Source organism: Symphalangus syndactylus, chromosome 7 (assembly GCF_028878055.3).
Source record: "Symphalangus syndactylus isolate Jambi chromosome 7, NHGRI_mSymSyn1-v2.1_pri, whole genome shotgun sequence".
Lineage (NCBI taxonomy): Eukaryota > Metazoa > Chordata > Mammalia > Primates > Hylobatidae > Symphalangus > Symphalangus syndactylus.
In genome coordinates, this window is record NC_072429.2 from 94,736,282 (window position 1) to 94,808,370 (window position 72,089).

General features: G+C 43.6%; 1 protein-coding gene and 1 long non-coding RNA gene across 2 annotated transcripts; one reads left to right on the forward strand and one right to left on the reverse strand.

The window, feature by feature from the left end:
- Positions 1-7,699: 7,699 nt before the first annotated feature.
- On the reverse strand, positions 7,700-25,832 carry GDF6 (growth differentiation factor 6). Its single transcript, XM_055284849.2, has 2 exons — positions 25,313-25,832; positions 7,700-10,523 (listed from the first exon to the last, which is right to left on the reverse strand). Exons 1-2 carry the CDS (start codon positions 25,716-25,718, stop codon positions 9,562-9,564), a joined length of 1,368 nt encoding a protein of 455 aa, XP_055140824.1. The 5' UTR covers positions 25,719-25,832; the 3' UTR covers positions 7,700-9,561.
- On the forward strand, positions 10,418-14,383 carry LOC129485849 (uncharacterized). Its single transcript, XR_010121817.1, has 5 exons — positions 10,418-10,546; positions 11,060-11,183; positions 12,594-12,623; positions 13,199-13,352; positions 13,796-14,383. It is a non-coding gene; the product is annotated as an uncharacterized lncRNA (long non-coding RNA).
- Positions 25,833-72,089: the final 46,257 nt, after the last annotated feature.

Consider the following 72,089-nt stretch of genomic DNA (forward strand, 5'->3'; position numbering starts at 1 on the left):
TCCAGGTTTTGTTTTTGTTTCTGTTTCTTACCAGAGAGAAACAAACTACAGCTGCTCCTCAACTTGTGATGGGGGTTATGTCCTGATAAATAATCCATCCTAAGTTAAAAAATAGCATAAATTGAAAGTGTATTTAATACCCCAATACTAGTGCCTCAACATGTATTTAGTAGCCCATAAAGTCGAAAAAATCCTAACTTGAAAACATCTTAAGTCAGGGACTGTCTATATTCTTGTTTAAGCCACTGTTGTTTGGGGTTTTAGGCAGATGAACCTAATATTAATTGACATGTCTACTTTTTCCTTCTTTTTTTTTTTTTTTTGGCCCCAAAACAAATTCTCTGCATTGGTTCATTTGATTATCTGTTCTACCAAGCAGGGTTGACATAATGCCCCCTCCATAATTTTTAATATAGTTTACTGAAATATAGAGTCCAGGTGAGTTTGCTTATCAGGGTTAATAAGATATGTGCCAATATTCTGATTCTCCAAAGGCATACATAGTTCATTTCAGGTAGAGAAAAAACTAATTTTGTGATCACATGTTGCACACCAAGCTTGGCAGCCTATCTCACCAATGTGAGAAATTAACAGTGAGGATGAATGGCTCACTAAGGACTCAGGGAAATTTCACTTTTGTACAGAGGAGATCTGCTTCTTCTTCTTTAGCATATTATTTGACTATCTAATCTATTTACCACATTGGGCAATGATTTTAGCAAGTCTTCTACAGAGATGTTTCTATTTACGTCTATATCCTTAGTGCTAAGCACAATACCTGCCAAATGGTAGATGCACAAAAAATATTCACAACTATTTAATAAATTATGTCCTTTACTGCAGGCTCATTTCAACTACCATTCCTATCACCAGTCAAAAATAAATGTAGCTTTAAAAAAATCTATTAAAAAAATAATAATGATGGTAATAATAATTACAGAGCACTTTTTTTCTTTTCTTTTCTTTTCTTTTTTTGTTTTTGTTTTTTCGTTTTGTTTTGTTTCATTTGAGGAAGGGTCTGACTCTGTCACCCTGGAGTGGAGTGGTGCAATCTTGGCTCACTGCAAACTCTGCCTCCCAGACTCAAGCAATCCTCTCACCAGAGCACTTTCTATATGGATTTTTTCCTCAATATGCATGGGGGATTGGTTCCAGGACCTCCCTCAGATGCTGAAATCCTCCATGCTCAAGCCCTTGATATTAAATGGCATTGTATTTGCATACAACCTACGCACATCCTCCCATATATTTTAAATCATCTCTAGATTACAATGTAAATGCTATGTAAATAGTTGTTACACTGTATTGTTTAGGGAATAATGACAAGAAAAAAGTTGTACATGCTGAGTACAGACACTTTTTTTTCCTCAAATATTTTTCATCCAGGGTTAGTTGAATCCACAGGTGTGGAACACCCAGATACAGAGGGCCAGGACAAACTGTACTAGGTCATTTATTAAGCTTGAAAAAACACTGAGAGAGGTTTATGTATTGTGTGTATTTAGTTCTACATTATATCTGTAGCTACATTCCATGCCCAAGTCACACAGAATCAAAAAAGAAGCCATTTAATTTGGTGCTGTGACACTGAAAGCCCCTCCTCTTCTCTCCACCCACCCCTGCCATATCCAGAACCTGAATTGACTTCTGAATGCCTTGTTGAGTGTGCTTTTTGGAAGAAATATTTTTACCTATGGTCTACCTTTCTGAAGCAAAATAACATATGAAGTTATAGGGCACTCAAAGTGTGGTCCATGAAAGAAGCTCAACTGAAAACATTCATACAAATTTACCATCTTCTCCATCTGTAGAAAAAGATCAGTGTGTTAAATAACAAATAATGCAGACTATTTTAGGTGTAGGGGAAAAGATACGCAGAAGACAGACCTGTCTACAGCTGCAGACCCACCAATAGACAGCCCAAATTCAGACATATGGGATAATCTGGAGGAATTCCAAGATACAGTGGCTGTTCAGAGAATGCCTCAAAGGAGTCTCTAATCACTACCCTGGCCCATTGTTTAGCCCAAGGTGCTCTCACTGTCAACTAGAGAACAGCAGCTCTCTATGTGCTAGCTAAGAAGCCACTTTCCAATTAACACAAGTAAACTTTTAGAAAACAGAAAATTCCTTTTTAATAAAACTATTATCTAGGAAATCGTTTTAGGAAAAATCATTTGTTCAGTGCAATGGGAGGAGTTAATGGTCACTAACAACTCATTCCCAACAAACTTCAGGAGTCCGGCTGTAGTAAAAGATAAAACATGGAATGAATACATACAGTTTTGTTTAAGCCTAAACCAAACATACTTATAAGAATAATGTTGTTGTTTGTTCTAGACAGCAATTTTAAAGTCAGAAAAATGAAAAGTGCTTTCTTATGTGAATAAAGCATGAACTGAGCCTTCTAACCAAGGGCTTTGAACAACTCTAAATCTTCTACCATGATTTGAATGCTGTTGGTGTCCGATAAACATTAGCCACTAGTAAGGATAAAAATAATCATATAACTCAGAGGCTAATTATTTCTGTAATTTTCTCAGCTTGCCAGATATTTTAGGGATAAAACTGGAGATATGCGAAGTTTCAAAATTGAGACCGAACCTCTGAGACTTTTAAGGCTATCTTGACATAGACAGGTAAATATTCCCCATGGAGATTACTAGATTGGTTTTAAAGGAAAGGGGTGATGATATTTTGAAGTCCAAGTATTCCTTTCTTCCAACAAATTAAAGCCCATCATTTTCCTGAAACTTTCAAAAGAATGTTAACAAAGTAGGAATCAAATCACATTTTTTTTTTTTTTTTGAAGTTTAGGGCACAACTGGATGGCATAAGTCACTTGGTTTTCCCAAGTAAATCACGAAGTCTTCTGAATAGAAAAGAGATATAGAGACACATGAGATGTGCCCTTTTCCAACAAGAGGGTGACCAAACATGAAGCTGTGGATGGCTGAATCTCAGCATCATGGATATATTCCCTTTAGTCATTGACCTAGTTTAAGGGTAAATACTCCTGTTATGCTTGTTTTAAAATTCCCTTGACACATCTTGTTGGTTTTTACCTGTTTTCAGGGCAAATGATATATGAACTAGTTTCACATTCCTGTTACTAAATAATTATCATGATTAAGATCACCCACTATTTTTCAGAAGTTAAAAAATAATCACTTGGAAATGTGAATTTTCAAAAAGAAAGTTGAATCAAGAAGCTCTAATTTTCACTCATATGATCATTCTCAAACACATCTGGTATACCTATTCACAGACGATACCAATATATAATAAGTATAATAAGTATTTATTAAATTCTGCCTTAATAAACATGTTATATTCCTAATAAGTCTGAACTTCTTAGAAGGGTCAGCATTATACCTGTTTTGAACATCAGAACGGTATAGAGAACCCATGGCTATAAATATTACCCTTCTCCTCATCCCTCAATCCCTAATCCTATTCTCCCTGCTTCCTCAGTAGTTATAGGGGACAAGGGCGGATTAAGCTTTGACAGAATTTGTAAGTTAGAAAGCAGAGGAGTAAGTCGTAAAAGCAGAACTTAAGTCAAAGGAACAGCTTGCCTGTATGAGTCTGGAAAGTCTTAGAAGTTCAGCTTCAATTTTGAATTTCCTTTCTCTCTAGTTCTATATGTAAAGTTGCCCAAAGCCTCAAACAGTGCCTGCCAGACCATGGTAACTCACTAAATAATAGCTGAATGAGGGCAGATGAGAATGCGCTCTAGATTCTACCAGATAAGTTCTAGCTCCTCCCAAGCAAGTTATTGAACCTCTCTAACTCCCAATTTTTTCATCTGTAAAGCAGAGTAATAATAGAGTTGTTGCAAAAATTACCTAATAAAATAATAGTTGTAATAATATTCCTGTGAACTCTTCAGTTTTTCATTAACACAATGTTAGTGTTGTGACCAGAGAACTAGACAAAGAATAAGGGATGTGTGGTTTCCGTTAGATGTCATTTTAACATCTGTAAGAGTTGTAGCTCTTCCAGACAGAAGAATATAGAAAAAGAAACACACAAAATTCAGATGATCAGAGTTTGATGATAAAGTCAAAAGAGGTTATGAACAAATATGTAAGAGCAGAATAATTCAATACAGTATCAATACTTTTAAAGCCAAAGATGAAAGCAAAGAAATGTCCTAAGTGAGATAAATAATAATGAAATAGAATTAATTAGTGAAGCAAGTTACCTACAATCTTAATGGGGAGTGTGGAGTTCAATTTACCCAAATCAGGAGGAAAAATTAAATGGCCTATCTTGAACCCAGGAGAGGCCAACTCGTAAAAGATAGGAATTTGGGGTTCCTTTTTTTTCTGTGACTCTTAAAGGGGATTTAACACGTTGGTTAGTGTCCAGGGAAGGTCCATCTCATTAACTGACCAACTCCTCTGGAAGATTTGCACCAGTCTGCTGAAATAGTCACCCCATCTTGCTTGTGACAGTATGATTTTTCTGTAGTGGGTTAGTGTTTTTAACCCAAAGATATTTTAGAATGAAGTACAGAGATTAGGTAAATCAAATTTAAATTATTAACATTTTTGTATTAAGTGCAAAAATAGTTTTTGTAATAATTGGGACAATCTGTATATATTTGGTATTTAAAATATTTGTGGCTGGGCATGCCTGTAAGTCCAGCACTTTGGGAGGCTGAGATGGGCGGATCACCTAAGGTCAGGAGTTCAAGACTAGCCTGGCCAACATGGCAAAATCTCCTCTCTACTAAAAATACAAAAATTAGCCCTACTAAAAGTACAAAAATTAGAAAGGCATAGTGGCGGGCACCTGTAATCCCAGCTACTGAGGAGGCTGAGGAGGGAGAACCGCTTGAACCCAGGAGGCAGAGGTTTCAGTGAGCTGAGATTGCACCACTGCACTCCAGCCTGGGCAACAGAGTAAGACTCCATCTCCAAAAATAATAAATAAATAAATAAAAATAAATAAAATGTTTGCAAGCTTTAAAAATGTACTTTATTAAGATACCTAACAGGTTAGCCTCTAACACCAATTTAAATGGGTAGTTGAGTAATTAATTGTAGGTTCCTGATGTTGAGTCAAAAGGCATAAACTACATTGGGATGCTTAATAGAACTTATGAATCACCATCTTTAGAAGTTTAGTGTATTAGCTTTACTTGGAATGGTTTAAGCATATTGGAAGGTTTTTCCTGTTAAAGAAATTTGAAGGGCCTTAAAAAGAAAATGGGATATATTAAGCTCATAAAAGCAATGTACAATAGTTAAAGGAAGTTTATTAACTAGGTTGAAACTAGAATTGGTTAATTAAGGGAGGTTGGTCCATTCAATGTGAGTGGAAGACATCGATCAAAGACTCCCTTGAAATTGACTGTTAAAATTTCTAGATTTACAAGTAGACTAGGATTTGTAATGCATTCATTCAGAATATTTACTGGGTGTCTGCTATGTGTTAGGCACTATTCTGGGTGCTAGGAATATAGCAATGAACAAAACAAGGACAAAAACATATCATAATGGGGCCTGGATACATTAAACTTAAGAGCTTTAGAGAAAATTTAAAAAACTAAGTTATTAAATTCTTTGCTTTAATATGTTAGATATTAACGATAAAACAAACTGGCCATAAATAGCCTCTTTATTGTGCAGAATTTCTCCTAAGGGACACCAAAAACTCACATTGACAAGTGTCTCTATTCATTCTTTTATCACTAGTGCCTCATTCACGTTTAACTCTCAAAATTGTGTGTAGCTTGAGTGTTGAATCTTCTCCTCTATGTTCTGGAGTTTTTCACATCATTCCCAAAAAATCTGAGTTAACCAGGATTTTCTTCTTAAAATACAAATGTCTCTAAGGTTAAAGGCTAGGAGATATTTACATCTTCATGTAATTCAATCAGATTGTGCTTTTCCTAACACCTGAGTTAAGGAATAAACTAATAGAGGAAAGAAAGAAAAACAACTTTGGACATGAAAATATTTGTTCAGAAAAGGGAAATCTCTGGATTGGGAACATATTAAAGTACAAGGCTGGTAGTCCTCAGGGCATTCGTGGGCAAATTGGGTGCCAGGTATAAAAAGAGTGGTGCAAAAATGCAAAGAAGTCTCAACTATTTCAAAAGCAGCTTCCACCCAGAAAAGACAGTCTCTTTTCCACTTTCCCAGGTGATTATGTCCTCTCAAAACTCAGAAGTCAAAATTGCTTTGTTAAAAAGTTCCATTTGGGTAAATAAAGTTTCTGCAAAATGACCTGGAAGCTCAATCACTGTGTCCACGGGAAAATGTTTCTTCGTTCTAAGGGTCCACTTGCAACCAGTTTTTTGAAACATGACCTATTTGTAAATTGACTATTGTGTTGATAACCAAAACTCATAAAAATCACACCCAGGGCAGTCCCAGCAAAGAGTAGAGAACCAAAGCCCAGTAATGGCTTAAACTACAGGTTTACTGGGCCAAGCCCAAAACTAAAGATTCAAGTTTTGCAACCCATACCCATTTTTCAGCTGCCCTTATGCCAGCAGTTACAATTCACACACTCCAAAACGTCAGGCAATGCTGCTCGCCCCTGTACCATCTCCTCCTCTGCCAGCTGACCAACCCTAAGGATTGTAGCTAACTGCACGTTCCCCACGTCAATATTTAGGGACCAATCAGAGAGCAGGTAGATGATCTGGGGACAGAATTGTACAGTGGTTAACTCCTCAGGCTCTAGAGTCTAAATGAACTAGTTTTAAATCCTAACTACAATTCCCTGGCTGGATGCCCACAGGCAGGTTACTTAAATTCTCTGTGCCTTGGTTTCCTCATCTGTAAAATGGGGATTATAATAATATCTACCTCTGAGGGTTTTAAATGAGATTCTACATGTGTAGAATAACATCATGCTTGATAGAGTGAGTGCTCACACTCACACATGAGTTCCCCAATTCACAGCAAGCACAGAAAAACATTTGTGTCTTCTGCCTCCAGTATGCCACAAAGGTAAAGAGTAATTACACTGACAATCTTGGTTGACTTAGGTAACCACTTTCTTACCTCAACATTACTGCTTTGGTTTTTTCAACACTAAAGAAACTAAGAAATCATCCAATTTCTATTTGGATTCTTGAAGTGCTGGGATGAGGGACAGGCTTATAAACACTGGTCTAATAGGTGACAAGGATTTGGCCTTATTCTAGTGAATAAAAATGTCATGAAAAAGGAGTTATTGAAGAGTTATGAAGAAAAAGTGTAATGCACTAAATGATAGATTTTTAAAATCATCAGTTTGTTTTCAGACATTCAGTCCCATACTGGAACAAACTACCTCTGACAATAATTCTGTGAGAAAAGGATTTGTCTAAATCCATCCATATAAACCAGGCTGAGTTATTAAGGAGAAAAATGCGTTTAATAATATAGCATTCGATTGCATATCATCCAGGAAAGGTGTACCGTAAAAAATGTTTTGATTATTCATTGACCTCTGGTAACTTTAGTGTTGTAAATACTTGTATTATATGAGGTAGACAGTTTAAAAAAAACTCTCCATTAGACAGACTTAAAATTTTGTAATAATATTTGAGAAAATGATAACTATGAAAAAATGAAATATCTGATTAATGCTTAACTTTGTACAACTCGAATATAAACTTTAAAAATATTAGAAATTATAACATTTGAGTGCATATAACGTTTTGTACATTAGGATGAATTGCATGCTGTCCATTTCCTCTTTGCACTTTCAGTCACCTTAAATAAACAAATATATACAGCCTTAACAAAACAACAGTGCATCCAAAGCAAATGTGCATTTTAAATTATTTCTCCTGGCCAAGTCTTTTTTTCACTTAGCATTTTTATATTAGCATTTCTTATCATCCCCACCCTTTCTTTGACAGTTTGTAGTTCTCTGAACCAAACAAGCAACAGGTTTAGATTGGAAGAGAGCAAAATCACTTAGGAAAAACTAAAACTTTTTTTAAGGGCTGGTACAAATTCCATTGATTAAACAATTTTATAGTCAAAGATGAGGAGGAAGCTAACTCTTCAAAGGGCCTATTCATGGGCAATGTTTGAAAACAATACTGGTGCAGGCTGGGGGAAAGTTCATGTTTTTGACTATCTGGGAATGGATATTTCAATTTCACTGTGCTCTCTCCAGCTTCCTCCCAGAAGATGAATTCCACCCCTGTCTCCTTCCTCACTGCCTGTTCCCCATCTCCCACCCCAAGCTCAATGTAACACTTGGCTCTTTTCACAGTTTCTCATTACTAAGTTTTAAAAACATTGCCTAACTGATAATTACAATCTGAAACAATTCTTTTGGGGGAGCCCTGGGCTATTGCTGGCTGGTAATCTTTCAGGAATGTCAAAGAGAGGGGAGGGAACTTAGATTTTAAAGAAACTTCAGAGACAGGGACTTGTGTCCCCTTTCATCCCTCCCTTCCCCACTCCTGGCTCCTGGCCTGTCCCTTGATCCTCATCCTCCCTGAGGCCCACCATCTTCCCTCCTGATGGGACTCCTTCTACTTCTTGGTTTCTATTCCCTCCTTTGTAGCTCTTATGTTGTTGTGTGCCCCACTCCTGCCCATTTTTTTGAACTGGGAAATCATCTTCCCCTCAGAAGGGCATGACTGAATTTTGGCAAATTCTGTTGAAAGAAATCAATTAGAATCAGAAAGGGCGTTTGGGTGGGCTACCTCCAGCCTGGGCTAATGCAGCTCCGCGTCAGCCCCAGTCAGAGGCAGGCCTTGTGGTTTCTCACTATCCTTCAGGGGGTTCCATTTGGACTAATTCTTGTCATTCCATCCATACCAGTTCCCCTTGCCCCCACCAGAAAAAGCAACAATGAAGGCAGAGACCTGGGCCCTCAGGAGTGAGATGAAGGTTGCCAGTTCCTGGTACCGAAAGAGGCCAGGACAGAGCTGGTAAACTCACAGAGTACACAAATGGGTGACCGCGGGCCCACCTCTCTCAAAGCTCTCCTACAGGCAGGACCATTCCTGACTTAACTATTCCTTTTGCCAATTTCCCTATCTAACACTTTCTGTGTGAGAGGGCACAAGACACGGGCTATGACATGGCCAGAGACCCCGCCTTCTTTACACATGTAAAAACCAGCCAAATCAAGATGCGGTCAGCGGTGATTCTTCCTCCCATATTGTTTCCCTTTTTAAACTGTTATTTTTTCAATCCATGGAGCAGTTGAGAAACGGGTATGCATCTTTCCTCCCCTCCCCCTTCTATCAAAGCCTGTAAGACACATAAGGAAATCCAAAGCCACAGTAATAGAGAGAGAGAGAGAGAAAAAAAAAAAAAAAACAGAACAAAAGAAATCCTCCTTGGCTTGTTTTTCCAGGGTGGCCAGGCAAGGTGTGAAAATCCATATCTCCCTCTGGGCTGGCAGGTAGAAGGTACTGGGAAGGCTGCGCTCCCTCCTCTCCCACCGGCTCTCACGTCCAGGCTGTTCCCTCACCCTCAGCCTCCCTCAGCGCCAGCTTCCTCCTCCGCCTCTCTGCAGCCAGGCCTCCCCTGCAAGGCGGACCTTGGCCCGCCTCGGTTCCGGGCCAAGGCGGCGGGAAAGGCACCGCTACCTGCAGCCGCACGACTCCACCACCATGTCCTCGTACTGCTTGTAGACCACATTATTGCCCGCGTCGATGTATAGGATGCTGATGGGAGTCAATTTGGTGGGCACGCAGCAGCTAGGCGGGGTGGAGCCGGGATCCATGGAGTTCATCAGCGTCTGGATGATGGCGTGGTTGGTGGGTTCCAGGTGCGAGCGCAGCGGGAAGTCGCATACACCCTCGCAGTGATAGGCCTCGTACTCTAGGGGCGCGATAATCCAGTCGTCCCAGCCCAGCTCCTTGAAGTTCACGTGCAGGGGCTTCTTGCTGCAGCGTAGCCTGGACTTCTTGCCGTGCCGCTTACCATGGCGACTGGCGAAGGCCGTGCGCCGCCGCCGGCGGCCGGGCGAGGGCAGCCAAGGCCCGGCGTCCGGGGCGCCCGACGGCGGCGGCCACGACCCCTCGGCGCCCGCGCCCGGGCCCGCAGCCTCGGCCGAGCCCAGCTGCTCGCGCATCTCTGCAAACAGGTTCTTGCGCTGGGATCTGGTGAATACCACGAGCAGGGCCCGCTCCTGGGGAGGCCGCACCCTCCGGCCGAAGCCCAGACTCCACAGGTCCGGGGGCGGCGGTTGCTGGGGTCCCCGCGCGCGCGCCTCGGCCTCCCCGGCTTCCGGCTCCCCCCATGCGGCCCGCAGCTCCAAGCACAGCTGCTTCCAGGGCTGGTGGCGCAGGCCCTGCCACACGTCGAAGACTTCCCAGCCGGCCGGCGGCGCCCCCTGCGGGTCCAGGGTCCGCGCGTCCAGCAGCTGGGGCGAAAGGCAAGGGAAGAGCTGCACGTGGAGCGGCCCGGCTGGTGGCCCCCAGGGCGCTGAGGGCGCCTGGCGAAAGAGCCGCAGCTCCGCGCCCACCAGCTCTTCTTTGTCTGAGAGCATGGACACATCAAACAAATACTTCTGTCTCCGGAGAGGAGTGTGCGAGAGATCGTCTGCGAGATAAAAAATAATTACAGTCAGTTTCACTTAAGGGGGAGATCAGCCCGGTGCTCTTCGGCCGCCCCGGGAGGAAAAGGGCGGGGAGTGGGGGCAGGTCGGCCGGGGAGTCCAGCTTGCCCGGCCCGGGGCCTGACCACCCCGGCTCCCCATCTGGCTGGTGCATGGCGCAGGGAAGGGGGCGCGCCAGGGCAGGCCCCCTCCTCCGCGTCAGCTCCGGACTCTCAGGGCGGAAGTCGGTGGCTGCTGGCGAGGCGGCGGCGGCCTACCGGGTTTTCCCCCCAAAAGGCTTCGTAACCACTAATGTGCCGTTTGTGGTCTCGAGCCTGGGCCGCGCTTCCTCCACATCTCCTCCAGGCTGGGCTGGCTCGTTCTCGTTCATGTCTCAAATGTCACCTCCTCCAAGTAGCCATCCCTGACCACCCTGATCTAAAGTAGGCTCTCCAGGTCCCTATCACAGGACTGGCTTGATTATCTTCCAAGTACTTAGGATTATCTACAATTACCTTGTTTATTTTTATCTCCTTATTAGTCTGCCCTTCCCAGCAACACTCTGTCTGCCTCCACCAACCCACAGGAGCTAGGCCCATGTCATTGTCCACCTTGCTCCCCTCAATGCCTAGGGCGGTTCCTGACCTGGAGCACACGCCGGTCAGGTAAGTGGGAAACTTCTACGACAGCGAGTCTTAATCTGGCCCACTAAAATGTCCTGGAGAACTGAAAAACAGCCAGGGCCAGGGCTTGATTCAGCCTATTGAATCACTGTCTAAGGACAGGACTGGGCATGGGGTTTTTATTGTTTGCTTTTTTTTTTTTTTTTTTACTCCAAGATGATTTAAAGGTGCAGTTCTAGTTTAGACTCACTAGTCTGGGGTAACATTGCTGCCCATCAGGCGGTTTTGGTGGGTCCAACACAGTGCAGGCAGAATGAAGAGCTGGTGAGAGATTTATTTATTTATTCACCAATCATTAAACAACAAACAAAAGAGCAATGAAGTTTCAGAAGTATTGGGGGCAGGGGGTGACAAATGAACAAACACACACACCTTGCATCTGTCCATTGAGAACATCTTGCAGTCAATGAGAAAAATATATACCTGGAAGGCAGAAAACCTAAGCCAGGGACAATTAGATACACACACACACACACATACACACACACACAGAGAGAGAGAGAGAGAGAGAGAGAGAGAGAGACTTTCCCATCTCTCCTCCCACTCCCAATCTAAAATTCTCTCGCTTTGCAACTATTCCTGAAGATAAAAGGTTTGGTCATCAATGAGAAAAAGAAATTTAGGACAGGTGAGGTAGGGGAGTGTAACAGGCTTTTAAAATCTAAGGCAAATTCTTCAGAACCAAAGCAAAACTGGACTTCTTTTTTGACACATTTGTGCATGAAGCCAACTCCACTTCAATGTGCAAGGCGGAAAGCTAACCAGCTTTTCCTGGGCTGCCTTCCCATAAAATATTTACAACCCAGCAAATACAAAAATCCCCAAAGCCCTCAGCCTTCCCCAGAAGCTAGTAAAGTTTGGGTCGATTTCAATAGTAAAAGTGTCACTGGGCCCAGCATCCAACCCTCTCTACCAGTCCAGATGTAGCCCGGGGGCACTGGCTCTGGAGCCTCAGCCACACCCAGTTTGTACTCGGGGCTGACCGTAGCACTGGCTGGTTCACTCTTACACACATGCCCCAACCTGAGATGGGGTGTGGGAAGGGTTAGAGAGGTGAAAAGGGAAAAGCTGCTGCAGGCAGTTGATTTATGGAAGCCAAGACCTTCAAACAGACCAGGGTCACATTAAAATCAGGGAGAATTCAGCACACTTTCTTCTCCTTCAAAGAAACCTGTGTCTGACAATGCTCAGCCTCCACCCAGATCTCTGGACATACTGCCTTAGGCTTGGCTTCCTGCCTGTCTCCCCAAACTAGGGATGAGATGAGAGCAGCAAATCTAAGGCACTTGCTGCACTAGCTAAATGTTGTTAGGAATAACATATTTCTAATCTATATCCACTTGCACAGAACAGTTCTGAAAGGTAATTACTTGTATTATTCCCATTTTGCAGATGAGAAAACCAAGGATTGGAGAAATTAAGGTATTGCCAAAAGTCAGACAGCCAGAAAGTGGTGAGGCTAAGAGCCATACTTATGTCTATTTAATTCAGAGTTGGAGCATTTAACCCCTAAGCCCCACTGCCTCTCCACTGTAGTCCAGGTACTAGAGTCTAAAAGTAACCAGAAGTGGCCAGTGTATAAGGGGAAAAGAGTCCAAATTATTTGCAGGGCTTGCTAGGGATAAAATCTAGGCTCCCTTAGGAAATCATTTCCATCTTTGCTTACACAACTCTTGAGATGGTTTGCCACTGGCTGGAGTGCATTAGGCAGGTGTAAAGAATTATGATTTATTTCTCTCTCACGCAATATGGGGGAAATCAGCCTGCTTTTGTTTTTACTCTTTTAAAAAAAGTGTGTGGGCTAATAAATGATTAATTTGCACAGCTGAGTTAAAACTGAGGCAAGCATCTGTAGAGAAAGATCTCTTACTGATTCTGCAGCCTTAGGATTTCTGATGATCTTTCCAGCAAGACCAGCCCACCCCTACCCTTTCCAGGTTTCATTGCAAGAATGCAAATGGGACTTCAGCTTCTTCTCTCTTCTCTTTCCACACTAGCTCCATCACCTACTTCAAGGGGCCTCACCTGTGAGCATGTGGCCATCCCAGCTCACAGCCTAAAGCTGTGCACAGTTTCACAGGTGCACACATCAGTGGTGTGATCTACCTTCGGGGGAACTGAATGGATGAAGAAGCTGTCCAGACCCTGCAAGTGAGCTCAGGGATATTTGGGCAAGAATTCTATGGCCCAGGTATCTGGAGCTTGGTCTGGAATAGTGACTCTCAAAGCCACTAAATCTGCAGTGGTCTTTAAATCTGTATCATCAGCATCACATAGGCACTTGCTAGAAATGCAAATTCTCTCTGGCTCTAGAGGCTTGTGGTAGGGTCTAGAATTTGTATTTCTAGTAAGCTCCCAGATGATGCTGATTCTGCTGGTCCAAGGAATTACTCTAAGAACCACTGATCTAACTGGGGGTTGTCCTCTAGGTTCTTTGAATTCACCACTGAGTAGGGAGGAGCACCAAACAAGGTGCTGCAAAGCACAGGGCTCACGGCAGCATCTAAGGCGGTACTCACCAGCACCAGGTCAATTCTACCTTTCCCAGCCCATTCGTGGCCCCCAAAGCCACCCCCATTTTTTTATCCTTTCAGCCACAAATTCTCTTGGTTCTGGGTCTCCAGAACCTCTAACTCCTAAACAGAAGGTCCAAGAAGGTGGCTCCTCTATGCAGCTCCCCTGCAGACCACATTCCCTACCTGTCTAAACCTGCATCACAGAAATAGCTCAGAGGAGGCATCCAACCTGGGGAGTGAATACAACACCATGCACTGTTACCCTGAAGACACTTTGCCTGCTGCCTGCTGACCTGGCATCACAGAGCCTGGCTCAGCTGCCATGAGCCATCTATGGGCAAAAAGCCAGCCCTTCATGCTCCCTTCCACAAGTCTCCTCTCCCATTAAGTCTTGTATAAATGAAGACTGGTGTCATCAAATGATCCTCTCTCCCACCCCTTTGACTAAAAAAACATGCACTTGTCACTTCAAAATCTGTGGCACTTTCCCACATCCTGGAAGTGAATCCTATGCTTTGGGCCCTTAAATTGAAATTGACCAGAAATATATGGTGGGAGTTTTTTATTTCCCTTTTACTTTGCATCAACCTGGTTTGTTACAGCTTATTCACACATCTGTTAACAGTGTTTGCTGAATATTAGACATATAAACATTTCCAGTTACAATTGCTGGATTTGGGCTTATCTTCGTTCCCTGGCAGCTGCGTAGAGAAAGGAGGGGGAAGAGAGAAAAATAAGAAGGAACAAACCGTGGCATGTTAGAAGATACTCCTTCATAATGGTCAACGAGTTGGTAAAAGGCTGAAAGCACCTCAAATATATATTTCTGGTGTAGAATTTAGGAAAAATTTAAAAGAAGGGAGATGTTGGTCAAAGGGTACAAATTTTCAGTTAGGGTGAATATAAGGTAAAAAATAAAATTTTAATTAAAAAAAAAAGAAACCAAGGGAAGGAATGGTACCTATTTGCAAGGTAATTACCATTGCACCCATTTTAAATGAGAAAACTGGCCTAGAAAGGAAAAGGGCATCTGTCCACGGTCACCGTAGGTGGCTGGAGAAAGTTGGAGTGGCAAACTCCAGAGCGGAAAGGAAAAGATGCCCGCAACGCCAAAGGCCAGACACCCGGGGAACCTGAGCCGCAGGAGGGCGGCATGAGGGAGGGACACGTAGCTGCAGGACTCTGTGCGCCTGCCCACTCCAGCCCCAGAGCCTTCTGCTGGGGGCTACTTCCTTGGGCTAGCCCGTAGAGGGTTTCCAAAAACCAGAAACTTCTTTGGTTGGAGGTGGGAAGGGCCCGGCATTGCATTTTCCCAAGACATCTCTGAGATATATACTCAGCTTGAGGTCCCTTTTGAAAGTCCTAGTTGGATTTTGTCACTCGCCTGGCTGTGCACCCACGGCTCCAACTCCCCGGACTTGCAGGATTCTTGGTACGGCTGACTTTGGGCTCCACGGGATTCCTCCGCGCGCACCTGGCTCACATCTCTGAGTACGCAGTGACCCCGCATAGCTACTCACCAGGCGTCCCGCCACGCCTCCCAGCCATGTTCTCCGGTGGCACAGGCCCCGCGACTAGGCCACTGTCCAGAAAGTCTAGAAGATAGTGGGCGTTCCCATCCCCAACCCCCAGGCAGGGAGAATCACCCATCTTTGCAAGATAAACTCTAGGCGCCTTTCCCTTATCCCCTCATTTTAGAGCCAGGAGCAGCATTGAGCGCTTGTAGGGCACCAACTTTGTGCTAGGCACGTGCTCAGAGCTTTGATGGCCTCTCTCACTGAATCTTCACAGCGAACGTCTAAGGTCAGGCCTACTGTGATACTCACTTATAGATGAAGAAACTGAAGCTCTAAGAGGTATCTTGCCCATTGTCTTGAAACTAGCAAGGGACAGGTGTTGAAGGTCCTAATTCCAAGTGCCCTGACCCCAGTCCTGCAGCGCAAGGGACAGGTGTTGAAGGTCCTAATTCCAAGTGCCCTGACCCCAGTCCTGCAGCCATGCCGCTCTACCAGGGTCCTGTTTGGGCAGGGAGCCAGGAAATAGGACATACCTTCATCATTAATGTAATCAAGGTGGGCTGGGTTCCTCCAGGATTTCTTTTCTTCGCTTCCCTTCCTTCCCTTCCTTCCTTCCCTTCCCTTCCCTCCCCTCCCCTCCCCTCCCTTCCCTTCCCTTTCCTCTTCTCTCCTTTTCTTTTCTACAAAGAAGACCTCCAAGCTCAAAATTCATGACTGGGCTTGGAGTCATTTTCTCAACTAGGTCTCTCACCTTCAGCATTGCACTGAGGGGACAAAGTCCATCAGGTTGGAAATAGAGCCAGGTGCACTGGGTGATTTAAAATGAGCCACCAACCCCTCCTCCTGGAGTGTGAAGGGCTTTAAGGGGAATCTGTGTGCCAACTATGTACCCTCTTTCTGGAATACAGGATCTCCTGGGCGTCTCCCTGAGGAGATACTCATCCTGAGTCGGGCCTCTGTTGAGATCTGAGCTTTGCAAGCTGCTGACACATTGCTAGCATTCTTACTGAGATGTAAGTTCGGGAAGCAGTCCATACAACTCACCCTTTCCGGGGCGCTTTTTCTTAACCCCAGTACTCATGCCTGACCCCCCAGCATAATAATCGTAAGAGCAAACGCTGGTGTGGCACTAGATCTGTGCTGGGCATGATCTAAATTCTTAACTTGTAGTAACTCATTTAATCCTCAAAACCACTTCTGAGACAGCCATCATTCTAAACTAAAAGAGACAACTTGAGTAACTGGCTCAAGATACTAAGTAGTAGAGTGGGCAGTCTGGCTCCAGTATCTGTGCCACCACCCTAGACATCTCAGCCCTGATCTCTGTGCCTTGTAGAAATCCTGAGAAACTCTTCCATGCTGCCCATGCCTGGAGGGAGGGCATGAATCCCTGGACGGCAAGAGTCACTCACTTCAGCAGAACTACAGCAGTCATTCCTTCAGCAGAAGAAATGTCGATGATTGGACTTGTGGAAGAGAATTTAGGAGGAAACTTAACAGGGCCACAGAGGGGTGCAAATGAGATAAGGTGTGAGAGAAAGACTTCTGAACGCAAATGTCAGTCACTACTTATGATGTGGAATGAGCATAGGAATTTAAAGTCTAAGAGACATAAATTTGAGTCCTGATCTGTGACTTAGCGGCTGGGTGACCTTGGTTAGACTGGGTCACATAATCTCTCCCAGCCTCATATGCCTCAGCTCTAAAATGAGAGAACCACCTGTACCTTGCAGGATCATTGTAAAGGTCAGAGTCAAAGTACTCAGGGATGTGCATGGTACGTAGAAACGTCCAATGAATGCAGCCAATATTTCTGTGACTACTTACATCTTCTAGGGGAAGGTGCACCTGTCCTCCTCTTGACTTCCTTTGAAATCCAGTTCTCTGGACTTTCAGTCCTTGTGGTCCAGTTCTCTCCACAAGATTCCAGAAGTGAGTGGAGGAAAGGTGCTAGGAAGCATGGGAAAGATAAAGACGCTTCCAGTTCCTGCTTATCGGAAGTCAAGTGAAAGTCAAGGCTCATGGAGGCTGCAGCCTCATCTCATCATCCCAATTCTTCTCAGTCCTGTGAGGCCCTGTCACCACTGCTGTCCCTCCCACAGTGCCAGGTGAACAGACGACCTCCACCCCAGCTACATCAAGGATCCAGCCCTTCTTGCAGGTTTCCTCTTCTGCAGGGGTCAAGGCCAGTGACAGCCCTTGTGCTAACCCAAATGACTCCCTGGCTGGCAGTGCAGCCCTGAGAGGCCTGAGAATTCATTTCTTTCCCCACTTTGGTGTCCTTTGGTGGGGGCATGAACTGACCACAGGGCCAGTCTGGGGTGGGGATAAGGAGGCAGATGTTACTGATCTTCACTGTGCAAAGGGCCAGACACATATTGATGGGGAGGGCTGCAATGGAGGCCCCCTTGGGCTGCAGCATGAGGCTAGGCTTATGGTGCTTGTCACTTTTGAAGGTTTCGTCGGCGGTTCTGTCTTCAGTGTGTGTTCCTTCTCATCACACATTCACCAGTCCAGCTTTTCTCATGTCTCTTGGCTTCCCCAGTGCCCTCCCCAATAGCTTGCCCTATATTTCTCCTTCCAAAGACCAGAGGGGTCCAAGGCAAGTCTTCCACGGAGTCTTGGAGAGGCTTTTCCACTCTTTCCCTCAGGCCTCCAGACCCAGGCCCTTCTCTTCCTGAGGAACCTGGGCCTTTAGACTCCACAAGTTAAGTGGGTCTAGTGGCCTGCCTGGATCCCTGGGAGAAATCCCAGTATGGGCACAGCAAGCTGCGGCTCAAGGTGAGGCAAATGAATGAGAGTGGAGAGAAAGAAAAGAAAGGGGATCCTCCAATCCCACCCAACTGAAAACAGCTTTGCACCCCTCACCTCGGGGCCTCAGCACCGCCTTTAGTGGCCTTAGCTCTAACCCCAGGGTGCCTGTTTCTGACAAGCAGTGCTGGCTGGAGAGGAGCCCTCTCCCGTGAGTGCTGCTCACCGCATCAGGAGCTCCACTGCGCTTTAGGGAAACTCCTTTTGTCTCTAGAGGATGAAACAGATTCATTTACAAAGCAGTTTTCCTGAACTTAGTTAATGACCCTGATGGCCGCCTGCTCTCTTGAGGGGCCAGAGAGGCAAAGCTGCGATCAAGGACACTTCACTGTGCTTCTCTTTTCAACGGGGTCCCATTCTGGGCTCCCGACCACAGCGGCTCAAATCTTAATTTGACGTCGCTGCAGATGAAACCCAAACCGAAGCTCTGGTACTGTTCCCGCGCTGCGCCCTCCCTCCCCATCTCACTGCCGCGCGCACGCGGCCTGCCCTTCCCCTGGGGCTCAGACCTGGGAGGTTGGCTAGGGGCGGCCTTCCCTGCACTGTCGACCGGTAAGTCACCCCGGAGCCCAGGGGAGCAACCAGGTCCTCCAAGAAGGCTAGGGGAGCGGAAAGGGAGGAATCCTCAAGCTGCCATCGGAGCTGGAATATGATCGGGCTGCATGGCTTCAGTTTTGAGATCAAAAGTAGAAGGAAGGGTGTTCATGTTATGTGACTTCCGCTCCCTGACCAGTTCTGAGCTTGCAGGTGGGGGCGAGGGTTCAAACTGGCTTGTAGTCGCGGGGAGGATATTGGACTCAGCACCCAGGGGTCCTGCCCAGGAGAAACCGCTGTGCTGTGCTCTTTAAGGTGCTGGGCCGGGTGCAGTCTGGGAGGAAGGGAGAGCCGCAATCTCTGTCTGCGGAGTTCATTTAGGTCTGACTTTCGAAACAATTTAGCAAAATGAGATTCGCGGGCCCTAGTCTATTCCTAGTCAATTTCCCTCCACACTGAGCTTCGGAGCGGCAGTGGGCTGGGTGGGAAGCGGAGTGGGAGGCTGGACCAATTTGTCTGGAAGCCAGGTTTGTAAAGCAGTCGCACCGATTCCCCTGGGCTCCTACGTTATTAAGGGATGCCCTCTGCACCCCACTAAAGCCAATCCCCCGCGCAGCCCCTGTTCCCGTCCTCTGCCCTTCTCCCCAAGCTAAACCAGCCTGGGCTAGAGGCCCGCCCCTGGCCTCTTTCACGCCCACTCTCCGGTCCCTAAACCGTGCCCCGCCCCCAGGCGCCTGGGCCACTAGCGCCGCCGCGCGCTCTTCCCTAGGAACCTTGTCCAGCGCCGCCCGCCGCCCGCCCCTTCCAAGCTCTTGCAGCCACTCACCCCAAGTGGACCCAACCCTCAGTCGCCAGCAATTCTAATGGACTGTCTTAGAAGGCAGAGAACTGCAACCCTGGAACCCATTAGTCCAAGGAGGACTTATTTAATTACTGTAAACAGGAGATACTATTTAACCGACTTTGAGCTTAAAAATAAACAGCCAGGCCTTGGGGTGGGGGATGGAGGGATGTCAAGCAACGGAATGGCGCGGTGAATCCACATTCCGGCATTCCACACCTCGAGGGCTCGGCTCGATTCAGTCCCCTGGTCCAAAGAGCGTCGTTTGACCCGGGTTATTCAATACCCGAGGGGTTATCGAACTGATGCCTTTCCTTTTACTTAAAAGCCCCCAGGGATTACTGTTGATTTGCTCTAGGGCCTTTGGTGCACGCAGTAGTCCTAGCAGGAAACAAAAGTTCTCGTTCTGCCCTATTTCTATCATACCATCTTCCTCCCCACCTCTGCATCTCATTCCCTTCTTCCTTCTCCGCCACAGCCCCAGAAAGACGTCACCACTTTCGAGGAGGTGTGGAAGAACCTCAAGGACTCCAGCTAAGAAAAACATGTGGTGTTAGGGCCTCCGATGCAGTGCCCTGCGTTCCCCGCGGGTCCAGGTGACACGCATCCTCTCCGGTCGGAAAGAGAAGCTTTTAAGTCCTGATTCAATTGGGGGGTAGGGAGGGTGGAGAAGGGGGATTCGCCAGGCCTGTCGTGATCTGTGGTCTGAGTGACTTTTTTCTTTTAATGCGCAGAAACCACAAGGATGTTTGAGCACGTTTTTAGATCCCCTCCCCCATCGGCAACTCCACCGCGCAAACTCCCAGAGGCCCGAGAGCCTCCGCGTTGAGGAAAACGCTATGTCCGTCTCAGATTAGCCTCCTTTGCCAAGGAAACTCGCCAAGAATCCCTGCGCAACCTGCGCTCTCGCTGTAGAGCATACTAGGTGGTCTTTCTTTCTTTTAAGAATCTTCTTGCTTTTCCCTGTAAGGCAGACCTTAAGGCCTTAAGGATTGGAACTACAGTAACTGATGTTCAACAGCAAGTCAGTGGCTAAGAGTTTGGTCTGTGGCCTTAAACATGCCTTAGTTATTCGAACAAGAAGAGCAAAACAAACTTCTAATTTAAGGCTTCTTTCCCTTATCCCCGGGCTTTTTGCAGGACCTTCCAGTTCACCTTGCTGGAGGAGGACCCTGAACCAGGACAGTGGCGCAAACCCCGTGCCCGCGCTCATGCAGGCGCACCCTCACACGCACACACTTGAACCCTTAGCAAGCCTTTTCCAAGGCTGTTCCCTCTTTCCGGGCAAATAAAGCCCAGATTGGAACCTTCTGCCTAGCTTCCTCATTTGGCCGTCTGGTCTGCATTAGTGTTTTTATAAGGGACTCAAACAAATCGAATACAAGGTCACCAAATAATTAACAGTTGTGAATTCCCTCCGTCCCCATTAAAATACTTCCCTGCTTATATTTCATTTTCGGTTTGCCAACGACAACAGGGTACCGGCAAAAGCACTGCTGAGTTGATTACACCACTCTGCGGCCCAGGTCCACCCAGAAACCCGCTGTTTTGCATAACATGAGGTACCCGATGAACTGCAATCGCGAGGGAACTATGTAACTCTCTGAATGCCCTCCTCGCAGCCGGGCTATTCCCGGAATGGTCCTGCTCTGCCCTTTGATAATCACGACCCAGAAGGTGAACGGAGAAGCCAATAAACAATCAGTGGCAAACTGTCCTGAGAGTGATTTCTAGGGCATCAAGTTCTTCAAGGATGTTCTCATCTCGTTTTGGTTTTTATCTGTTCCTTACTGCCTCCTTTTTGAGAATATTATTACAACAAGAAAAAAGTAAAGGGTATTCTTATTTCAAAGCCATCTGGAAACCTAACTCACAGCAATAGTCTTAGACTCATTTCGGTTCTCATTCTTGAGAGTTGTTTTTTCTCCTTGTTAGAATTATGAGGCACTTTTCACTGCATAAACTGAAAGTCTGAATCAGTCAGTCTCTTTCTCTCTCTCTCTCTTCCCCCCCCTTCCTCCCTCCCCTCTATCTCTCAGGCCTGCTGAATTCATAGAACTAATTGTCTGGCTTTCCCAGGCCCCAGGGCTGGGGGTCCAGGGCCCCAGTACTAGTAGCCTTTTAATGAGTTATTTCATGAGCAAATTGTAATTTCACCATATCCAACCTTGTCCATTCTCATCCCATGATGGCACTGAAACACACAGGCACACACCTTCTCACCTTTATGGATCCAACATCATTTTTAAAGCACAATATAAGAGCATTTTTAAAAATCAGGGATAATATGGTTTGTGCCTCTGCTAAAATAAAAACAGGAGGAAGCAAAGCACACCAAAATTCAGACCCTCACATCTAGTTTCACTCACACTCCTAACTAGGTCTTAAGTGACTGCAGACAAATATTAGACTGGGGGAAAATCTTTCCAGTTTTTGACTTCTGCTTCTTGTCACCATCCACTAGAAACCACCTCACCACTGAAACTATCTATACAGTGCTCTAGTTAAACATGGAGGGTCTCGAATCTTATATCAGCCCCACCTCTCAATAGCTGTGTGACCTCCAGCAACTTGCTTAACTCCTCTGTCTTCTTTACTTCACCTGTAAAACGTGGTGATGATAGCGTTTTCTAGGAAGTGGTTGTGATAACTAAGCGACATAATTCATGTAACAAATTTTAGTGCAATACTTGGTACACAGTAAATTTTCAATAAATCGTGGTTACTATTATTACTCCTAGGTGTCTGGAGAGCATACTGAAAGAAGGGACCTGTTTTAGTTTTGTTTTTTTTTTCCAATAAGTTCTCCTCCTGGAGGATAGGGAGAAGTGGTCTGGGATGGGGTAGTACAGAACTTGCTTTCTTTATAAACCTAAAGCGTCCTTCATTCACTTTGGGCAGAGTTTATGCCTGCTCTCCCACTCTCAACCATAGGCTTCAGGTGTAACTTTGGGGTTTCCGGGGTAAGGAAGGCTTTTTACAGATACTGTAAATGAGCAAGTCGCCCACGCCTCCTGGACTGGCTTCGGGGCTCCTTTCCTTTTCTTCGCTCCTCCCCTTGGGGGACCCCCGGCTCCACCGAGCCAGGCCAGCCCCACTCGACGGCGATTTAAACATCCCTTAGGCAAGGCGCCAAGTTAGCGCTGCTGGCCCAGCTCTAGGCGGGCCGCTGCTCTTTCCTCCTCGCCAGGCAGTCCACGCGTTGGGGGAGGGGACCTTAGGGGGTTTGGCGCGGTTAAGAGCCCCACGTGAGAGGGGCGGAAGTCCTTGCCAGGAGCCAGAGATGCGCGGCTGGCGGGTCCCTTCCATCACGGGAGACGAGACACCGTTTGATGTGTTATGACATGAACCCTCAATTAGATCGCTGAGTTGAAACACTCCAATCAGGGGCCCGATGCTAAGCAAGCCCCGGAAGGTCCAGCCTGAGGTCACCGCCGGTGACACATCAAATCAAAATCAGTGAGAGGGAAAGTGAGGTTTTCCCTTTATCAAGCTGGGGCTGCAGCCAGCAACGCACCCCCTCCTCTGCGCACCCCTCCCGCCCGCGACTCCGCACTCCTTCACCCCCGTGCGGCGTGCGACAAGCCGCACCGCCTTCCCAGTCAACGAACTGCCTTTCTTCGCATTTTCTGAGAACCCGGAGACACGGAGGAGACCGCGCCTTTGAAGCTGCCGTCCAGGTGGTCATGCAGCGTCTCCTCCCACTGTGGACCGCTCGCATCCCCTGCCCTCCACCGCATTCCGGGGTTGTAGCGGTACTTGTGGATCTCGGTCCTGCTAGTCTGGAGGCATTAGTTCGAGAACAGAGGCCTCCCCAGACTGGGTGCACATGCAATCCCTCCTCTATCTCCAGGATCGGGGGCTCACAGCGCAGTGGCGGGGATGGGGGTGGGGAGGCTACAGGGCAAACCAGGGTAAAGTGGTTTCGCGTCTACGCCGGATTTGGGGCCCCCCAAGACTTTTCCCCAACCCTTGTCTGAATGCCACAGGCTTCCGGAGACACCTCCGAACAGCCCGCAGGGTCTTTTGGTCCTGTGCCAAACTCACAGGGCGCAGCGAACCAGTTAGGGTGCCCACTTGGGGGAGGGGCAGAGATTCTTGCCACTTCATTCCCGGGCAAAGAAAATCCGCGCCCAACCGCCGGCCAGCCTAGGCCTCTGGGACTTCTTCTCTTGAGGAAGGGCCTCTTGAGCAGTCTTCTCTGAGCTTCCTTAGCCTCCTTCCGCAATTGTAGTAGAGAAAGTGCAAGATTAACAAAGGACTTGGAGGGACAGAAACAACTGTAGCAAGGCGTGCGTCGTGGGGAGGGTTGGCGAGCTGCACGGGCAGCACGGAGGCCAGGGACTCAGTTGCGCTACTACGAAGAAGCCACGTGTCTTTGCAAAGGTGACTTTAGTAGTCCTAAAATCATCATAAAATACCCGGCGTTAATTTGCCCTCTGGACCTTTCAGCAGCTCATGAACCTCGCTGACCTCGGGCTGCAGCGGCGAACCCGGCGCGGGCAGGACCCTCGAGCAAGGAACGCAACTATGAGTGAGAGGTGGGGACTGGAGCCGGGGAAGAGCTCGGGGCTGGGGGCGGGGGGCCGTTAGCCTGCTCTAAAAAGCTTAGGAGATGTGCGAGCACCCAGGGTAGCAGTGACTGAAGCAGCTTCCGAACCCCGAACCCCAGCGCTGCAAGGTTTCCGGGCATCCCCACATAACTCGGAGCAGGTCAAAGTTATGGAGCTAAGTCTAGAGAGGATGGGGGAGTGGATATCTGCCTAAATCTCTTTTATCCCCTCATTTTCTTCCTTCCTTCTCTTTCCGCTTCCTTTCCTTTTTCTCCCTTCCTTTCCTTTTTCTCCCTTCCTTTCCTGCCTCCTTCCACATTATTGTCTCTCTCCTTTAGGAGCTGAGTTTCCGATGCCTGTGGATCCTTCCCTAATTTCTGGGACCAGAGGTGGTGTGAGATTTTCTTGAGGGCACTGGCCACGCTGCAGATCAACGCCGGTGGCAAGAAGGGGCCGCAAGGGTTTCCGCAGACACCCACACATGCAGGCGTTCCCACAGAGGGTACCAGGGATTTCCCCGACCCCCACCAGCGCCCAGGAATAGCGCAGAGAGAGGAACGTCGCCTGGCTGAGAAAGGTGGATGGACATACCCATATACCTTTGTGTATTAAGTACCCACAACCTCCGAACTTAGCCGTCCCTGTCCCGGCCCGCCCAACTGCTGCCGCCGCATCTGCAGAAACCACTGGTGTTGAGGCCTCGGAGCAGCCGGGAGCACCACGCTGGAGCAAAAAAGCCGGAGGGAGCAGGGCTCCAGCCCGGCTGACCATCCCCGCACCCAGAGCAGGGACCAACGGAAAACCCGCGCGGCGTCAGGTCCAGGGGGCTGCCCGACGCCGCTCGCGGACTAGTTCCTCAGACTGTGGGACTCCCTAGTGCCAGCTTTGCCCAGGGCTTTCCAAGGCTCCCTCATACCCTAGATCTGCCCCAGCAGCTCAGGCCTTAGACTGCGAACTCAGTATCCCGAGACACCGATTCCATCAGTCCCCATCCCGACCCCTCTCCAGCCGGGTTCATCTGCCTGCTGCCTCCCGTCCTCCACGTTTCCCCCACCAGCCACCAGACAAGGGGCAACCACGCTGCCTTCTGCAAAAGAGGAAGAAGGAAAGAAGGGAGAGAAAAAGAAAGGGGGGAAAAGAGAGGGAGGTTTAGAGACTGGAATAGAATCTGCAGCCGCATTCAGAAACTTACTCGGGCTTGAGAAAAACAATTTAAGAAAAGTAAAAGGGAAGTGTCCAGAGCGGGAAGGGAATTCACAAATGCAGCCTCCGGCGGGAAGAGAGCCCTGGCTGCGGAGCTCCAGCGGGAGGGGAGTCGAGCGTCTTCTTTGCCACTTACCTAGTCCCCTGTCTACAAAGCTGGTGATCGTATTAGCCGACTTGGAAGACTGGAAAAAGCTGGCATTGATGCCCAGCTTCTCAGCGATGGAGTAAGTCCTGTAGATTGACAGCATGTACTCGTGGGGCACCACGCGCGGACCCCTGCCTGGCGGCTCCTGCGCCCGGGGCTGCTGAGCCCGGGGTTTGTCCTGAGGCGGCGGCTGTGGTTCCTGGCCCTCCCGGGCCGCGTCACTCTCGCGCGGCGCCCGCTGCATCTTGCCTTCCTTGCGGCTCCGCATGCCCTTGGTGGAGCCCAGCTCGGCGGACGACGAGGAGGATGAGATAGAAGCCTGCTGGAAACCGGGCAAATCCCACAGAAAACTGATGAGGAAGACGGCCGAGAGCAGGACCCTGGGAGTATCCATGGCGGGCAAGTGGCTGCGTCTCCCCAAGAGGCGGTGGCAGCGGCGCAGGACGCGCGGGGCACGGAGCGGCTGGACAGCGGCCGGGGCCCGGCTCCTCGGGCGGACTCGGAGTGCGAGGAGCCGGGTCCCAGCCACACAAACCCCGGCCCCGCCACGCCCCCTCCCGCCCCTCGCCGGGAGGGGAGGAATGGAGAGGGAGGGCAGAGGAGGGATGGGGAGGGTGGGAGGAGAGCCGGGTGGTGCGGGCCGGAGGTGTGGGGGAGAGGGGCCGCGGTGCGCCGGTGTGGCAGGAAGACGCAGCGCCCCCGCGGGACGCGCGCGGTGTTGCCTGGCGGTGCGCGCCGCGCGGGCCGCAAGCGCTGACCGGGCGAAGGCGGGCGCGGCCGGCCAGTGGCCGGGGAGCAAAGGCTGGCCCGCCGCTCCAGGGTCCCCCTCGAACTCCCGGAGGTGTGGTCCCTCAGCAGCGCGGCCCCGGCTCTCGGTCCTCGCCAGCCGCCTCCACTTTCCTGGGAGCGAGCGGCCCCGGAGGAGGGAAGCGGCGGCGGCGCCCCCAGAGACGGCTTGGAGCAGGCGCCTCTGCTGCAGGCTGCGCGCTGCCTCGGGGCGGTGGTACCTTCCCTCCTCGGCCCCAACTGCCAGGCCTGCCGTTTGCGCCCCTCAGGGGCCAGCCCGGAGCCAGAAAAGCCTCGCCGTAGGCCAGGCGCAGGGCCCAGCTCGGAACAGCCCCGTTTTCTCGGTGGGGTATCGCTCTCCACAAAGACAGGCGTCTATTCCCGACCGTCGAGGTCAGGCAAAGGCCACGAGTCTTTAGAGTTTGGATCGATGCTAAAAGCTGCTGCGCTCCCCTGCAGGCCCCAGCCTCTCCTCTCGCAGTCCCCAACCTCTTCTGACGCAGGCTTTAGTTGCTCCACTTCTTCGTCTGCTACCGGGATCCTCTCCCTCTCGCGGCCTGTCCCCCGCCTCCACTGCATCCCCATTTTCCCTCTCTTCTTTCCCTCCCGCCTGCAGGACTTCCTCCTTCCCCAAGTTCCTTCTGCATTCCAATCCCTCTTTCCCCAGCCTGCTTTTCTTCTCACACTGCCCTCTCATCTCACACTGCCTTCCCACCCTCTCTCTTCCCGGCCTCCCCCCTCGCCTTCCAGTGGACCCCTCCCTTTGCAGCTCTACCCCAATCTGTTTCTCTTCAGCCCAGCCTCGCCCCATCACGAGTTTCCTTTATCTGTCCCCAGATTCCCCGTGCCTGTCTTCCCCGCCCACTGCCTCGCTCATTCCTGGGCCTGCACGCTGAAAGGCGAGGCGGCGTAGCGCTGCTTCTGTCTGCCACAGTGCTCTGTCCTGGACTGCTATGGGCAGAAGAGTTTCCCTCAGTACTGATTGGGTGCTCAGGCACCAACCATAAAGTACCCTCCTTTAATCGTGCCAACAGCTTTGTGAGGTTGGCGTTGACTATTTTCACCTTCACGGATGGAAAAAAAAAAAGACTCAATGGAGATAAGTGACTTCTCCAAGGCCACTCTGCCAAGAGGTTATGCAGCAAGGGACAGAACCCAGGCTCCCATCCCAAGACCAAGAGTCTTCCCACTACAGCATAGACAGTCATTCCTGGCCCAACTTCTCTATTTCAGTTCTGGCTTTTTTCTTCTCTTTATGGTTTCACTTGATCTGTGGTGGCTTCTTCCTCCGCCATGCTGCTTTCTGCGTGTGTTCCCAGTCTCTCTAATCTCCTCCCTCTCACTTTCTTCCCCCTTCTTCCTTTCGCTTTTTCATCACCTCTTCTGTCCTGCAGGGACCACTCACATGACAGCCTGCAGGGGGAGGGAGTTTTGCTGCCCTGCTCCCCTCATCCTTTAACTTCCTTAAGGTCTGGGATATGCCCTCCACCCTGGACACTGGCCTCCTCCAGTTAATGGCAAGCACCCACAGAGAACTTGTGTGTCAGTCATGGTTTGAAGCCCTTCACCAATATTATTTTACTTAATCTTCACAGCAATCCTATTGAAATTAGTGCTGTATTATTCCTATTTTACAGATAGGGAAACTGAGGCCCAGGGTCACACTACTCCAGAGTCTGGGCTCTTAACCACTGGGCTATTGAGCTTGGCTGCTCTCCCCTTGGTCTCCATGGATGCCCCTTCTGGTCCTATCCCAATTCTACTTATGTCCCCTAGTTTTGGTTTCATGGTTGTCAAGTTCTGAGACCTTATACTTGAAGGTGCTTTTACTATAACATTTTCTTCCTTCCTCTCTCTGTGCTTTAAAATGGCTTATTAATATTTACAATAAAATAAAAGGAGATGAAACTGAAAGAAAAAATTATTTCTCAGAGTTTTGCCACTACAACAAATCCAAATGTTTTTACCTTTTGGGTTCCCTTCCACTCCTTCTTTATTTGTTATGCACATATCCTTTTCATATGATTGCAATCCAGGGATAGATATTATGTTGGATTCCTCCCTTGTCACCTAACATTTTACAACCAAATCCACTGCCTTCAATGTCTCTCCCCCATGTCCCCCCTTCACTGCCCGTCTGCTGGCCTGCAAATGCCATCTCTGCAAAACCACAGACTCAAAACTCCCCATTTCTCATTTGCAGAAGGAACATTGCCCCTCTGCCTACCTGTCGCCCGTGGGATGTAAGTGGTCTTTTTTGGCCTGCCCTGTGTCTTGCTCTGTATGTCTGCCTCTCAAGTGTCATCCAGGAAAGTGCCCTCCTTGTGTTCTATTTCCATCCCTTCCCCAGGAAACAACACTTGTGGTTTGTGTTATCAATATTTTAATTTCTATCAGTGTGGTGCCTGGTTAACAATGATTCATAGTTTTGTAGTTTCAGACCCTCCATCCAATAAGTACTGTATGTTTCCTGCCTGCAGAGGCAACTCTATGTGTTCTCTCTTCATTTTGCCCATAGCAATTATTATCTGCTGCAAGTTATCAGTAAACAGGAAACAAAGTAATGAGCCTATTGCTGTGGTTTAGGACCTCTCAGCCTGCTAGACGGAGCCACACAGAACAGTAAATGACACTGAAACAGGGACCACAAAGGCCGTGGTCTGTTGTCCTTCAGGATTCCCCTGGGGCTGACATTACCCTCCGTCATTGCTATCAGCCTCAGGTCTTTGCAAGAAAAGCTCTAGCTGGCCTTTGCCTGAAAGAGCTGCAGCGATCATTTTACAGGTGAGGAAACAGAGGTGCAGACAAACTCAGTGGAGAGAGCCCGAGGTTTTAAACTAGTCAGAAATACAACTAGGATTAGGAGCCAAGACATTCTGACTCCTAAGCGAATGCTTCTCCTGTATTAAAAAAAATATTTCAAATATCATGACAATGACCCACGGTAGTATATAGTGTCCAATCTCTTCCTCTCCAGTGGGTAAATTTCAGATAGTTTCAGATAGGAATCCACCCCAATGTGGAGACCAAACCAAAGCCTTTGCACTCACGCTCTCTTTCTCTCTCTCAGTGTGTGTGTGTGTGTGTGTGTGTGTGTGTGTGTGTGTGTGTGTGTGTGTGTGTGAAAAATAAAGATACAAAGAGCAAACCACAAGTCCAAATCTGCTTTTAAGATCTTCAGGGAACATTTTGAGTCTTTGAACTAGTGCTATAGAATTTAAATTTTCGGTCTAATCTTAGATGTTCTAGTAATTTCTTAAACAACTTTATCTGTGAAAAATGTTAGAAAAGTGAAAGTTTCTTGAGATGAATTGAGAAGGTCTGATGTGGGCACCGCGGCATTCTTGTAGTGGTTAGATTTTTCTACACCAGATGGAAAGACGTACAACTGTGCAGTATGGTATCTCCTGCCCCCCTGTGGACGCCGACGGAGTTACCTGTGGAGAACCAAAACAATACTGGACAGGAGCATGCTTACAGCTACTTTCAAAGTTGAGCAAGGGATAGTGGCATCTATTCACATAATCAGAGAGTCATGTCTAAGGTATGTGTATCATTTGGCAACAAAACATCCATAAATGAGAGATCTGTCTACCCAGAGATACAGGACCAAAAGCAAATAGAATTGTCCTGTTATCTCAAATCCGTGCTGGTATTGTTTTAAAATTATTATTTTACAATGATCTAGGGAGAGAAGATTCTCTTAAATAAGCAGAAGAGTTTATATCTTTTATTATTTTATTTTTCATTCAGGGGTCACTTCAAAGACAACTTTTATAACAACGACTGAGGATGCTGGACTTTGGTATGGACTGTACCTCGCTGTGAAGTAACCATGCTTTAAGGGGCTCTGGAAATAGACTCTAGAAAGATGTCTTAGCACCTGAAATTTTGCAAAAATAAAGTCACTTCTTTAAGGTACTTTCTTTATAAGACCCCTGTTGAAACACAAACATTATCTAGTAGGATCCCTACTCATATTTTACTACCGCTATTAGACTATTCCAAATAAACTAATAATCCTAAAAGACTGGCTAGCTGACACCTATTTGGTCTAAAAGTAATGAGACTTAAGACTGGTGGATTTTGATTATAAGAAGACAGAAAGGGCTGGGTTTTAAATTCTGTTCCTTTGCACTCCAAGAGCCTCTGGCAAGAATAAGGAAGAAACCAATCAGGTGCTCCTCAGGTTACCCACACTTGCTTCAGCCTGAGCAGTCCTGCTTGTATCTGTTTTTGACAGCCTCATAAATTTCATCTGCAAAAAGGTCCCTCAAAAAAAGAAAAGAAAATGAAAGCTATTGGCTTAGAGTACTGGGTAGTGTTCCTCAAAGGGTGGTCAGGGTGAAAAATGCGTGAAGTCTTGAGCAGCAGGAGGAAAAGTAAAGACTCTATGGAAGAAGAGGCAAAAAAAAAAAAAAAAAAAAACTGTGACAGATACACATAAAATACAGCTTCTCCTTATCTCTTAGACTGGGAGGTACCAGCCCTATTAATACCCTCTGTTTTCCCTAATTTATATTGAGACTGATTATTCCCTTTCTTTTGTTTATTTGTTTGTTTCCTTGGCAGAATAATTTACAGAGAAGTTAAATGAAATGAATTGTGCCAGATGACAGAATACTCTGGGTCTCAGCTTCCCCCAACCATCAGCTGAACGGGGTCTCAGTGAAAGGCAAATCAGAGATTCAGTTGGTCCCATGCGTGCCACCGAATGACAGCACTGAGGTTGGTAGGAATTGGCATTTTAGTTCTGGATATTGAAAGAAGCACCAACACTCACTGGGGGAATCAAAGCAACCCAGTCACTGCCCTTCTTTGGTTCCACTGCAGGGCACATAGATGTCCAACCATCTTGTAGTTTGCCAACACCAGTGGTTCTCAAAGTGTGGCCCCTCGAGCAGCTGTATCAGCATCACCTGAAAACTTGTTAGAAATGCTAATTCTTAGGCCTCACTCAGATTCAGAATCAGAAACTCTGTTGCTAAGGCCCAGCAATCTGTGTTTTGACAAGCCCTGAAGGAATTCTGATGAACACCAAGATTTGAGCCCCTCTGGCCTATACCATGAAACAGGGGCAAGTTACCTGCCAAGAACTTCAAGAAACGCTTTGATTTTAAAGGGAAAGCTGTAAAGGAAATGCATAGTATGCAACTTTATTTTCAAATTAATGATTCTCATTCCTAATGAGCAAATAATTTTCATTCTCCATGTGAACCAGGTGTATTTAATTGCCTACAGCCATACCAGGCCAAATGTAGCTAATCTGGCTTGATCTCTAAAAGTAAGTGGAATTGGGCCTGTTTATAATCTGAAAGGAAGACAGAAACGTCATCAGAATGAAGTCGACTGCAGACATCTTCTTATACACTATGGATGTTAAATGAGGGGCTTAGAGCCATGGGTTCGGATCTCAGCTCCGTCACTTCCTAGCTACGTGAATTCAAAATCTTCTACTGTGAGTTTTGTCACCTCAGATAGAGATGAAAATATGTCCCTCTAAGTTTTCTGTGCAGACTATACAATAACACATATAAATTCTTACCACAGATCTAACTAAATATGGTGATTATTAATTAGTCAATTATTTGGATTTTTAAAATATTGAAGAATTCTTTAATTTTAGTAGTTCTCAATCTTGATACTTTCATTTTGGAGTTACACTTTAAAAATTTTAGTTTAACTAGCTTTTATATTCCCTTAATTTTTTTTTTCGTTAAGTAACTTCTCTAAAATGACTGTTTGTTTAACACAGTGAGTTTTTCCTCTATTTCACTGTGAATTTGGGGCAACACTTTTCTTCTGTAATGATTTGGCGTGTTTTATGTTTGTCCAAATATTCTAGATTAAAAACACATTGCAGTTTGCTAATAGGTATTGGGACACTTAAATTGAACGGACGAAGTGCCTTCTCAAATGAGCGTCTAGGATGCTTATGAGAGTAAAGATGATTAAATTCTAGGAATGATTTGATCATTGCCAAGTCTAGCATAGAGAATAACAATCATATAGGAAATTGTCTTTCCTGTTTAGGATCAGATTTGGTTTGAAAAATTACTACCAACTTTGTAAACATTAAAATAGAGGCAATAAAGATGTGAAATTTCACACAGGGGATCTACAATGTTTGGATAATTATAAGCATATGGCTACTTTACATGAGATCTCTGTTAAAAGTGTATTTGCTAGGGCTCTGGGAAAACAGAGGTTCTCAAATTCAGGGTTTATTTACATACACTGAGAATGTCACATTTACTATCAATTTATCATAATCTATTTTTACTTCAGAGCTCCAAATAGTATTAGCAAAATGATAACAGTATCTGTTGTTTATTGCTCTCTTGTCTATTAGTTAACTTACCAGGTTTTACTCATGAGAGAAATGGAAAAGAGCAATTAACTTTCAATCAAACGTGTCAAATGCTTTCTCGATAATTTTAAATTTTTGTATATTTTATGTTAATATTTAGGGCATATGCCTGTGTGGAGTAGTTTCAATATATTCTACTCAAATAAAAATGATTAATGTAACCATTGTATGTGCTTTTTTTACAACAGTACTTTGATATGTCTGTTTCTAGGAATAAAAAAACCCCACAAATTTGTTGCCTATTTATTTAGAATTAATTAAATAAATACTTTAAGTCTTAGAAATGGTTGAAACTTTATTTTGAAATGAGTAAGTATGGGATTTAAGAGTTTGAAAAGTCAGGATAAACCCTACCTTTCTCAAAAAAACCTTTCCATGACTTTTCTTCTCAAGTGCTAAGATTATGAAATATCACAGCTGCAAGTTATAATAAGTTGATCTTAAATACAAAGTACACAGATGGAAAGTAGGATAGTGGTTGCCAGGGGCTGCGGGAGGAGGAAATGGGGAATTCGTATTTAATGAGTACAAAGTTTCAATTTGGGAAGATGAAAAAGTTCTGAAGACGGACAGAACTGATGGTTACACAACAGGGTGAATGTACCTAAGGCACGGAACTGTACACTTTAAAAATGGTTAAGATGGTCAACTTTACGTTGTAGCTATTTGACCACAATAAAAAGTACACAGATTTAATAAAAATTTTCCAAAAAAATCCACTTGCAAAATATATGCTTAAAGACAAAACTTTTTTAGACAGCTTTGTTGACAATTTTGGCTTTTTCATTTCACTGCATAGACTTTGTTAATAAGCATAACTGAGTGTGGTTTTTTGTTTATTTACAGAAATGTCAAGGGGAATGTTTTATTAGTCCTTTTGATTCTACCTCTCCAGCTGTATCATGTGAGCCGTCCTGAATTTCTCACTTTATTTTTTTCCTTAGATAAGACTGTTTCAGTAAAGATTAGAATTTGCTAAGCTATTTTATTAAAGGACTAATATGCGAGGGAGATTTTTTTTAATTTTTAATTTTTTTATTATTATACTTTAAGTTCTGGGATACATGTGCAGAATGTACAGGTTTGTTACATAGGTATACATGTGCCATGGTGGTTTGCTGCACCCATCAACCCGTCATCTACATTAGGTATTTCTCCTAACGCTATCCCTCCCTGTGAAGGAGATTTTAAAGCACCATATGAAAAGTTGATTCTATAAGTTCCTGGTGTGCCTATTCCGATGTTTAACAGGCCTCCAAGGAAGGAAAAATTCTGAAATAGTTAAAATTTATATTTTTCCTCTTTGCCTTCTCTTTCTAGAATCATCATGTTCCCAGTGTGTCTTTCTCTTGGCTAACTGTCAATTAATGCCTAATATCTACCTCTCCAAGAGTGAATTGATTCCAGGCTTAAGCTTTCAAGAAATACATGTATTTCAATAAAATATTCTTGAATACCAAAAAGTATTCAGGTCAAAAATCATGATGCCTGAATGGTGGTGGTGGTGGTGATCCAGGCACAATGACAGTCCCATATGTTTATGTGGTTGTATTCCTTTCTTGGAATCTTGCCACATTTACAGTGTACATGTTACAATCATAGCTCATGAAGGCAGGACAGGACTATAAAAATCACATGGTCCAGCCCTTTCTTTTAGAGATGAAGAACTATGGCTGTAGAAACTGGTAAGAGACTTACTGAAGCTTGTGTAGTTCATCAAGTTGAGAGCCCCAGCCCCCAATCACGAATCCAGGACTCTTTTTAGAACACCAGCACTTTTTCCTGTACTGTTCTCCAAAGAGTATCCATTTGAATATCCTTCCTTTCCAAAAAATTTGAGGATTGTGAAGATAATTTTCGTGCTTTACATACTTTCAGCTATTCGCCTCTGGGCTGGGTAAGCATGATGTAGAGATATTCAGGTACTCGATATTACAGGTGTCAAATACAGGTATTTACATACTTTAAATGCTGTTAGGTATATCCCACTGGGTGAAGCACACGTGACATAATTATCAATCTATATCATCTATTTAAGTATCTGTGTTGAAATGAATTGACCTTTGCTTTCTCTTGTCCTCTATCTCCTGCACAGCAAGGACAACAGGAATTATAGTCCATATAGAGCAATTTGCTTACTTGAAGACTATTATTAACCCATGACCAATTTTTCCTTTTCTGTCAGAATAATTCTGGCTGCTTTAGGTGTTTTGACAAGACTTTATTTGTTCAACGTAATGCCCTCCTATAAAGGAACTTACACAACCTAATCTAGACAGATTTCAGATAAAACCATGGGTTCTTTTAATCCACTTTCGGGAATGTTCTAGTTTTGGCCTCTACACATTCTCACTGTAGAAAAAAGTCACTGAGGTGGAGGTTAGCGCATTTCTGATTATTGAGAATGCTAACATTCTAATATTAAAGAACAATCAGAGTTACAGAAACAGTGGTGAATCCACCCATTAGCAATTTAAAGAAAATAACAAGGGACAAGTTAGGAGTTTGCCTCCTGTTATTTTCACTTCCCTGGCTCCCTGAGACTTTCCAATTCAGCAGGGCCTCTCTCATCATTTGCTCTCTTTCTTCTCTCCTCAGAGACTGACTCTCTTCCTCTCCACTCCTGGTTTTTCTCTGTCTTCCTCCCTCTTTTCATTCCCGCCTCCTCTTCTTTCTCCCAGCCTTTTCTTTTTCTCTTCCTCATTCCAGCTCTCTTCCTATCCTTTCTCCTCTAACTAGCTAACATCTGGGACTGAAGCACATTTTAAAACTTTCCATTCACATTGACCCTAATTTAAGGACCAAATGAATTGAACTTTATATTTTCCTCTAAAAAAAATCCTACCAGTTGAAACTAATCTACTTTTCCTTTTATTTAAATGTGGCCCTTGATAGATTTATTTTCCCACAGTGGCCCTGAAAGGGGAAAAAATTTTTTTTTAAACCCTATCTGTCCCGTAAGGATTTTATTATTTGGTATTTGTTTAAATATGGCATCAAATAAATACGGATTCCTTCCTTGTATTGGTGTGTTTTTATGGTTGGGTGTAGTGTAGCCAACACTACAATTCCCTTGCTGCATTTTTTGAAGGTTCATATGGCTGCCATGGATTCAGTTTGACCCTCTCTTAGAAGTTAGCTCATATCTTAGCCATATTAGGCAGTATGTAACTTGCCAAGACTATCACTTTAGGAGTGTAATATAAATTAATAATATCTGAAATTATAATTTTAACACTATAAGCCTCTTCCATAAGCATTTTGGCTTCTGTTGGCACTCAAGGTCTTCTTTAGGTTTTGTTTGTTTGTTTGTTAGAGACACGGTCTTGCTATGTTGCCCAGGCTGGTCTCAAACTCCTTGCCTTAAGTGATCTTCCTGCATCAACCTCTGGAGTAGCTGAGATTAGAGGCATGAGCCAATGCATCTACTGTGGCCAATACATTCTAGCCCTAACTTCATCTCCCCTTACTTCTAAGCAAAGATCTGGCAATGGAGCCACATGATGTTGTGGATCCTTCTAAATCTGCATGTGTTTTCTCGCCACCTATGTTCTGCAAACACATGTGCCTCATCTGGAAGGCTGGCATGCCTGCCTCCTCTCCACCACCTGCACCTAACTGTAACAGACACGTTTTATGGCACCCCCCCTCTGCCCTAGCTCCTGATGTGTCCTGCAGGATGGGCGTATGTGGATCTGAAAGATAAAGAAGAAAAACCCCTTGAGTGATTTTATCAGCTCTTCTGCCTTCCATGTTCTCCAACCAACTCTGCACATACATCTCTTCCTAGAGTAAGAAGCATTGGTTGGGGTTTATCCTAGTAAAGTAACAGTTCTCTAGAGCCATATAGCACAGAACTCTCCCAAAAGAACCATAGGCAGGAAAATTTAGTGAGACTGCATTTTGAGAAACTCCTAACCACTGTGACAAGAAGAATCACAGAAAGTCAGATCTTAGAAAGGCCTAAGAGATCACCCAGTATAATTGGCTCAGAATAGGCAGTGTAGAATAATGGTTCAAGCTGCCCAAGCACAAATCCTGCCACTACCATTGCAGCTATACAGCCTTGGCATCTTACAGAATGTTTTCTCTTCTTAACCCCTTCTATAACGTGGGGTCAACATGCCATCTAACTCACAAGTTTGCAGTGAGGATAAAATGAACTAATGCATGTGAAACACTCTGAATACTGACTGGCACATAGAAACATGTTACTGTTAGTAATATTATTATTTTACAGATGAGAGGAATGATGTTCAGGGTTAGGTTCTGTGCAGAGTCTCACAGTTAGCGACAGAGCTGGGATGAAAAGCCATGTCTCCTGACTACCATTCAACCAGGTAATAAAAGGGTGGGTGTTCATGAACTTCATGAAGTTCACAATGAGTTTTTGCAGGATAACTAAACAGATTTTAAAAAAGATTGGGGGTACTGATCAGAGAGCAGAGCTTACAACTGATGGCTTCTAATCACTGTCCAGGCATGCTGGATTGAAAACAAATGCACAATTTCAATGTGGTGACGCAATGCCAAATGCTCTCGATTGCAGTGTTTCACAAACTGTGGGTTGTGACATAGTAGTGGGTTATGATATCAGAATAATGAATAATGACCACAAATTTTTTTGAAGTGAAAGAATGGAATAGAATAAAACAGAATAGAATGGAATGGAATGGAATGGAATGGAATGGAATGGAATGGAATGGAATGGATCAGAATACCTTGAATATGGTACAAACATTCTCTTGGAAAATTTGTTTGAGTGGTACGTGTGTGTGTATGTGTGTGTGTGTGTGTGTGTGTGTGTGTGTTGTGGGTTATCCATAAAATTCTTACTAGAGATGTGGTTAATTTTTTTTTTGAAAAACATTTCTTTAGAATTGTTCTCTAACACTTTTTAGCATGGTTAGATATATAGCTAGAAAATTTGTGAGGAACAATCTTCTTAATTCCTTTGGAATAAATGGTTTCACCAACAATGGCCTTTTCTATTTCTCCTCCCCAGGATATTCATCTGCTTTAGCCATGTTACATTGCAGGCAAAAGAGCCAGGAGAAAGGAGTGAGGGAAAAGTGTAGCTGCAGGCAGAGGCTGCTCATTGCTACCATTTTCCAGGAAATGATTACTCTGGCTGGCTGGCCAGATCAGAGCCCTGACCATATCCTCCAAATTTCCACCAGGACAGGTTGCATTGGCCACATGATTGATGGCTGAAAAATATTAACAGCATCAGCTTAAATGAAAGAGGGATTAAAAGCTACAGTTAGTGTCTCTGAGGACAGAGCTCACCCAAAGAAGCCCGTTAAACAAACTGATGTTTCCTTAAAAGTTGTCTGCAAAATGTGCAAACTGACAAAATGTTTACAGAATCCCTACTACTCCACCAGCTAGGTTTACCTTTGGCAAATCACTCTGATGACTCTATAATTACTACAGTCCTGTGGTTATCTTTCTTATAAAATGGCTGGAGATGAAAGAAAACCAATAACTGAGGCCAATTAATTCAAGCTGCCATTCCCTCCCACAAAGAACTGAAGAAGACCTTCATGGCAACTGTTCAATGTGATTTTTTTTGTTGTTTGAGACTCTGTTTTATAAAACTAAAATACACAGACAGCAAACTTAACCTGGTTATTTCTTGTCCTCTTTTCCTGCCCCCATCAAATCACTGTTCTTGAAACTTATTGGTTTAGAAAAACTCAATCCAGACCAGTTAGCCTCAGGGTACACTAACATGCTGTTGAACCGGTAGTTGATAAGTTGATTTAAAAGCCTATGGGAAAATGCTAGCAGAGTGCCTGAGAGAGTAGCATGACTCAAGGGCCAAGCATGTGTGGGTGTCGGTCAATCTTGCCACCTCAATATTTCTTTAATCTTTCACTTTAAAGTGTCTGGAGCTTCTATCCCACATAAGTGGGAAAATTAGTATTCTTCCTGTCCTTGGTATTTCTGGGGATTCTTGGAGGATGATGTTTCTCCCAGTTTCCTCTTATTCCAAATTTATGCTGAATTTTCACTTTCTTCTGTCCTTCTTTGACCATCTCTCCTTGCAATCTTGCCTTGAATGCAGTTGTCATTGTTTTCGCCTCTGGCTCCCCACAGTACACAGGAATGCCACCTGTGTCAGGCTGCTACTGAAGGTGGAAGCCGAGCAGATGGCAACATTAGATGTCTTTTTTTTTTTTTTTTTTTTTGAGATGGAGTCTCACACTGTTGCCAGGCTGGAGTACAATGGCAGGATTGTACAATGGCAGCTCACTGCAACCTCCACCTCCCGAGTTCAAGCAATTCTCCTGCCTCGGTGTCCCGAGTAGCTGGGATTACAGGTGCCCGCCACAACGGTCAGCTAAATTTTGTATTTTTAGTAGAGACAGGGCTTTACCATGTTGGCCAGGCTGGTCTTGAACTCCTGACCTCAGATGATCTGCCCGCCTTGGCCTCCCAAAGTGCTGGAATTACAGGCATGAGCCACCACCCCCGGTCTAGATGTCTTTGTTTTTAAGCCATTCTCATTTGGGTCACCTCTGTGACCTTCTCACAAGCCATCTCCAATTCCCATCCCTCTCATCTCTGCCCAGTTTCCCTACCCCCTCCTTTCTTCACAGACTGTCCAGGACGTCTCAAAATCTTGTTTCTTTATTACATAAATCAAATCAGCTTCCCGTTTATTCCTCTATTGGTACCCAAGAGATACAAAGCCCATTGCAATGAGCCAACCAACAATAGACTCAACCATAATGGCCAGTCTCCAGTCATTATATATAGAAGCCTGTAAATATACTGAAATCAAAAGCTCATTTTTTCTCTGAATCAGATTAAATTCTTGGGGAAGGCACCCTTACCCTGATATGAAATATGCTGCCCAATCTTTAAAAGCAGAAACAGACCTAGTCAGATTCTCTAAAGGTTTGTTTCTAACAGTGTTTTTCCTCTTCTCACTACTATGGATATTTAATAAACTTGCTTAACTGAGAAACTGATTTATTAAATATGTGACATTTAGAGTTTATAAAAACCAAGCATGTTGAAAGAATTTTCTGAGCAAGAAAATATGTGCTCATACTTCCAGGACTCTTCAATGTAGCATTTGTTATTGTTGTTGTTAATGATATTTGCTATCTAGCCCAATGTGCTAGCTAGCACACTGCCAGCCCAGCCACATCTCTTGTATGAAGTTAAATGTAAGTCACATGGGTAACTTCATCATGGCTAAGGAAAAAACCCCTAAACCAACAGCTTTGGCTGAGTCTATTAGCCATTAGCTAAATTAGTTAAGGGTACATTTCAACATTTGGCTGACCTGATTCCATCAAGGCAAAAAATGAGAACTGGACAAGACAACGTGCTCCAATATACACATATACTAACTTAAGCAGAGTGCCTGGATAGATGCTCCATTTTCTCTGTTTTCTCTGCATCTATTCTTGACTTGTCCTGTAGCTGTTTTAGAGTAAGGATTAGAAGAGTTTGTTCAAATTTTATTGTCCATTTTATTACTTGTGGTCCACAAGGAGATAATCCAACAGGTAACAGCAGTTTTTCCACAATAGTTGTGTTAGGATAGCATGGCATTGAAAGTCCCTAGAGGCAACACCCTAGTTTCCATATTGGCAATCTTATTCTTGAAAAATAATTGTTTCTCAACAGGTGCTGGAGAGGATGTGGAGAAATAGGAACACTTTTACACTGTTGGTGGGACTGTAAACTAGTTCAACCATTGTGGAAGACAGTGTGGCGATTCCTCAGGGATCTAGAACTAGAAATACCATTTGACCCAGCCATCCCATTACTAGGTATATACCCAAAGGATTATAAATCATGCTGCTATAAAGACACATGCACACGTATGTTTACTGTGGCTCTATTCACAATAGCAAAGACTTGGAACCCACCCAAATGTCCAACAATGATAGACTGGATTAAGAAAATGTGGCACATATACACCATGGAATACTATGCAGCCATAAAAAATGATGAGTTCATGTCCTTTGTAGGGCCATGGATGAAGCTGGAAACCATCATTCTCAGCAAACTATTGCAAGGACAAAAAACCAAACACCGCATGTTCTCACTCATAGGTGGGAATTGAACAATGAGAACACGTGGACACAGGAAGGGGAACATCACACACCCAGGCCTGTTGCGAGGTGGGGGGAGTGGGGAGGGATAGCATTTGGAGATATACCTAATGTTAAATGATGAGTTACTGGGTTCAGCACACCAACATGGCACATGTATACATATGTAACAAACCTGCACATTGTGCACATGTACCCTAAAACTTAAAGTATAATTAAAAAAAAGAAAAAGAATTGTTTCCAAAATTCATGCTCCAAATCTTAGGTGAAGTATAAATCTTCTTTTTTTTTTTTTTGAGAAAGGGTCTCACTTTGCCACCCAGGCTGGAGTATAGTGGCATGATCATAGCGCACTGCAGCCTTGACTTCCCGAGCCCAGTCGATCCTCTCCCCTCAGCCTCCCGAGCAGCTGGGACCACAGGTGTGTGCCAACCACAGCTGGCTCATTTTTGTATTTTTTGTAGAGACAGAGTTTCCCTGTGCTGTCCAGGCTGGTCTCAAACCCCAGGGCTCAAGCCATCCTCCAGCCTCGGCCTCCAAAAATGCTGGGATTACAGGATGAGCCACTGCACTGGCCTTGAAGATCTTTTTTATTGTGAGTTTTCAAAATTTTACTCATTCCAATGTTTCTGGTATAAACTACTTCATCAGTCTGATATCTAAATAAGACCTCATCTCTTTTGAATATTCAAGTAATCATTCGAACTCCCACTTGTCCATTTTAACAGAACAGCCAATTTCGCTGGTTCCCTACTTTTACCTCTTTGCTACTCACTTAAATGATTCAAGAGCCTCAGAGACTTATTGAGTCTAAAGGGGCCAGTCTTTCCTCCTCCCTCCTGTGTTTTACTCTCACCCAAGGATGCTCCACCCTTGGCGTCTCTGGTGTGAAGCTTTTATGTTTGTGCTCAGGGGTTCCCAACTCTGCCCTTTCTTACAGGATGTCAGGGTCAAGGCTGCCTTCCAGGCTCAAATATACACTGGACTAGAATAAATGATAATCCCCCTTTCCTGCATGTGAGCGCTCTTCAAGGGCCTTTGGGGTCCTTTCTGCACGTGGACTTTCATTGAGGCCACCTCAGGCCATCAGAGAAGTTCTCATCAGAAAGGAAGGGCGGTGAGTCCTGAGTTATTTCCTTCCTAGAAAACTCCTTTACTCCTATGCCTAGTTCCCATCCGCCTACCAAACTGCCAGATTTGCATATTAAGGAGTACCAGAAAAAGCATCCTTCCTTGGCCTCATACAATCCTATTGTACCTGCCACCCAAGCCAATGAGCATGTCTACTTACATTTACATATCTGAGAATACTCTCCAAGGACTCTCCCCTGAAAAGGAAGACATGTTCCCCAGTGACAGCTCCCAAGGATCCATATGCAAGTTCTCCTTCTGAACCAAACATAGTCATAATAAAATTTTAAAATTAAATTCTCTCTTATCACACTGCCTTTTAGACTAAGCACATATTTATAAATGGATTTCCCCATCAAAGTCTTTATTGTTGTTCTCCTTCTTTCTATAGGACCAACTAAAACCAATCTTAGACCTTTGGAGAAGCAGTTCTTAATAAGGTAAATTTGGGGTTCAACTGCAAATGTTAAGATGCGTGAGACATAATGTATGCATTCAGCACTTAATAATCATTGGTAAATTTTGACAATTTCCTCCCCAATCTATCTTCCACTTGCAGTCCGCTGTTATTTTGTTGACTCAGTGCTTTTTACCCCTTCTTTAAGTGACCAGACCTTCATCTCTGTGGAAAGTCCCTCTTACTCCAATCCCAGCACCTCCCACCCCAGCCCTGTAGAGGGAGTGAGGACCAGGACCAGGACCCAGGCTGGCCTGGTCATAGTATTCTATCTACCCTCCAGCCCCTGTGGTTGGCCTAGGTTTGCAGAAAGACAGGTGCTGAGCCAATCAGAACCCTTTGCCCAGATTTTTCTAAATGGAGTTGGAGAAGATGGTCCTTTTCCTCTCTAGTGACACAGTTGACAAGAAGTCAGCAAAGAGCTGCCAGCAACCTTGGCTGAAGCCCCTCAGAGAAAGCTGGTGCTCCGTTGGAGAGAATGGGGGCCACCTCTTAGAAAGGCTAAGGTGAGAGGAGAGTCTTGATGGCATGGAGTCCCTAGTTCGGTTCATCTAAGATTCATCCCTGCCCTTTTTGGCCTAAGCTAGTTTTAGTTGACTTTCTTTCACTTGTGACCCAGAGAGTCTTGACTATTACAGAAGTTGCTTCCGGGGCCGGGAGCGGTGGCTCAAGTCTGTAATCCCAGCACTTTGGGAGGCCGAGGCCGGCAGATCACGAGGTCAGGAGATCGAGACCATCCTGGCTAACACTGTGAAACTCCGTCTCTACTAAAAATACAAAAAAAAAAAAAAAAAATTAGCCGGGCTCGGTGGCGGGCGCCTGTAGTCCCAGCTACTGGGGAGGCTGAGGCAGGAGAATGGCGTGAACGCGGGAGGCAGAGCTTGCAGTGAGCATAGATTGCGCCACTGCACTCCAGCCTGGGCGACAGAGCGAGACTCCATCTCAAAAAAAAAAAAAAAACAAAAACAAAAACAAAAAAAAAAACGTTGCTTCCAGCCTTTAACATCCCCAGATCTGCGCCCCTCACCTCCGAAGCTGGGATGGTCAGATATCTTTCCATTCTGTAAACTATACCAAATGTCATTCCAATAAATCTCAATTTCTGCTTCAATTTGTTTAAGCTGTATTTCTGAAACTTACTACTTAACTTTCGTGGATTCATTTCCTCTTTACTCCATTTCTCCATTGGTCAGTAGCCCTTAGGAAGAAAAAATATTTCTGATCTTCCTTTAGAGACCTATGGCCTATTTGGTTCTGTGAACTTGGAAAAGGAGAGAAACCGAAATGCCTTTCTTTCAGGTCAACAGGAAAGAAGGGAGTGTTAGCCCCATGTGGGCAGGAAGAATGTCTGTTCCATGCACTGCTGCACTCAGGGCCTCACAGCGCATTACACCTAGATGCTGAGTAATAAGTACCTGTTGAATGAGTGACTAGGTACAGAATTATTGGAGGAGAAATGTGCCTTTAACGTTTCATATTGACTTGGTTCTCTTCCTATGTTCCACTTGCATGGTTGGCATTCCAGCCCTCATCCTATAGCACAGCAATTCCGTTTGACATGTATTTATCTCTCACAAGACCAAGAGCAGCCCCGGGGCAAAGGACCACATCAAATTCATCCCCCAATGGGGCACATTTGGGACACAGTGGCAAATAGCCAGTGTTTGAGAAGTAATTAATTGAATGTTGGATAAATGAATAGAGTCTGAATCATGGATTTTAAAGAATGTGTTATTTTCAAAACGATAACTGCTATCAGTGTTTCCAAGTGAATGCCCTGTTGAGACCTGTTTTTACAGCCCCATGAGACTCATTTATGATCAGCTCAATCTATTTACACACAATAAAGAAGCCACGGACCTGGCAGGGCGCGGTGGCTCACGTCTGTAATCCCAGCACTTTGGGAGGCCGAGGCGGGCGGATCAGAAGGTCAGGAGATCGAGACCATCCTGGCTAACACGGTGAAACCCTGTCTCTACTAAAAATACAAAAAAATTCAGCCGGGCTTGGCGGTGGGCGCCTGTAGTCCCCGCTGCTGGGGAAACTGAGGCAGGAGAATGGCGTGAACCTGGGAGGCAGAGCTTGTAGTAAGCCGAGATTGTGCCACTGCACTCCAGCCTGGGCGACAGAGCGAGACTCCGTCAAAAAAAAAAAAAAAGCCACTGACCAAAAGCTTTAATCACATCCCCTGAGATCTTATTTGTGGTTTTCATTTGCTTAACTAGTGCTTTCTCCATAACCTGCCCTGGCTCTGGCCAGACTTAAAAAGACGATGCATTTCCAGTGGAAGGACCCCGATGGCTGCATGTTGGTCCCTGTGGTGGGCCACTTTCAAACAGAAGCTCTGGGAACAATGCCGGACCGGGGATGGTCCCAGAGCTGCAGCGGTGCTGCAGAGAATGAGCATCTGCTGCTTGGCTCCGAGATGATTAAAGTGGCAGAGCATGGGAGCCTTCTCACTGAAATTATTTAAAAGCCTGCCTCATTCTTAGCACAAGGTTCAGGCTTCTGGTGCCCAGAATCACTATCATTTACCTCAATGTCTAGAATAACTTGTGCTTTGGAAACCATTTAAATTAGCCTCTTGGTTACTTATTTATCTTAAGATTGGGAAAAAAGGGCGCTGGGCGCGGGGGCTCACGCCTGTAATCCCAGCACTTTGGGAGGCTGTGGCGGGCGGATCATTTGAGATCAGGAGTTCGAGATCAGCCTGGCCAATATGGTGAAGCTCCGTCTCCACTAAAAATACAAAAAAAAAAAAAAAAAAAAAAAAAAATGCTGGCCATGGTGGCGCACACCTGTAATCCTAGCTGCTCGGGAGGCTGAGGCAGGAGAATCACTTGAACCCGGGAGCCGGAGGTTGCAGTGAGCCGAGATCGCGCCACTGCACTCCAGCTTGGGCGACAGAGTGAGGATCCCGCCCAAATAAATAAATAAATAAATAATTTTCTTAAAAAAAGGAAAAAAAGGAATCAAAGAAGTTCTTCCATATTTTACTATTAGTGACCCTAATTCACAGCAAGGAGCCTAGTACTCTGTCTGAATCAAAAAGATTAAGATTGTATTTTATTTGACAGTGTCACATCTGTCAGGTTCTTGTACCGATCACAGCAGCAGTCCAGAAACCAAGCTAATGGCGCCCTCTGGTGTTCAGACCACAGCATGCGCCGGTTTAATCTGTTTAAAAAGGTATAGTATCTAAAATACTTCCTCCTTTCCCTAAGAGTGGCTCAGTTTGCAACCAACACATCACATGAGATGGCCCAGAGGGAGTGGGTGTCACCATGGGGGATCGCCCACCTCAGAATGGATGCAGGCATCTGGACAGCGCGCATGTTCATAGTAACCACAGTGGAACGCTCATCCGAGAATGGATCCTCTCTCCCAATTCTTTTCCTAAAAATTGTGACTCCCAGGCTCTGATAGCCCAAGGAATGAAGAAGGGGCCACAGGAAGTAATTCACACTGAACTTCTCACCAACGTTGGAGAATGGGAACTGGAGCAGGTTTTCATTTAGAAAAGTAAAGAAATGAAAGCGTCTTTCTCCTGGTAGCGTGGAGCAATTCATACCTGTTTTATGTATTTATTGATTTATTCCTGTCTCACTTCGTTTCACAAAAACTTTGAGGTCTATAAAAAATCCATAGAATACAAATAAACTCTAATGAGCAGCTATATTTTGGAAGCTGTCTAATGTATGATCCATTTTCCCTTGTTTGAAGAATTACCTACTGTTTGAGTGGGTGAATGGCAGGGCTGACTCTCATAAAGATGCCTTGAAGCTCACATACTCACTTTGCATTGCTTCCCTGGCTGTGAGGGTCTATGCACATGCCTGGTCTTGACTAGGTGGACACTACCTCTGAGGACTCTGCACCTACAGTGTCAGGGACCTGTGTCCAGAGGCCAGGGTATCAGTGCCCTTCCCAGATAGTCACTGCGGTATGATTAGGCTGTGGTTCTCACTGTCCAGCCTCCATCAGCACCTGCCCATTTCCTGAGCCAAATGTTTTTTATCTTCCCAGAGATGAATTATACTGAAGATGAATTAGAGCATGAAATAAAGAGTAAGGAAAAAAATGTAAGTATGCAGGCTCTTACCTTAAAGCTTACAAAGTGGGTACATTTGAGTTAAATATTTGACCTTGGGCTTCCTGGCAGCTGAAGTAAAAAGGGAAATATGGTCTCTTACCTCTTTCTTGAAGACAAAAATACTTACTAGCTCCCTAAAGGAAGCAAACGTTTTACTAAGGGTTGAACTTTGAAAGGAATTTCTCACACTGGGGTTTCTCATAGTGGTTCCTGAGGTTATAATGAACCATCTCCCTAATATCGATCAAACAGCAAATGATTCTTACAGTGATTTTTCACAGCATCCCTTAGTAAAAGCTAAAAGCAAAGCAAAAAACTTAAGTTACTCTTTGAAATGGGCAAGTTCTTATAGTTTTTCTGATGGTGCAGCATTTGAGATATTTAGAAAACGAGGGACTTCTTGCCTCTATAGATATTTTTTCTCAAAAATGGGTTTTTATCAGAATAGAATAGCACATAGTTTGAAGTTGTCTATGATAAAAGTCTAGAGAATTCCGAATTGTTAGAAATAAAACAAGAGAATGGTAAAACTGATGCCCTTTCCTGGTAAAATAATAATAATAGCAACTACATCATTGAGGTTTAGGTGCTGAATGTACAGGTTCTTTTACTACATTATCGATTCACCAAATGTGCCAAGCATGGTGTATGTCGAAGAATATGTACTTACAGAACTGATACTCTAGTCAGGGAACACAGTAACATCCAAGTAAACAAGTAAAAACAATTTCAAGTAGTGATAAGTGTTATGTAAACAATAAAATGGAATTAGGTGATCAAGGTGTCAAGGGATGGCCATTTTGGATGAAGTGGTCAGAAAAGACTTTTTTGAGGACAGAACATCTGCCCTGAAGCCTGAGTGATGAAATAAAAATAGCCACACAGAAGTCCAGAGGGAGATCACTCTGGGCAGAGAAAACAGCAGGTGCAAAGGCCCTGGGGTGGGAACAAACTTCGTGTGTCTGAGAAGCAGAAACAAAGCTATTAACTCATAAATCCTTATAAACAATCATGATGTGTTGTTGTGTTCTCATTTTACAAATGAGGAAATGACAGCTAGAGAAGTTAAGTACGTGGTGCCAGATCCTGTAGTTCAAGAGGCAGAGCTGGGATCTGAGTCAGGCTTCCCTGATGCCCCTTGGAGAAAGCTAGATCCTCCTGTGGGTGGCCATGCTGTTGTGCATGGAAGAGGGCCCAGGGCATGAAGCCCTTGTACAACAGGGAGGTCTTGATTCTCCTAGCTTCCATTTGCCTGGTTTCTTCTCTCCTCCTTCTCTTCCCTCTTGAGGCTGGGCCCCACAGCTCCCAAAGAAGACACCCTACGGCCACTCTCCTTCCAAACCCAGGGGCAGCTCCAGGAAACTGAGAAGTGATCCTACATGTATCTTGCAAAGCAACTGAGAGAAATGTCAGAGAAGAAAGCTGTGGGGGCGCTCCTTTTCTGTGCACCCTTTGTATGTCCCTCTATAAGAGCATTGTGATGAGGCATTCGTTTTCCTAATAAACGCTGTTCTTCATGCATGCCCAAGCTTAGCTAGCACAGCCCTAGAACTCAGTGTGTGTCCAATAAATGTTGGCCGAGTTAATTTTTCAAATGAAAATGCAAGGTCAGGTAGATCGCCTGGGCCACATGCTGCTGGGCGCCCAAGTGCGAGCTCAGCCCCAGGTTTCTTAGTCTCCGTCGTGTGCTTTGGCCTTCTGTGCCTCTCCGCCTCACCCTTCCTGGACCTCTGTGCAGGTCTGCAGATTGGAGAAACAAAACCGAATTTAAACAGTTCCTGACTCAGAGGCATAGGAAGTGGCCATGATAACTTTAAAAATTCTCAAACAGCCCTTGTCAAAGGTATCTTTCTTTATTCATCTGTCACCAGTCTAATGACAGACACCTGCACTTCTATTTTATTAAAAGTTTTTTCCCTCGAGTATTCTTCCCTATAAAAATGCAAGTACTCTAATGGGAAGTAACATGGTAAGATTTTCTAAATTTGTCATAGCTTGGTGTAAATTAGTTTACTCACTCTTCTCAGCAGGAAGGTTCGCTGACTGCTGGGATTTAACAGACTGCAGGAAGAAACAAAGGGTCCGGAGGAAGGACACAGCACAGCAGCCCCATGCTGAGAGCCTGGGGCAGGGCAAGGGCAGAAGTGTCTCCTCAGAAGAAGGTGCACCTGGAAGACGAAAGGCAGGGTTTGGCTTGGGAAGCAGCAACTAAAGCAAGGTGGGGAAAAGACTCCAGAGGAGCCAGGAGCAGTGGCTCATGCCTGTAATCTTAGCACTTTGAGAGGCTGAGTCAGGAAGACAGCTCGAGGCCAGGAATTCGAGACCAGCCTGGGCAACATAGCAAGACCCCTTTTCTACAAAACATAAAACTAGCTAGGTATGGAGGTGTGCACCTGTGGTCCCAGCTACTCTTGGGAGGCTGAGGCAGGAGGATCTATTGAGCCCAGAAGCTCGAGGCTGCAGTGAGCTATGCTCGCACCACTGCACTCCCTCCTGGGTGACAGAGCAAGACCTTGCCTCAAAAAAGAAGACTCCAGAGAGCATATTACCCATGGACAAGACCCCACAGTGGCTTAAAAGAGATTAGTGGATTGATAAAATCACCAGCTCCAGACAGATATCCGAAGTAGCTGGAATTTCAAAAGGCAAATAATTTACCACAGAGACATAGACAATTATAGACAAATACAATTATCCACTTCAGGGTTGGGCATGGTGGCTCTTTCCTGTAATCCCAGCACTTTGGGAGGCTAAGGCAAGAGGATCACTTGAGGCCAGGAGTTCAAGATCAGCCTGGGCAACACAGCAAGTCCCCTGTCTCTACAACAATAATAATAACAATTGTTCAGTTAACTCCGGCTTCCACTTCCCCTACAAATGGAGACACATTGGTCCATTTTGCCAGCATCTTTCCAAGACCCCTTCTGTTTCTCCATCCCCTGTACCCCTCATCTTCTGCCTTCCTGGCATCACAACACCCTGTTTGGACTCTACACCTTGGTTCCTTCTCCAGAACCCTGGCTCTTAGATTTGTTACTACAGCTTCAATTCCCCACTCCTCAAGGACACTATTCTGAGCCTCTTTTCTCCAGCTCGACACATCATAACTTTAAAATGTCACTCAACCTTGTGGGATTTTCTCAAACCAGGCTGGCTGTCCTCCCACTGTTCACCCCTGAGCATAAGGGGTACCATATATTAATAAATAATGACTACTAATCCTTATGTGGACTTGACTACCCCTCTTAAACAGAAAGCCATTAGCTAGGTGTGCAATATGGTACCACCTGGTGGTTTAGAGCAACTCTAAGGTGCTTTCAAATCAGGGTCCCCGCCCTACATAATATTCAGCAATTTTATTTTGAATATGGTTGAATATGGGATCTGGAAATCGATTGTAATGATTCCATTTTCACATACACACACACGCATGCTTGCACACACACACACACACACACACACAGGCATTTCGGGTTTCCCATGGCAATCTCCAAGATAATGTGTTCTTAAACATGTGCAGGCCTCCATGTGGGAGCATTTTCTGCTTCTGAGTTAGCTTTTGACAGAGGTGTAGACAGAGGTGCCCATAGAGAGTCCAGGGTTGGCAGCTTCCGGTAGGGAGGTAGCCAGCTGCTTGTGCTTCCTCTCCTAATGCCCTGTGGGGTGAATGAAGCTCATGCTGCTCCTCTCCGTCCTGTGAAAGCAGATAATTCTGGAACAAGTGAATAAAACTGTTCTGCTTGACTTCCTTCCTGGGGGCGCTGGAGCCTGACCTTAGCTTGGCCATTGTCACTGAGGATCTGAAGGCCACAGGAAGCACCTCTAAAGCAGCAGTTCTCAGCCTTACCAGGAGCATATGTTAAAAGTTCCATCTCCCAGATGGCACTCTAAACCATTTAAATCAAAATATTTGGGGGTGGAACCCAGGAATCGGTATTTTTGAAAACCATCCAGATGATGCCAATATGTGACCAAACATGAGACCCACTGCTCTAAGGAAAGCTGTGGTTCAACTGATCACCGTCATCACTAACATCATCATCATTTCCACCCTCATGTATCTAACTCCTTGACCCATGTGTTCCTAAAGTGACATATTTTGACATAGTAAAATAATCATTTGGCTGAGAATAGAGTGAGAGGGTATATTTTGTTTTGTTTTCTTGGGCTGTTTTTTTTTTTTTTTTTTTTAGATTTCATCACTAACTAGCTTTGTCATCTTAACTAATACCACAATTACTATTACTGATGATTATTATGATAACAGCTATATTTATTTCACCCTTACTATGTGCCAGACACTGTGCTAAGAGCTTTATATGCATTGTTTCATTTAATCCTCATCCAGTAAAGTAAGCATTAGTTTACAGAAGAAGCTGAGATACAGAGAGGTAAAGTCAATTGTTCAAGATCACAGAATAAGTAACAGAGCTGAGATTTAAACTCAAGCTGTCAGACGTGGAAGCCCATGTTCTTAATCACTCTTCAATACCACCTCCTTCAATAACTTGCCCCCAGTGACAGAACTGGGGAAGCAGAGAATACAACATTCCTATCCAAGTCTGCCCAACCTCAAATCTCACTCTTTAACTAGTATGTTATACTGCCATGCCATCAACACAAAAGATATGTCAGGTTAATATCTCTCCTACTGATCTATTCACTTTTCCAAAACATATATGGATGACAAGGAAAGAATCTTCATGGCTAGAGGGACCTAAACAACCTAATACAGCGAAAAAGGTATCTGCATTGGGACAAGTGAGCGCTCCATTTAAATGTTCAAGGGATCTCCGTGTGTAGAAAGAAAAACACAATTCATAGGTAATATTTAAGACCAGAAACTGCAGGTTTGCAGGCTGGTAAATTTTTCTTGCAGTATGTTCCATATGGCAATAGCAAATGGGGTTTCTAATTTATTTCATTTCTTTATTGACCATAAAAAGTATACATTTGCAAAAATCAGTATGTGTTTCCTTTTCTGCCATTTCACATGATAGATAAACACAACCCCCAGACCTACAATAGAAATTACATTGTCCTTTTAGATTGCTCCAGAAATATGTATATAGCAATATCTAAACTCATCAAGGAGTTTAATTTCAAAGTGTTCTGATGTCCTAGGCCAGAATCTCATGAGAATTCACTTTCAGACATTCCTGGGAAGCTTCGAGGACATCCAAGGAAAGGTCTGAAATTGATTAGAGCAATATATTCCAGGAGAGATGTTTTGCATGACCGTTCTGGTGGAGACTGTCATCACACTCAGATGAGACAGGCAAGCCCACAGTAACCACACCTGACAATAGGACCTGGTAAGCAGGGTGGGCCAGAGGCCGTTGGTCATCCCAGTGCTATGTGGCCAAGTGGTGGGTGTCTCTCCCTCGCAACCAGGTGAAGAAAGCATCTTCAAAGACTATATGCCCATGGAAATTCTGCTATAGACTTGCTCTAAGTAGGTAAGAGAGAAAAGAGGAGTCTTCGGAGCAGGTCCTCTGAGGTTTATCCACTCAGGGCCTGGACCATATCAATCACTTATAATATGAAAAGTGTAACAGATGGAGCAAGAGAGGGAAAAAAGAGAGGAGGGGGGATGCATAAGAGAAAAAGAGCTAGAGAGAGTAAGAGATGCTTGTTTTCTTGAGATACTTCACTTCCACTACTAGGTAGAAAAGTTGCCTAAAGAAAGGAAAAATAAATGTTCAAGCTGTGTTCCATTAAAGCTAAGAATTGAACTAGGGCTCCATATTTATTAATGTATAATTTACACACTCACTCAACACTGAGTCCCTAGTATGGAGGTGTTGGAGGTACAGTTGTAAACAAAAGACCCCATCCTATGAAGTTTACAGTCTAATGAGGGGGATAGAAAATCAACAAAGTAACCAACCAAAAAGACATAAACTTCAATGTCAAGTGGTGGTAGGTATCGTAAGTTAAAAAAAACCAACAGCAGAGTAAAAGGTTGAAAGTGCTAGAAGCCAGCAGGACATGCATTCTGAGGACATGAAATTTGAAGAGTCTAGAACCAAATGAGTGAGTGAGCCATACTCTGGAAGAAAGAGCTATTTAGGCAGAGGGAACCATGAGTCCCACCAAGGGTCTTGAGGTGGGAATGTGCTTAGCTTGTTGAGGAACAGCAAGAAATATGAAAGCAAATATCTCCAATCAGGAACTGACAGAACCATGTCACCTGGATCTAACATCTAGCCCCACTTACAACTTCGTCTGTCATCAGTATCATATTGCTACTTTGTCCATGGATTATATAATGATGACTCAGTCTCACAAAACATGATTGACTTGCAACTAGGTAGCTGCTGTTGTCTGAGTGTTGTCCCCCAAAAGTTCATGGTTGGAAGATTAATTGTCATTGTAACCATATTAAGTGGTAGAGCTTTTAAGAGGTGGTTAGGCCATGAGGGCTCTGTCCTCGTGAAGGGATTAATGTCATTACTGCAGAAGTGGGTTAGTTATCACAGGAGTAGGTTCTTGCTAGAAAGGAGAGTTTGGCCCATTTGCCTCCCTCTGCCTTGTGTGCTCATCTGCCTTTCTGCTTTCTTCCATAGGAAAACCCTCACAAAATGGCTGCATAGATTCCAGTACCATGCCCTTGGACTTCCCAGCTTCCAGAGCCATAAGCCAAATACATTTTTATTGTTTATAAATTACCCAATCTGTGATATTCTGTTATAACTGCAGAAAACAGACTAAGACAGTGGTGATGATCAACCTGTGGATATGCACAACCACAGTGTGCTATTTTAACCCCACAGATGTACTTTTTATTTATTTGCTGTATATATGTTTATCCATTGTACAAAATTCATATGCTATATACAACATGTAATAATGTTGGGTCCACATTTTAAAAGTATAAGGATTACTTTATTTTTAATGCAAGGTTAAAATGTTTACTGAGATGATAATTCAAGTTTATGCATTTCAATAATACAAAAGTATTCTTTTTTAATTCTCAAAGACAAAGCACTAAGGATCAAATACAAACAACATTTGCAAGACAGCCAATAGCAGCCATCAAGCATACACAGGCCACCTCTCACAAGAGAACTTAAAGATTACAAAATCAATTGAGGGAAAGATCTACAATTACAGCCCCCTAGTCACCATAGTTTTGTAGCACTGACCTTACATAGCACTATCTTGCATATATTTTGTGTACTTTCCATGAACTCAGTGGCAATGCTGCTGATGGGATACTCAAGAAAACCCAACGACAGAAAGTAAATGCTAAGGAATACTAAGGAATAAGATTTCCAGCTTTGGGGGGGGTCACAAATTATGGATTTTTTGTTCCCCAGGAGCCAATTTTCACCCACTGGAGGAAGCCATATTACCCTGCTAAGAATGCATGTCCTAAACTGTGAGCTCCTCAATCTTAAGGTCTATTATGACCTTCATCTTTGTATTCCATCCTTAGCATAGTGAATTGCACACACACACACACACACAAAAACACACACACACACACATATATACACTTTAAGTTCTGGGATACATGTGCAGAACGTACAGGTTTGTTATATAGGTATACACGTGCCATGGTGGTTTGCTGCACACATCAACCCATCATCTACATTAGATATTTCTCCTAATGCTATCCCTCCCCTAGTCCCCCACCCCACAACAGGCCCTAGTGTGTGATGTTCCCCTCCCTGTGTCCATGTGTTCTCATTGTTCAACTCCCACTTATGAGTGAGAACAGGAGATGTTTGGTTTTCTGTTCTTGTGTTAGTTTGCTGAGAAGGATGGTTTCCAGCTTCATCCATGTCCCTGCAAAGGAACTGAACTCATCCTTTTTTCTGGCTGCACAGTATTCCATGGTATATATGTGCCACATTTTCTTTATTCATTCTATCATTGATGGGCATTTGGGTTGGTTCCAAGTCTTTGTTATTGTGAACAGTGCTGCAGTAAACATACGTGTGCATGTGTCTTTATAGTAGAATGATTTATAATCCTTTGGGTATATACCCAGTAATAAGATTGATGGGCCAAATGGTATTTCTGGTTCTAGATCCTTGAGGAATCACCACACTGTCTTCCACAATGGTTGAACTAATTTATACTCCCACCAGCAGTGTAAAAGCTTTCCTATTTCTCCACATCCTCTCCAGCATCTGTTGTTTCCTGATTTTTTAATGATTGCCATTCTAACTGGCGTGAGATGGTATCTAATTGTGGTTTTGATTTGAATTTCTGTAATGATCACTGATGATGAGCTTTTTTTTCATGTTTGTTGGCCACATAAATGTCTTTTTTTGAGAAGCATCTGTTCATATCCTTTGCCCACTTTTTGATGGGGTTTGTTGTTGTTGTTGTTGTTTTTCCTGTAAATTTGTTTAAGTTCTTTGTAGATTCTGGATATTAGCCTTTTGTCAGATGGATAGATTTCAAAATTTTTCTCCCATTCTGTAGGTTGCCTGTTCACTCTGATGATAGTTTCTTTTGCTGTGCAGAAGCTCTTTAGTTTAATTAGATCCCATTTGTCAATTTTGGCTTTTGTTGCCATTGCTTTTGGTGTTTTAGTCATGAAATCTTTGCCCATGCCTATATCCAGAATGGTATTGCCTAGGTTTTCTTCTAGGTTTTTTTTTATGGTTTTAGGTCTTATGTTTAAGTCTTTAATCCATCTTGAGTTAATTTTTGTATAAGGTGTAAGGAAGGGGTCCAGTTTCAGTTTTCTGCATATGGCTAGCCAATGCTATTTATTAAATAGGAAATCCTTTCCCCATTGCTTATTTTGTCAGGTTTGTCAAAGATCATATGGTTGCAGATGTGTGGTGTTATTTCTGAGGCCTCTGTTCTGTTCCATTGGTCTATATATCTGTTTTGCTATCAGTACCATGTTGTTTTGGTTACTGTCGCCTTGTAGTATAGTTTGAAGTTAGATAGTGTGATGCCTCCAGCTTTGTTTTTTGCCTAGGATTGTCTTAGCTATATGGGCTCTATTTTGGTTCCATATGAAATTTAAAGTCGTTTTTTCTAATTCTATGAAGGAAGCCAATGGTAGCTTGATGGTGATAACATTGAATCTATAAATTCCTTTGGGCAGTATGGCCATTTACATGATACTGATTTTTCTTATCCGTGAGCATGGAATGTTTTTCGATTTCTTTGTGTCCTCTCTTATTTCCTTGAGCAGTGGTTTGTAGTTCTCTCTGAATAGACCAAAAACAAGTTCTGAAGTTGAGGCTGTAATTAATAGTCTACCAACCAAAAAAAGCCCAAGACCAGATGGATTCACAGCCGAATTCTACCAGAGTTACAAAGAGGAGCTGGTACCATTCCTCCTGAAACTATTCCAAACAATAGAAAAAGAAGGACTCCTCCCTAACTCATTTTATGAGGCCAACATCATCCTGATACCAAAACCTGGCAGAGACACACACACAAAAAGAAAATTCCAGGTCAATGTCCCTGATGAACATTGATGCAAAAATCCTCAATAAAATACTGGCAAACCGAATCCAGTAGCGCATCAAAAAGCTTATCCACCACGATCAAGTTGGCTTCATAACTGGGATGCAAGGCTGGTTCAACATATGCAAATCAATAAATATAATCCATCACATAAACAGAACCAGTGACTAAAGCCTCATGATTATCTCAATAGATGCAGAAAAGGCCTTCCACAAAATTCAACAGCACTTCATGCTAAAAACTCTCAATAAACTAGGTATTGACAGAAAGTATCTCAAAATAATAAGAGCTATTTATGACAAACCCACGGCCAATATCATACTGAATGGACAAAAACTGGAAGTATTCCCTTTGAAAATTGACACAAGGATGCCCTCTCTCACCACTCCTTTTCAACATAGTATTGGAAGTTCTGTCCAGGGCAATCAGGCAAGAGAAAGAAATAAAGGCTATTCGAATAGGAAGAGAGGAAGTCAAATTGTCTCTGTTTGCAGATGACATGATTGTATATTTAGAAAATCCCATCATCTCAGCCCAAAATCTCCTTAAGCTGATAAGCAACTTCAGCAAAGTCTCAGGATACAAAATCAATGTGCAAAAATCACAAGCATTCTTATACACCAATAACAGACAAACAGAGAACCAAATCATGAGTGAACTCCCATTCACAATTGCTACAAAGAGAATAAAATACCTAGGAATCCAACTTACAAGGGATGTGAAGCACCCCTTCAAGGTGAATTGTACATAGTTTATTATCATTAAATGTTTCATGAGTGAGAAAATGAGAGAGGGAGGTAATGAATGAGTAAATTAATGAAACAATAAACATTAATCTGCGAGACAATTGTACACTGGAGTACTCGGCAAAGGAATTATGAATAAAAAGAAGAAGAAGAGAGAGAGAGCCTTCTTGGTAAGAAAAACAAAGAAAAGCAGGGCAAGGAGTGGGTTTCAGATAGAGTGAAAAGAGAAATCTGGCCTGAGGATAAGAAAGTTTTGTGTAGGGGAGGCAGCATAGCATGATAGGAAAAGTAAGACATCTCATATTCGAAATTCTTTGTTTCATTTCCGGCTCTATCACTGACTGGTTTATGATTTTTGGCAATTCACATAGCCTCCCATCTTCTAACCTGTAAAATAGGGATAATAATACCAATTTAATGTGGATAATATTAGAAACAAGTAAGATATGCCAAAAAACTCTGTAAAGTATAAATCATAGTAGTAATGTAAATCACTGGGCCTTAAGTGTGAAGAGATAAGGTGGGGCCACAACATGAAAAGTCTCAAATGCCACGTGGAGGTGTGGAACTGATGCAGTGAGCATCAGTACTGTTCAAGGTCACTGGAAAGTCACAGAAGAATAATGTTCATTGAGTGGCTACTATGATCTCAGCAAATATCTCTCACATCTACCTCATTTAAACCTCATGACCAATCTATAAAGTAAATCTTAATATTCTCACTTCATGGATTGAGCACTGACACACAGGAAGCTTGAAGCTGACAGCATTTGCTGATGGATTGGTTAAGGAATGGCAGGAAAAGGAAGACAGTGAGGATGAGTCTTAGTTTCTGGCTTCATCACCAGGTGAATAGTGGTGCTATTACTGAAATCAGGAACAGTTGGCAGGAGAGGTGGATGGCAGGAATAAAGAGCTTTGTGGCAGGCATGTGACTTTGGAGATGGCTTGGAGACATGCAAATGAAGAGGCAGAGTAGGAAGTTGGCATTTTTAAGGTGGAGCTCAAAAGAGAGATTAGGGTTGGAGCTACAATTTGGGAACTCATCAGTATATACATACTGTCATTTTTAAAATATATATATTACTGAGGCAGGAAGAGAAATGAGGCTGGCAGAATGCCACACCTAGAGGTTAAGATGAAAGAAGTAATGGAAGAATGCAGTGTCCTGGGAACCAAGTGAGTCCAGTGTTTCGAGCTGACTGAAAGGTAGAAGATGACAATTGAGAATTAACATCTGTGGCAGCATAGAGGTGATGAGCAACCTTGTCAAGAGGGGTTTCAGAAGAGTAATGGGTTACCCCAATTAGGGAGGACCCAGAAAAGAGTGGGAAATGAGCAAGTAGGAAAAGGAGTACACAAATTCATTTGAAACATTTTGCTATGGAGGAAAATGATGTATGAGCCTGTATTTGGAGAAGGAGTTTGGGTCAAGGGAGAAATCTTAAAAGATGGAAGATTTTACAGAATTTTGACATGCAGAAGAGAATACTGGAGGTGAGAAAGGGAAAACAGCAGCAATAAAGTTCTCGAGTAGATGAGAAGTGGTAGGATCTACTCCACAGGACAGGGAAGTTCACTTTGGATGAGAGACCAAAATAAAAAACCGATTTGTCTTTTATAACAGGAGGAAAGGCAGGGCAAGTGGGTAGATACAGAGGCAGGTTGTTGTTCTGGCGGCAGAATGATGAAATAGTTCTTTTCCGACAGCTTCTGCTTTCCTGGTGATATGAGAACAGGGGTCCTCTGCGAGACTGAGGAGGGGACAGCGTAGGATAGTTGTGTAGGGAGAGAAAAGAAAGTGTAACATACTTGTCCTGTGGAAGGAAGAGTGAATTGAGCAGAGAAAGGTGGTAAGAGCACTAGGTGGTGCAAAGAGCCCACTTGAGATGCATGATCATAAATTTAAACAAGGAAAAATCAACAGGATGTGTGTTTTCCCCTAGCTGAGTTAGCTGCTTGAGGGCAGGCACAGAGTAATCAGAGAGCTTGGTTGAATTTGAATTGGGAGTTTTCCAGGTGAGTATGGTGGAGGAAAAGAGGGCTCTGGGAGTTGAGGGTATAAGTAATAGACTGGGGGTGTAGTAATAGGCTACCATGATGGACTACAGAATCCATTCTGGGTAGAGAGGGAAATGAGGTGGTTGGGGCAGAAGAGATGGTGGGAAAGAACAGTGAAAAGCGTGTTAAAAGATGGAATTTTGGGGGTGGAAATACTAAACAAAGGAATGTGGGGTGCTGGAAATCGCAATTTAGGAGGTGGTGCAGTTATTGGTAATGTCAAGATTCAGGGTTAGACTCTTGGAGTAGAGAACTAACAGATACTGCAGGACAGGTCATTCAAAGTGACAGGTCATGGGACTGAGGCAAGTGTTAGGGGGATTATCTCTCTATGTGGATGCGGAAGCCACCAAATGTGATGACAAGAGTAGAGACTCAGAAAGCCCAGCTTCAGAGATGCTCTGAACCATCTTTGGCTCCCTGAGGTCTGCTCATGCCAGTATTTTATGATTCTCATGATATTCAGTCTTCTTTATTACAAGAGTACCCATTTCTGGAGCTACAATGACAGAATTTCAGTTCCTAGTAACCAAAAAGCCATTGTCCGAGCTCACCAGGAGTTCCTCCTTTTTTCCATTCACAAATCAGATTTCTACTTTATTTCCCCCTGAATTATGCTGAGAGAACCTGAGGGCTGGCATTAGAGGTGAGATTAGGTTGGGTCCTAGGGATGGACAAGAAGAGTAGAGGAGGCAGAATACTCTCTCCTTAGTTTATTTTTGACGGTAGACTGGCCAGGTAGCTCTAGACTTGTCCTGAACTCTGTCATTGCAAGACACATGACATCTCCTTCACTACAAACTCTCGCCAGGGTGAGTACAAACCATGGTCTACACGTGCAGGTGGGCCATATTGTGTTTTGCAAATTCTACTTTTCAAACTTTGATATGTCCTACATTTCTAAACACCATCTGTTTGCGGAGGAATTACAGAAGATTCCAGTTAGACCATGCGCTTAACAGGATGCTCTGGACTGTGGGACAAGATTTTTGATGAATTAAAATTCAATTGAATCGCCTAAAAGATTTCTTTTCAAAAAAAGGAAGGAGAAGAAAGAAAGAAGGAAAGAAAGAAAGAAAGAAAGAAAGAAAGAAAGAAAGAAAGAAAGAAAGAAAGAAAAGATATATATATATGTATATATATATATATATACACATTCAGTTTTATAGCGTAAGTTTTTTATTCTTCCAGTGCTTGGCAAATGTTTAAACTATTAGGTGGTGAGACTATCTATGGAGGAGGGGAGAAAAGAAGAAAAACTAACCTTATAGTAGATGAGACACAGAAATATGAAATAGAAGCTTATATCTGTAATTATTGGAAAAGAGCTAACACTTGGTGATAGGTGTCTTAAATTTACACTGTGTTTTATTCATCTTTGAATTCTTAGTGTTTTGATGATTAGGAAGGTATATGTAATGCAAAAAGTTAGCCAGACATGGTAGTGTGCATCTGTAGTCTCAGGTACCTGGGAGGCTGAGGTGGGAAGATCACTCAAGCCTTGGGGGTTGAGGCTGCAGTGAGCCATGATTGTGCCACTGCACTCCAGCCTGGGTGACAGAATGAGCCCTCTCAAAAAAAGAAAAAAAGAAAAGAAAAAAGAAATAGTATATGCATGTGCCTGTAATCACAGCTACTCAGAAAACTGAGACGAGAGAATCACTTGAGGTCAGGAGTTTGAGACCAGCCTGGGCAATATAGTGAGACCTCGTCTCTACAAATTTTTTTTTTTTTTTTAATTAGCCAGACATGGTGGCAGGCACCTGTAGCTTCTTAGGAGGCTGATGCATGAGAATCTCTGGAGCCCAGAAGTTTGACTCTGAGGTGAGCTATGATCACAGCACTGTGCTACAGCCTGGGCCGCAGAGTGAGGTACCTCCTCTAAACAAAGGAAATAAATAAAGAAAGAAATAGTATATGACTCAAACACAAATTGCATCTTGGAACAATGTTTGCTGAAAGGAAATGTGTGTGCCTACAATGTGCCAGGCATATGTATGATATCATGTAATCCTTGAAACAGCTCTCTGAGGTAAACGTCATTACTCTCAGATGACAGAATGAAAGCAGACTCAGAGAGGGTCAGTAGCTTGCTCAAGGCCACATGCAGCTGTTAATTGTTAGAGCACAATCTGGAAGAGCAAGTCTTGACTTCCCAGCCCCAGATCTTTCTACGGCGCCATGCCGCCTCCTGTCCGATTGCATGTCAGTGGCTTCACCACTATCCAGCTTAACTCAAGCCTTGATTAGGGCACATCACCAGTGTTTGCTTGTGTTTTTGTAACCAAACATGAATTCCATGAGCCATACCTTTAAAGGAAAACACAATACTCTGAGCCAGGCATGCTGGTATCTTCTTTATCTTTGTATCCTTAGTATCCGGTAAAGGTTTGGCACATCGTAGGCAATAATGTACATAATAAAAACAGAATAAATCATCAAGCAATTTGATGGTGAGTTTAATCTACACAGAAACCAAGTCCTTGCTGTGAACTGTGTTAAGGAACTTTACATATGTTATTCAATACCTCTGTGAGCCTCACCATAAAAACAATTTCTTAGCGATTCATTTTTCATTCCTCCAACAATGTATTGTTACGTACACATGACTGCAAGGGAGGAGACTTTCTTTTGGGAACAGAACTCTGTGAAGATTTGGCACAGAAGAGTTCTAGAAAGAGAATCTCCAAGCATGACTGGGTCTGATGATGCAGACCTGTCTACCCCTCCTTCCCCATCTCCCCAGCTTCCTGCTTCCTACTGTGCCATCCCAAGGACCTGTAGTCTTCCACCCCTGGCCACAGAACCCATTTTCCTATTGCCCACCTCTTTGCCTTTGCTCATGTCTGCTTTGCCCAGACTTCTTTCTCCTGCTCCCCTCTCTGCCTTACCCACTTCCAGCTCTCATTCATATCTTATGACTCTGTTAAGATGCCAGGTTTTTTGTGGAGTCCTTCTGGGATTTCTTTCCAGGCTGGCAGATATGAAAGGTCTTCAAAAAGTTCATGGAAAATTCTTATTATGAAAAAAATTATGCATAGATTTCAAAAAAAATTTGCACCAAAATAAACTCATACTAACTTGCTATAACATTGCTAGACAGGATATAGTTTGAACCACTAACAAGAGTTAGACATCAGTTTGAAAAGAATCCCTGTCAGAGCAACACAAATTTGCTAACACTGAAGCAAGAACAAATATCAAATTTATGGTGAAGCCTGGATGGAAGAAGAGTGAAATTACTGATCTTTTACAAAAAGTTTGTAGGGAAAATGCCCCAAAGAAATAAGCAATTAATAAATTGATTTCTCATTGTAAGAAGGCACGAGATGATGTTGAAGGTGAAGCCTGCAGTGGCAAACCATCTACATCAATTTTTAAGGAAAAAATTAACCTTGTTAATGCCCTAATTGAACAAGACCAACAATTAACAGCAGAAACAATAAGCAACCTCACAGACATCTCACTTGTTTTAAGTTTACACAATTCTGACTACAAAATTAAAGTTGAGCAAACTTTCCACTCAATGGGTGCCAAAACCATTGCACTCAGATCAACTGCAGACAAGAGCAGAGGTTTCAATGGAAATTTTAAACCAGTGAGATCAAGATCCTAAAGAATTTTTTTTCAAATAATTGTAGCAGGAGATGAAACATGGCTTTACTTGTATGATCCTGAAGACAAAGCACAATCAAAGCAATGGCTACCAAGAGGTGGAAGTGGTCCAATCAAAGCAACAGTGAACCAGTCAAGAGCAAAGGTCATGGCAACAGATTTCTGAGATGATCAAGACATTCAGATTGTTGACTTTCTGGAGGGCCAAAGAACGATAACATCTCCTTATTATGAGAGTGTTCTGAGAATGTTAGCCAAGCTTTGGCAGGAAAAAAAATGCTTCATTAGAATGTTCTTCTCCACCAAGACAATGCTCCTTCTTGTTACTCTCATCAAGAGTTTCAATGGGAAATCACTAGGCATCCACCTTACAGTCCTGATTTGGCCCCTTTCTCACTTCTTTTTTCTTGCTAATCTTAAAAAGTCTCTAAAGGGCACCTATTTTTCTTCAGTTAATAACGTAAAAAAGACTGCATATACCTCGTTAAATTCCCAATGCCCTCAATTTTGGAGGATGGGATAAATGGCTGGTATCATCACTTCCAAAAGTATCTTAACTTGATGGAACTTATATTGAGAAAAAGTTTATAGTTTAAAATTTTTAAATTCCATTTTCCATAAACTTTTTAGAGTCCCCTTGTATTCCTCTCTTTAATGCTTCCATTATTTTCCTAATCACTATACTTCCACCTTCTACTAGGCTGTGAATTTCTCAAGGACAAAAGTTACGAATTATTTATCACCATATAAATGAGAGTTAGGAAAGGAAGGGAGGGAAGGAGAGAGACAGCTTTTCTATAGATGGTGAGTTTGGGACAATAAAGCATAGGGAAGAAGATAACAGCTCCCCAAATTTGAGGACAACTTAAGGAAAGATTAAGTTGGTAGGAACATTTTAAACTATCAGAAGAAAGGATGTAATTACAAGAAAGATAACAGATGGACAAATCATGAGGAAACAGAATAAACTTCCTTGGTATTTGATGCCCATAACAAGGGAACAGGCAGCAGTAGAAGCAATCTGATTATCTAGGTACATAGACATTGCTAGGTTTTAAATTCTCATGCCTTAAATGATTCTTACAGCATTTGCTAAACTTTATAAACTTATATGGCTGGGCCAACTTTGCATAGTACACGTATTCTGTAGAAATTAATACGTATGCTGAAATAATTAGACAAATACACAACTCACTGGAGGTTTTTTCCATAAAAGCTATTAAACTGAAAGGAAAGTCAAATTCATGTATAATGGGATTTGCTGAATGTTCATCTCTATGTGGCTCAGGGCTGTGTCAATGTGGGACTAGTAGAAAAGTAATTCTATGTCTATTAGGTGGTTTGCATAAAATCACCAAGTATCATTTTCATAGGGCCCCAATTCACTCTCACCAAGTAATTCTAGAGTTAGGAACCTTTCCAAAGAATTCCTGCAGAGCTATACTGGGATAAAATCTGGCCCTTTGTGAATATAAAATGGCAATTTTATTTAAACAGTTGTAGCTCCTTGGGTCTTTTCTGGCTGACTCTAATATTGCTCCTTGTCTATATGCTTTGGACACATTTTCACCTCCCCCTAGTAGAGTTTTACTGTTTAATCATCTTCCTCTTACCACCTCCCCCTTCTAGTGAGTTCTGTGTTAGAATGAACAACTTTTCCTTAGTGGTCTGTTGATGAATTTCACAGGAAAGTTATCACTAATAATCTCCAACACATGTCCCTAAATTTGGTACACTGACTGAGTCACTTAATCTTCCTATACCATCATTTTTCCAGCTGTGAAATTTGCTGATAAGTCTTCATGCCTCAAGGTTTTCTACTGCAAAGGTTTCTGCTGCATAGCCTTTCCACCATTTCTTTGTCCAGAGTAAGTAACGACTTTCAAAGGCCACGTGAAAAAGGCTGACTTCAATTATTGTTCCACCTGTGTCACTTCTCTGGCAAACATGGGCCAATAAAAACGCATGTGACCTGCAAAATCTTTAGTAGTATTTTTGCCAAATAATTCTAGTTTATGACTGTCAACTTGAATCAGCTATGCACTGGTCAAATCATCTAATCATCAGACCTAGCCATCAGGATCAGTTTGTGCTTATCGAATAATAGATTATAATTTATTTTTAAAAATATTTTATTTTAAAATTGACACATAATAATTGTACGTGTTTATGGGCTACATAGTGATGTTTCAATACATATAATGTATAGTGATCAGATCAAAGTAATTAGCATATTCGTCACCTCAGACATTTATGATTTCTTTGTATTGGAGCATTTGATAGCCTCCTTCTAACTATTTGAAACTATATAACTGATTATTGATAACTGTAGTCATCTTACAGTGATACAGGACACTAGAACTTTTTTCTCCTATCTAGTTGTAATATTATATATTATACCCTTTAACAAATCTCTCCCCTTCTTCATCCTTCTCCTACCCTTTCCAGCCTCTACTTTTTACTTCTGTGAGACCAACTTTTTTTTAGCTTCCACATGAGTGAGAATATGCAGTGTTTAACTTTCTGTTCCTGGCTTATTTCACATAACATAAAGTCTTCCAGTTCCATCCATGTTGCTGCAAATGACAGGATTTCATTTTGTATTCCATCATGTATATGTATATTTTCTTTATCCTTTCATCTGTCGATGGACACCTAGGGTTGATTCCATATCTTGGCTATTGTGAATAGTGCTGCAAAAATCATGGGGATGCAAGTGTCTCTTCAATACACTGATTTCCTCTCCTTTGGAGAAATATCCAGCATTGGGATTACTGGATCATATTGTACCTCTAGTTTTTTTTTAAGAACCTCCATACTATTTTTCACAGTGCTGTACTAGTTTTCATTCCCACCAAAAGTGTGTAAGAGTTCCCTTTTCTCGGCCTCCTTGCCAGCATGTGTTACTTTTTGTCTTTTTGATAACAGCCATCCTAAGGTGAGATGATACTTCTTTGTGGTTTTGATTTGCATTTCCCTGATGATCAGTGATGCTGAGCATTTTAAAATATATTTGTTGGACGTTTGTATGACTTCTTTAGAGAAATGTCTGTTCAGATCATTTGCCCATTATCAAATTGGATTGTTTTTTGCTCTTGAGATGTTTGAGTTCCTTGTATATTCTAGATATTAATTCCTTGTTTAATTTTTGATTAAAGAAAAAAATAGATTTATTTATACAGCCAAAAATAATTATTGGGTATGTATGATGTGCCGGGTATGGTGAAGCACAGTGAGTGTTGTTTCAGGCCTTAGAGGTGGGAATGAGTTAACCATGGGATGAGCTTTAGGCTATGAGTAAAGCAATTTCTATGGTTGACAATTGGGCTTATCAGTAATGTCTAAGTAAGGACTCTGTCCTTGTTCCACTCTCTGGTACCAGCTTAAGAAGGCCAGGACCATCTTTCTTCTCTACCAACCCCTTGGCCAGAGTAAAGAGCCAAACCCACCTCCCTGGGAGTGAATGGTATCCATGCTAGGGCACATCACATCAGCTGCGGCAGCCTAGATTCCCAACCTTCTGGAAAACTTAACCTAAAAATTCCCCTCAAGCAATCTGAAAGTCTTTCCTTCCCTTTGCCACCAAATGTCTTGAAACAGGGACCTACTATGCTGCCTACATTTTTTTAACACCACTTTCTCCCCTCTGAAGTTTATCTTCAATGTTATTCACTGTGGCATCTGATCCCATTGCTTGACTGCTCAAAGCACTTTGCTAGCTCCTATGGGTTCACCATATCAAGTTTAAGTAGTTCAAACTTTTCAATCTGAACTGAGACCATTTCTATCTTTTTAATGAGATGCACTATTAACCAAAAAAAGCCTTTATTGAAAATTGAGTATGTGTTGGGCAAGATGCTTATGCTTTCTAAGCATTAACTCACTTTGTCCTCACAACAACATGGTGACACTGATACAATTATTAGCCAGTTTACAGATGAGCAATAGAAAGCTCAGAAAGGTTTAGTAACTGACCCACCATCAGCTGCCTTAGGGTGGAACTGGAAATCAGGCCTGGATCTGCCTGATTCACTGAAAGCTTTCCATGCCTGCTGCCTCTCATGGCTTCTGGTAAGCCCATCTTACAGATTCTCTCTCAATTCCCATATCAACAGGATAGCCAGTGCAAAATGACATGCAGTCACCCTGAGTATATATCTACATTTTTGGATAATCCTCGGGATGCACAGGGGCCTCCAGACCAAGTGGAGACCAAAATCATGAGGGAACACAACTGAAATACAGAAGAGCAAGCCACCAACAGCTACCCTCACCCACACTCTTGTGACAGGAGGGAGAGATGGCCTGTGTATATTGTGTCCCATTGGCCAAGATCTCCTTTGGACAGGTTAGAGAAAGCATATCTTTGAATTAATTTCAGAAAATGCCAAATACTCAGTAGGCAACCCCCTGCCCTATGCACACCACAAGCCGCTGACCTCTGCTTCAATGGGGCTCCACTGCATTCCAGTTTATCAGGACAAGTATTTTGTTTCATAAGCTCAATAGATTGTATGTACCTTATCTGATTGTCTCTGCATCCCAGCATTGAGCAGTGTCTGAGCATCTGCTCGATAGCTCAGCACCATTTCCACCTTTCTGAGAAGCCTTCCCTTACACAACCAGCATGCTATTTCTCATTTTCAAGCAGGAGTAAGAAAACCCTCCTCTGCATTTCCAAAGCACCACATTCGTTTCACCAGAAAAACCTGCCACCACGACTGAGCCCTGGTTATTTCTCCAACTTTACCTTCTTTACTGCCCCCTTGATTTTTCATTTTTTAAACTTTAAATTCATGATTTATAATTGTTTAAGTGTATGGGGCACAAAATGATGTGATTTATGCATACAATGTGGTATAATTAAAGCTAAGTAACATATCCATCACTTCAAATACTTAACATTTTTTTGTGGTGAGAACATTTGAAATTTACTGTCTTAGCAATTTTGAAATGTACAATACTCTTAATAACTATATTCACTACACTGTCAGTAGAACTCCCTCCCTTCTCTCCATATGTATATATATATGTGTGTGTGTATAGTTATATACATAAATATACATCTATATATACATACATCTATTCCTCCTGTTTGAGATTTTGTTTGCTCTGACCATGAACTAATTCTCACCACCCCCTAGCCTCTGTAATCACCGTTCTACTCTCTGCTTCTGTGGGTTTGATTGTTTTAGATTCTACACACAAGTGCATCATGTGGTATTAATCTTTCTGTGACTGTCTTATTTCACTTAGCATCGTGGCCTCCAGTTCCATTTATGTTGTCACAAATGACAGGATTTCCTTCTTTTTTGAGGCTGAATAATCCTCCATTGTATAAATATATCATGTTTTCTTTATCCACTCATTCATTGGTAGACACGTAGATTGATTCGTATCTTGGCTATTGTGAATAGTGCTGCAATGAACATGGGAATGCAAATACCTCTTTGATATACTGATTTGAAATCTTTTGAATAAATACCCAGAAGTGAGATTGCTGGATCATATGGTGGTTCTATTTTTAATTTTTTGAGGAACCTTCATACAGTTTTCCATAATGGCTGTACTAATTTACATTTCCACCAACAGTATAAAGGGTTCCTTTTCCTCCACATTCTCACCAACATTTGTTACCTTTCATCTTTTGATAATAGCCATTGGGCAGGTGTGAGGTGAGATCTCAATATTGTTTCGATTTGCATTTCCCTCCTTGCTTTTTCTGCTCCAGCCACATTGGATTTCCATCCATTTCTCAGTCATGCAGGTTGCCACATTAGGGCTTTGCACTCTCTGGGAACTCTGTTCCCCCAGAGCCACGTGGCTCACTCCCTCATTTCCCTCTTAAGAACCACCTCCTCAGAGAGGCTGTCCCCAAACACCCTATCCAACTAGCGCCAACTCCCACCACCACTCTCTAGACCCCTACCCTCTTCAGAGCACTGGCCCTACCTACTTAATTTTTCCTTTGTATTTGTCCATATAGCTACTTACAGCGAAAGGAAAGCTCCTTGAGGACAGGGACTTCATCAATTCTCTTTTAGAACAGTAATAAGAGAGTAATAACAGTAATAAGTAGAGTGTTCTCTTAAAACATCATAAACACTTAATGCATACCTAGTAAATGAATGAATGAATTCCCTAAAAGACTCTGAGAGCCTCAAGAGCCAGGGTTGTGTCTTACTCATCCTTCAACCACTAGCATCTAATGTGAGTGCCTAGGACAAGACAGGAGCTTATTGCCTAATTTATGCTACAAATTAGAGGTGTGTGCCGAGAAGCAACTGACCTTTACTGTCTATGTGATGGGTGCTCTGCTATGTGCCTTCAGGATAATGCTTTATTTTATCCTCATAACTTTACGAAGTAGATGCTATTGCCCCCACTTAAGAAGGAAGGAGACTCAGTGTCACAAATCTGGTGCAACTTGCCCATGGGCACACAGATAGTTAGGGACATGTGTGGGATGTGAAGCCAGTTCTTAACATCAATGCCTATATTCTTTCTTCCAGCTTGTTGCCTCTCCAGAGAGCTTAGCTACATTTAAAAAAATGGATATTTGACCCACACAAAATCCTCTAAGGAATGAAGTAAATCGAAGTAGAAAATATAGAAAATTTTTTTCTAATTAAGCTATTTTACTTTCCCTGATTTTAAATTTTATTTTTCCCCTAGGTCAATGATAGTTTCAGATTTCCTTTCAAGAGAAAGTAGGATGGAAGTGATTATGATGATAAACATGACAGTCATTGAAACCAATTGTGAATATAAAATGCTGTATCAAGCACAGCAGTGGTGAGGCTAATGTCATTGTTATTGCTTTCAAATGGGCCACATCTTTTTCAGAAAAATTAATTAACTTGCTCTCACAGCTCTTTTAACTTAACCTTGAGCAGTTGTAAATTTATCTTTTTTAAAAAATGGAAGAGTTTGCAAATATACTCCATTCCTGAGATCTCAGGGAAAGACTTCCGTTTCTTAGAAGTGTGCTGTTGAGGATGTGCCCTTCTGGGTGCAAGACCCAAGCACCAGACAGAGCTCATCTTCAAACTGTGTTTCATGGAGGCCTATTTGGAGAGTCGTGGGTATTTTGCAAGAAGAGTGAAGCTTGAACTAGTTTATAAAATTACTGATTTTTAAATATTTTGCATTTTAGTAAGTCTGAAGTCAGTGCCATTGCCAAATGACATCATCAGCCTGGTGGTTGTGGTCCGTGTGCTCCCAGTCAACTAAGGACACATCAGGAGACAACCATTGTGAGAATGGAAATCCAGAGGCAGAGGTTTGTGTTCCTTTGACTCAATAATCACTGCCCCTATTGCAGTGTGGTGGTCCTTGGTCCTGTCAATTAAAACCCAATAACATAAAATAAGACTAAAACTCGCCCCACTTGTTTAAGACTAACTTGTCTCAGCTTTAAATACAACCTGTGTGTCATTGACTCCTCAATGTACATCTCCAGCTAGAACTTCTCACATGGACTCTGCAACCCACCCATCTGCAGCAGCTAGCATCTCCACCTGGAGGGCTTAGAGGCATCTCGAATGTACCATGTCCCTGAGCCCTTAGCTGGCCCTCGCCTGTGTGCACCCACACAGCCCCTGCTGCCATTGGCCCTGTCTCGGCAATGTCAACTCTACTCTTCTAGTGGCTCAAACCAAAAATCCTGGAGTCATTCTTGATTCCTCCTTTCTGTCACGTTGCACAAGTGACTATCAGAGATCCTATTGGATTTACCTCAAAACACACCCAGAATTCAGCCCATTCTCACCACCTTCTCTGCTGCCACGCTGGTCCAAGCCACCATCATTGTTCCCTTGCCCTCTTAAAATTGTCCCTAACTGGTGCCCCTGCCTCTGCCCTTGTGCCCCAATATAGTCTGCAAAGTACTTTTTTTTTTTTTTTTTTTTTTTTTAGAGTCTTGCTCTGTCGTCCAGGCTGGAGTGCAATGGCGCTATCTAGGCTCACTGCAAGCTCCGCCTCCCAGGTTCACGCCATTCTCCTGCCTCAGCCTCCCGAGTAGCTGAGACTACAGGAACCAGCCACCATGCCCAGCTAATTTTTTTTTTTATTTTTAGTAGAGACGAGGTTTCACCATGTTAGCCAGGATGGTCTTGGTCTCCTGACCTCGTGATCTGCCCACCTCGGCCTCCCAAAGTGCTGGGATTACAGGCGTGAGCCACCACGCCTGGCCAGTACTTTTTTTTTTTTTTTTTAAAAAGGAAGTTCAATCATGATTATACTGTTCCACTGCTCAAGACCCTCATATGGTCCTCCATATTACTGAGAAGATAAGTCAAGGGCTGGTATTACTTTCCTAGGGTTTCTGTACCAAATTACCACAAGCAAAGAGGTTTAAAACAACAGAAATTTTACTCTCTCAAAGTTCTAGATGTGAGAAGTCTGGAATCAAGGTGCACACAGGCCCACACTCCCTCTAGAAGCTTTAGGGAGAATGTGTTCCTTGCCTTTTCCATCTCCTGGCACTGGCTGGCACTCCTTGGCTTGTGGACACATCTCCCTGTGTTCTGTCTTCTGATTACCTGCTCTTCTTCATGTCTGACTTATAAGTATACATGTGATTGCCTTTAGGGCTACCAAGATAATCCAGAACAAGCTCTGCCTCCAAAGATGGGTAACTTGGTCATATTTTTGCTATGTAAGAGAGTATTCACAGGTTCCGGGGATTTGGACACAAACATATATTTTAGGGCAACCATCATTCAATCCATTATAGGGCCCTATGTGATCTATCCCCTTCACCTCTCTGGCCTTATCTCCTGCTCCTTTTATCCTTGTTCTCTCCTCTCCATACTCACTGGCCTTCTTGCTGTGCTTTGTGTAGACCAAGCTCATTCCTTCCACAGGGCCTTTGCATGTGCTATTACCTCTGCTAGAATGCTGGCTGTCCCCTCCTTCAGGTCTTTACTCAAGAGTTACCTCCTCAGGGAGATTTTCCCTGGTCACTCTACCTCAAATTTACCTCCTAGCATTTCATTTACCCCTTCCTTGCTTTACTTTTTCTCCTCAACACTTATAGATTTTACCTAATTGTTTATTGTCTGTCTTCCCCACAAGAATGAAAGCTCCCTGAGGGCAGGGACTTCTGTCTGTCTAGGTCACTGATATGTCCACAGCACCTAGACCAGTGCTTGGCACAGAGTCTTTCAGTAAATCTTTATTGAAAGAATAATAAAGATATTGAGCACTTAACCGCTTGCTAGACACTATGCTAAGGGTCTCATATACATGAACTCATAATGATCTTCACAACAATACTAAATGGAGGGCAGGCCCATTTTCCAGAGGAGGAACCTGTGGCTTCCAGATTTAGTCACCCAAGATCACATAGCCAGAAAGAAGCCCAGTCAGGATTCAAACCCACACTGTCTTACCCCAAAGCCTGTGTGGGCAATGACTACAAATACTATTGGTATTAGTTTGCCAGGGCTGCCATAACAAAGTACCACAGACTGGGGCTTTAAACACAGAAATGTCCTTATAGTGCTGGAGGCTGGAAATCCAAGATCAAGGTGGCGACAGTGTTGGTTCCTCCTAAGCCCTCTCTCCTTGGGTTGTAGATGGCTGTCTTCTCCTGTGTTTTCACATTGCCTTCTGTATGTGTGTGTCTATGTCTTCGTCTTCTCTTCTTACAACGACACTAGTCATATTGGATTACAGCCTACCCAGATGACATCATTCTACTTTAATTACTTCTTTAAAGACCCTGTCTCCAAATCCCATCACATTCTGAGATACTGGGGGTTTGGCTTCAACATATACATTTGGGGGAACCACAATTCAGTCCATAACACTACTTCTCCGTCAGAACAGCAGCCAAAAGAAAGGACTCTCCTATTCTTGAATCCTTCATCCATAGTTCATTTCTCTGCCATCTTTATCTGCAGCAGCTCCTTCTCCTCAGCTAACAATGCATATAACTCTATGCAATGAAAAAAATCCTTCGTCATTCTATCCCCTTCA

What these genes read in the sequence shown, in the direction of transcription:
- GDF6 (XM_055284849.2), bottom strand. Translation starts at nt 25,718, where the DNA reads ATGGATACTCCCAGGGTCCTGCTCTCGGCCGTCTTCCTCATCAGTTTT. An exon ending in CTTTGTAGACAGGGGACTAG is followed by an intron (nt 10,524 to 25,312) that starts GTAAGTGGCAAA and finishes TTTATCTCGCAG; the next exon opens with ACGATCTCTCGCACACTCCT.